Below are 72,089 nucleotides of genomic sequence, written 5' to 3'. Positions count from 1 at the left end.
GAAACAACAACTGTAAGCCCCGTTCCTCATCCCCCTGCACCGCTGGATGGGAGGAGGGAGAACATGGAAGAAAGGAGGGGTGGGCTAGGTGTTTTTGAGATTGTTTTATTTCTCACTCTTTGGCTCTTATCCTGTTAGTGATAAATTTAATTATTATACCCACTCTGAGTGTGTTTTACCCATGACAGTAATCAGTAACTGACCTCTCCCAGCTCTTATGAGAGCTGGGAACTCATGAATCCTTAGCTGTTTTTTTTTCTCTCCTCTGTCCGGTTGCAGAGGGAGAGTGAGAGAGTGGCCTTAGTGGGTACCTGTCATCCAACCAAGGTCGACCCACTACACCTGGCATAAGGTAAACAGAAAGGAGAGGAAGGCAGGGGCACAGGAAAGTGGTTAAACCACTGTAACAGCAAATTGGCCATAGCCCTGCTACCCCTCCACCTGTGCCCACCCCCACCGTGGGACGTGGTGGGGCAGGTGAAGGGATGGCTGGCTGCCAGCCAAAATGGCCCCTTCATACTTTGTGCCATGGCAGTCACAGGGCCCAGCCTTGACCAGCACAAGCATGCTACCTACTCTACTGAGTCAGCAATCACTCATGCCCTTGTCATCTGCACTTCTCCAGTCCAGAAACAAATTTTACCAGGTTATTTGTGATTTACTAACAAATGAGAGGACAGCAAGATTGCCTAATAGCACTCCACCCAAATTCATCTCCAGATATATCCCTTTACATTGAAGAAGTCCTGTGTCTTCTGGCTTGTGTGCCAAAAATGTGGCTGACCAGTTATCTCTCCAGGACAACTTTGGAATACTATCAGGAAAGGTACTGAGTCTCTTGTGATCTGACCCTGATGCCATCAGACTGAGCTGCACAATTCCCACTGGCTTTGGTCAAACCTCTATGACTCTGCTGATGTCAGAGTATCCACAGGCACACCTCTAGTGGTCCTAGGACCAGCTGTATTGTTGACTCTGGCATGTTTTTGTGTGCAAATGCATGGAAAGGCCAGAGCCACACAATATCTTGGGTACACAACTCCCCGCTCTTTGTCCCTGGAGGTCTGAGCCTAAAATTAATTTCCTCTGAACTGCACTTGACTGTCATCCATCCCCCTGGAGACCCTGAAGTCTGTGTGTACCAATATTTCCCACTGTTAAAACCACTGGACATCCAAATGCCTGCTGCTAAGGGTGGTGGGAAGTAAGAACAGTCCCTGCTCTGCTACTAGAGAGCAAATCTCTACCCATCCACAAAAGTTTTCTCACCCTTCTGTGTTTGGAGATGCAGATGTCCTCATCTAAACTGTTATAGCGGTAGAAAGCACTAATGCGACAGCCTGGCAGGCAGAGCAGGCAGTCCCCATGCCAGAAACCCACATACAGCTGCTAATTGGACTGAGCAGCTGAACCTGCAGCTCCTGGCTACTCAGCTCTCTTCACCCTGAAAAGTGAAGGGCCTTGTCAAGTGCTGCTCCAGGGAAAATGTAGTGTGCCGTATTTCAGTATTCAGATGGAGTTTTTCATTTCCCTTGGGAAATTGTTCTGTTGTGCAAAAAATTACTTAAAAGCAGCAAGAATTATTCAAAATGTGAGCAAAGGCAGCTCATGTTTTTCCTCCGTCTTTTTCTAGTACTCACAATCCTGAACTGCTTATGAGCTTGTAATCGTGTATAAACTGGCAGCAGACACCGCAGTTAGTGCTGTCAGGACAGCTGCCCCTTTGCAAACATCCCACTTTGCAGGAGTTATTAGTACAGAAACATCTCCTTGCCCCTCATTTATAGTTGTCCTGAAAGGTGAAATTGAAATAAGAAAGTAGTCCATGCCAGCAAAGGCATTCGTAAAACAAATGTCTGTCTTTGCTGTTGCAAGCTGTGCTTCCACTAAGGGTTTTATCAATGTACACATTTCCTAAAAGCTACCATACTGCAGACTGACATTCCCGCATCAGCAGAAGTCTCTACACAGTCAGTCTCAGAAGCAGCAGAAGTGGGAACTCATTTTTGCCGGCCCCTGGGGAGGGAGCACCTCCATGAATTTTGTACGTATAGAAGTTGTTGATAAGCTCTCTTGCAACATCAATGCCTTCCCCATAGGCTTTGGAGTAACCACTTCCTTTCTTCTAGTTTGCAGCTGCCTGTTTAGCTCAAGACAGAGAGCAGAGATTAAGACCAGCTTCATAGGAGAACACCTGGAGCAAAGACTGCTAGCGGCTCCTGCATCCACAGGAACAGCTCTGTGAAATGAAAAAACCGTGACTCCTGGGACAGGGAAGAGTGACATGATGCTAATTGCAATGGGGAATGGGGCAACCCTCTTGGTCTGCCCCACAGGAAGCTTGACCACTATAAATTTTTATTCTTGTGCCAATTTGTTTTCCTGTGCTTGGAAAGTTCTGCATTTGTTGACTCTGTGCCAGCTGATTGATTGGGTATTAGGGTGCTCTGGGTGAAATCCTCATGCTGACGAGCAGGAGGGGAATTACACCAATGAACAAACTCAGAGCTTATAACTGACTTTCTAAACTTTTACTTTATATGTGACAGCCACTATGACTGGATCTCAGGGTAATTCACAAAGAGGAATACACTTCCTAATTGTTCCCCCCATTTATGAATATGCTAGATACATTTCCCATATTGAAAAAAGAGGAATAACTTCCCTTGGACATGAAGATTATATGACAGTGTGCAGTGCAGTGTGGAAAAGTCCTTGGCTACCTTCTGTAGGAAGTATGTGTTATGTTATTTATTTTTCAGGGCTATGAAAATAGAGCCTAGACCAGGGACAGGCCAGGGCTGATACCTTTGTTCAAGCTTGAGTCAGATCTGGAGAGCACACTGGCGAGGACTTGCTCTGTCTAACCTCGGTAGCTAAGCTGATGCATGATATGCTTCCTTTGGCAGTGAAGCCACATTTTTACTGCTGCCTGCTATGTGCAATTGTTCATTTTTGCATCCTGTTTACCAGCCCTTACTTGAAGAAGCAAACATGTATGTGGAGACCAAGAGTGTTTTAGGTTGAAAACAAAAATTACCTTCTCCTGGAAAAGATGTGTTGGTATTTTTTTAACCTGAATTGTTATTGCTATTTTGCTTTATGACATGGCTCTCCAGGCAGCCAGGCCAGCCCCACTGCCAGGGCAACAAGTTGCAGATGGGGAGCAGAAGAGAACAACCAGGAGCTGCCTTTGTTGCCTCTTTCTGCCAGAGAAAAAGTATCCTGGACTGCCTGCAGACAGGGAAACACCTCGTCACTACCTGCTGCAGAGCAGGGACTGGTGACAAGAAGCTGCACATAGCAAAGGCAGAGATGATGTGGGGTAAAACATCTCCAGCATTTCTGAGCATGGATAATACAGAGTGAGCCTTGACACTTCCTACTGAAGAACCAGCTTTTCACACACACACTTCTCTGCTAGGAATCAATGTTGGTATGGGGAAATACAGTATTTCTAGTTTGTTATTCCTATGTACAACACGCAGCAGGCATCAGGTAAACATGTGCACAAGGGAAGATGAGGCATGGGCTCACAGAAAGCAGTCAAATGGAAATCAAAAGGACTTTCAGAGTTTCAGCTGTCCTCAAACATCACAGCCTGGATTGGAAAAAATTAAAGGCGTGATGGGTACAACCCCACACATCACACCTCATGAGCAGAGACACCAAGCTGCTGGCAACCCTGGTCATACTCAGTGTCTGGCCACCTTGCCCATGGCATGTGAGGAGAGACCCAGCCCTTCCCCTCCTTGTAACATGTCCTTGGGCAGCAGAGACAACCACCATGTGGAGAACACAGAATGTTGTGAAGGAGAGGGGCAGCCAGCTGGCATCCGGGGTCTCACAGGAGCAGCCTGGGCAGTGCAGAAAGCCCTGGAGCACCAGCCAGTGCTTCAGTGACAAGTTCCTGCTTCAGTCTTACAAGATGGTGGCAATATTGACCAACTACAGTGCTGAATGTCACCTGCTCCAAACCCACAAAAAACAAAGGAGTATTCTATATTCCTATACCTCCCATATTGTCACCCAGGGCAGAGTGCTTTATCATGGCAACACTTGGAAAAGTGTTTTCACCTTTTTGCCTTTTGGGTGGCCCTTGCTGCACTCAGGGCAAGATCATTGCCAATGATCACCAGTGATGCTCAGCAGTGGTGCTTGCACTGCACACCCAGAGCTGGTGGGGAAGAGGGGGCCTGGATCTGCCCCTCATACAGAATAAGCACAGTGGGGCAACTCTATCTCTTCCCTGAAGTCCACACTGGCTTGCTGTTGCTATTAGGCAGAATCCAAGGTGCTGGATGTGATAATTAAATCCGGAATGTTTTTAGGGCTAACTATCTCTTCCAACTAGATGTGAGTTCTTAGGATTTTTCATAGTGATTACAGCACTAGCAGAGAATTTAGTAGAAAGTGAGAGAGCATTTTATTGCAAACGATTGAATTTCTTTTCAACAAGTTATGCCCATTTTATTCCTAAGAGACCAGTATTGTGTAGCAGAGATGACTGAGCAGCCACTTCAAGCACTGAGAAGAGCACTGATGTTGGCCTGACAGGTTATGAATAAATAATGTCAGTATTCACAGCGAGGCTCCACTAAGGGAAACACTGGACCACGCTTGTTTTTTCAGCTTTCCTGATCAGAGCAATAAACCCACCACCTGCTAATAAGGTTGGTGGGGCTTCCTGTGAAAGCAGCACTCCCACTCGAAAAGATACAGTTCTTGATGCAGGGCGGCATGGAAGGAGTAAAAGCAGAGTCATCCAGGAGCCCTTCAGCTCTGCTCACTAAACTCCACTGATGAAAACTGAAGCATATGCCCAAAGGATAATTTAAAGAATAAGGCCCCATAATATTTGCATTTATTTCTTTAAACCAGATCTTTTATAAATCTTCATCACTCTAAAAATGACTGCTCAGCTAGGCTCCAGAAATCTACACAGTTTCTTCTAGCTGCCTTATTTCATTGCTTGTTAGAAATAATCACATCTACATTTTCAATCAATGACCTGTGATTTTATTTTGACCAGGTTTCTTCTTTCACCCAGGGGTTTCTTTTTGCTGTTGTGTTCCAAGATAGCTTCCCCCTGGAGTTGGAAATTATGGGACTGTTCTTCCAATTACTGCATGAACTTATGTTTCTAAAATTCAAAAAGTTTGTACTCAATGAGTTTGACAGGCAAGAAACCTGGGACAAAAAGAAAAAAAGGAAAATAAAAGAAAAAAGAAAAAAAAAAGTGAAAAAAACCATCAAGACAACAGTTTCATAAATGTAGAAAGACAGTTTCTTGCCAGTTTGTTTTTATTAACTGCTATATAGGAAATGAGGCTCAAAGTATTGAAAAGATGGTGGGAGAGCAGGATCAGGTAAAAGGATTGCAAAGCCACCACAGATAAGTTTAAGTTGCTCCACTGAAGAATCAGGCTTCATATGCCTGAGAACCAATAACCAAGAATCACCACCAGCTATATAAGTGCTCGCAACTAACCAGTAATAACCAGTATATGATTATTTAACTTTTTTTTAATTCCCACCATAAAACACCCAGAAAGAAACAAAGAAAAAAATACATTTGAGCTCATGCTGTCAAAGTCTGTAAGAGTTTCCACATGCCAGACCAGTGCTTTGTTGATTTTCCTGTGAAAATCATGGGCATAACCAGACGTACAGATACTCCCAGAGCAACAAGTACAGAAGATACTGAACCACTGACAACTATATAAACAATACACTTGCAAGTAAAAGAGACCTGAGGTGGTTTGGTAGGAAAAGCCATCGGTGAAGTCTGCCTTTCTGTTTGGGTTTTGTTACTATGGTTTTAGGACTAGTTATAGTAGTTGATCATCTAATATCTTCCACAGAAAGTGGTTATTTTCCAGTTAAATTTTCTCTTTGATTTCCCTGTAAACTATCTGTGGCCCTCTCTATGACACCCCGAAAACCTTGCATTATGTGAATGTTAATCCTTTTTTCCATACCTACTTCACATTTTCATTTGGAATTAGGAGTGATTATTTTGTTGCTCTGATTTGTCATTTTTCACCTGAAAAAAATTGATATGAAAGAATGAAGAAAGGATGGAGAGAAGGCAGAAAGGAAGGAAGGCAGGAAGGAAGGAAGGAAGGGAAAATTAACAATTGAGATGTGAATTAAGCTATAGTTTTCTGTTACAAAATATTCTCAGTAGAATTACATATAGGAGGGCCACGTGTTGCCTGTTTGTCCTCCAAGGTGACAAATGCTTTTGCACATCTTTCTAGTTTTCACTGGCTACTCTCGGTTGAGTGCCCACCTCAGCAGACAAATTTCAGAGGGACAGTGTTTGTAATGGGCCATCATAAGGGAAACTGGTCAAGCACTATTGGATATTTATAGCTGTTGAAAGCATGAACATGCCGTGTGATGCACACCTGGGTCTCTCACTGAAACTTCAAACATCAGGGCCCTTAGAGAAGCATCTAAACAATTCACAAGCTGCATGGGCTTTCATTTGAAAGCCCTCCTTATTTTTATAGTGGCAAAGAAGATTCACAGTTGTGTTGGGGCAGGGCTGGTTTTTAAGAGATTCACTGGAAGATTGTCAAAGAATTCTTTGAAATATAATCTGAAATGTGTTTCTGGGAACAGAACTATTGCCCTCTTAGTACTTAGCAACCTAACTTCACTTTAGGATTGCAATATAAAGACACATTCCTTTGTTTTTTGTTTGTTTGCCCAAGGAAAAAAATCATACTCTTTCAATGGCCTTCAGAAGTGACCTGGTCCTTTTTCAGGATATATTAAAGGAAATAATTAAAGTCCTGGGAAAGGTTTGTTATGGAATCACTGTTTCTCTAGAGCCAGATCAAGTAATAAAGTATTTTACTAGGATACAAAAGGCCCTGGTAATTTCAGAGAGGAGCAAATTTTTTTCCAATATAGTTTCAGATTATATCATCTCTCAGGAATCCTTTGTGACTGGTCTTCTATTTAAAGAGAAATAACCCCAAACTAATAGGATACTTGACCCTCAATTATAAATTGTTCTACTGTCATAGTCAGTACTATTTTTTATGACTGCTCATGTTTTTTTAATTTCTTTTTCAAATAAATCTAGTCTTTCCACTGTTTTCACCAAACATGGGCCAAAAGAATCAATTTTTGATTCCAAATTCCAAAAACCTGATGTCTCAGGAGCTGGTTCCACAAACTCTTTCTCTGTTTTATTTTATTCTTGGGAAAATGGATCTGTGGCAGCAGCCAAATCTTCTGTTTCCTGGAGTAAGTATCCTCCTCCAGTAGATCCCGACTCCTGCAGGAAACTTTCAGTTACTTTTCTGTGTTTATGAAAAGGATTGCCACTGATTCCTTTGCTTATTTCTAAGTGCTTTGTCAAACCTGTAAGATCCTGGCCAAGGCACAGCTCTGCCATCACATGAATACATGTATTTATTTGTCTGACATTGCTGACCATATTTATAAGAGAGGCAGAAAAAATGTCACAAGAAGTTGGTGAGAGCTTTTTGCCTGAGGCCTTCCATTCCCTGTACCTCCCTCCCATTCTCCCAGTTGCACTCAGTTTCCGTATGGCAACAGAGATCCAGGCCTTAAAACAGGTATTTGAGGGCTTGTTGCCTTAAATGTAGTGATTTTCATAGCTCACTGGATTATTTCTTGCAGCATAAACAGTTCAAATCAGCTGTTCATTAGATTTCTGAGCCACTGATGGTATGAAAGTTGCAGTTACGATTTGCACTCAAACCTAACCTAGCAGCGTGGTCTAAATGCCAGCTAGACTAGCTTCAGCTGTTAAACAGGATGAATTCAGTACAGCAGAGTATTAATATGAAAATTATTGCTTGTGACCAAGATATTATTCTATATAATTCCCTTATTCAACAGCATAATTATGTGTCCTGCATCATGGACCAACTATTCCTGTTCCTGTCTTTATTTCCTGCAATACCCATAAAACATCGAGGAATTTCCAAATGCAGAAGATAGGCAGGAACTGTTTTTCCCCAAATCTTTTATGTTATAAAATAATCATATTCACTTAATTTTTACCCATGGTTGCTTTCTTCACCAAGGAAAAGAGAGATGTGTGTTTCTGTTCTCAGGTCTAAACGAAGGGCTGAAAAAATCTCTGTCCCCAAGCAGATGGGGAAAGGCTCACATCAGGGAAAACAGACACTGGGCCTCCTCAAGAAAGATCAACGGATAAATCCTGTGTCCTGTAAATGTGTTCTGAAACTGGACATCAACAAGTAAAGTAGTTCAGTCAGAACACTTCTCAAGGGGGGAAAAAAAGATGCTCGTATTTAGCTTCCATTCTATAGACACCCAAATTTGACTGTTTTAATCCCATCTTCCCTCTTCACTCCACTTAATCCACTTTGGAGGTTGTTTTTTAAGGATTAAGTCGAGTCTCTAGTGAGTTAGCTATATTACAAAAATACAAGGTGACATCTCACAATTTGTTTTTATTGTTGCTGCTGCTGCCGCTGAATGTTATTGGACTTGCCAGAGATGTCACCTATGCAGAGGGAGAAATAGTCACTCCCTAGTTTCCTAAGGCTCTCTGTATTCCTTCACAAAGCCCCTAAAATCACGCTCCAGCCAGCTCAGCTGAAAAAGATTCACCATGGCTTGATGTAAGCAAATAATAAAAGGATAGAAAGGGAATTGACGGGCCTGTCAATTGAGGGGTATTTTTTTCTGCTTGGCTAAAAGATTCTGAACTGAGAATTGATCAGCACAGAACTATCATATACTAGGAGTCTACTATTGTATTTTTATATTGAATTGGTTTCAGTGATAGCTAAGGAGACTCACAGCTATGCAAGAATAGGTGCTAAAAGAATAGGTGCTAAATCTACTTTGTCTACAGAAATTGTATTTTGCTTTGGAAAGACCCAGTTGAATTTTGAGATAACTTTAAAAGTTCACAGGCTCCACCTGTCAGTCTAGTGTCTGCAGCCTTTTGCAAAGAAGTCTGTTTCTTGTGTTAAATCCCTCCAACTGCAATCTTGTCTACTATAGTACCACTTAAGCACTGGATATTAGCTATCACAAGCAAAGTAGTAGCTACAGCTGTACCTCATCCCCATTGTACTTTATACTGGCTCACTTTACCTAGGAGAACCCTCCAAAGCTTTCACATGAAACATTTGGGTAAACAAAAGCTTGTTTAGTCAAAAATGACCTCATGTTGTTGTGCCATGTCCAAAACTGAGAACAGCCATTAGCTGGCCTGTCAACCAGACCTTTGTTTGGCTTGTATAGTCTGGAGTGCTATTCTGGTATGCTGCACCATGTCTGTATCTTCGGTTACACCTCTGACTGTCTCGTCCACAAGGTATTCACGGGGGAGCATTCAAAACTGCAGTTAAAACCATCATATTCAAGGAGCTGTGCAGATATTAATCAAACTTATCAACATCTGTGTCAGCTGAGAAAAGATCCTAATATTATCATCAACATTTCAGAGGTGGCAGAGCCAAAATCAGAGATGCTAAGACCCGTATTTCTAACATGTCTGCCTGAAGTTGCAGAACAAGATACACAATCAGAATTTTTAACAACCTTATGTAAATGGCAAAATATTCAGATGTGTTGCCGTTCTGTACCTCCCCCAATTTCAGCAAGCAGTTGGATAGTGTTTGAGAGATGAAGGACTGTCTCCACATCTGGCATTTGCTATAAATAATAAAAATATATATGCAGGGGATTATTAGAAATGATCAAGAAATGTTCCAAACCCCTTTCTGAATAAGAAAAATAAAGTAATAGCATTAAAACTTTTTAAAGAAACACAAATGTTTCAATGAAAAAGTTGTCAAGAATACTTTTATTCATTGGGATAGAATTACTCTGTGGGAAAATCAACTTCGTAAAGCCAAGATCCCCCACCTCAACTTGGATGGGGACAAATCAGGTCAGGTTCCTCATCTGAACCATTACCCTAACCTACTAGGCTATTAAGTCATTTTTTAATCTGTCTATTGTTTTATTTTTTCCCCTCTCCCTTGAAAAAGAAAAAAAAAAAGGAAGAAAGGTCTTATATTCTTTCTACACTGGAATGAAAACAAATTTTGAAACCGCAACATTTTTCACAAAACAGAATTCTTGTTTTCTGGCCAGCCCTATTACTTATTATTATTGACCTTTCAGAGACTCCAATTTGAAATTTGTAGCTAAGTTTCAGAGGGAATCAGTGCCAGAGCTGCAATCAGTGCTTCGAAATCCCCAACTGCCCATTCTGCTAGCTCTCTCACACCAAAGATGCCTCCCCTCCCCAGAAACAGCCCAGGAAGAAAAACCACTAATGATCTTCACCCTTGCAAAGAAAACCATCTGAGTTTTGCATTTGGGCAGCAAGAACTTCTTCTGTCCTTTCCCATAATAACCTGCTCAGATATTTTTTAAACAGCTGTAACCAATGCCATCCTCAATAAAGCAAATGAAAGAGAAGAAAAGCATGTGCTGCAGCACATTTGACAGTCAGACACCTAGAAGAGAAGTGGTTCAGGCCCCAGGGGACATGGCGTCAGTGCTCCACTGCTTGAAACTCCCCACTCAGACTATGGTTGGAAAGTGTCATGTTTTTAACACCTTTGTTCCAGAAATGCTTCCCTGCAGCAGATGCTGCTGTGATTCACATTATGGAAGCTCAGGATGAGCAAGATATCATTGTGATGTCATTTCTCCCGTCCCTGGGGTACCTGGGAAGCAGAGCTTCCACATGCACTGCAGCACCCACTACCACCGTCTTAGGTGCGTTTTAAGGCAGTGAAGCTTTTAAAACCTGTCTCCTGTCTTCTCACATCTGTAAGGCTGGCGTGAGCATCCTATCCAGATTTACACTCCCCATTTTACTAGCACATTGGGCCTGGGACATACCCTCTGGCAGAGACGTATGGAATGTGACTGTGTTACTTGGCAAAAGACATTTTCTCTGAGAAGCTAAAGATCTGAGGGGTTTTACATAAAGCACTTTTTTTTTTCCCCAAAGAAAGGTCAGAATTGAAGCTTTGCAACAGTCTAACATGTTTCCCAGGCCTGTTTGACATGGAGTCCTGTTCCCATCTTGCTAACCACTAGTCCTCCTCCACCTTACCCTTTGTTGGAAGCTTAAGAATATCTTGTGTATGTATATATAGCTAGATGGATGCTGAAGTCTTCAAAACCCTTCAGGTCTGTTGATTTGGAAAGGAATAGGGCAGCCAGTGTTTTTCCCTTGGATCCTCTCTGTAATGAGCATTTCATTAAAATGTTCTTGGCGTCTCCCTTCTGTTCCACCCAGAGAGTAAAACCTCTTTGAAAATATCTAGTTCTCCTGTATCAAAACTCAGCATCTTTGAGGGAAAGCTTTGTTTACTCCACCAGAATGGGTCAGGATGATGAAGCACACTACAGATTTAGTGATCGATAAAATTAGGGTTCGCGCCCATTTCTGATGCAATGCAATTGCCTGTACCAACAGTTAGGGGCTGAATTCAACCTTTTAAAACATATAGAACTAGATCACTCTTGGGCAGGAGCCCAGAAAACTTATGCCCTGCCAAATGAAATCAAATTTGAGCATGAGCTTGTTCTTACTGCATATATTTAAGCATCCAGTGAAAAATAGTTGGGGCCCTCTTGAGCTGGCCCCAGGGAAGATAGATCATGGTGGGTTTTGCATAGCACTTTCAAGAGAAGCATTCTGTGAACAAAAAAGAAAACTAACGAGAGAACCTGTCTGCAGACACTTTCAAGGAAACTGAATCCTGGACATCCAGAACGTGTACATGACCAGAAGTCCACTGTTGTCAGTCATTTACCATGCGTCTGACTGTGGCTCTCTAGGTTTCTTGCATGTAAATATGGGGCACAAGACCTGAATTGTTTTAAGAGATTTGCCACTTTCATAAATGAGATATGGTCCAAAAGAGAGATTTCTTCTTTCTAACACAGTGGCTTTCATATCAGAGGACTACCTTTGCTGTGTCATGCTTTTTAGTCAACTCAGAGAAGACACTGCTCATCTGGCTTATATTTAGCATGTCCTCCTTGGGAAAGAAAGGCAATTCCCTATGATTCACCTTAGCTGTTTAGGAAAGACAAAACATTTTAGTGAGCAATGGTCTGTTAAAAAGACTGATTCTCTGGAGAATAGCTTTTCCATAAGGAGAAGATCGCCACTGGAGAGGAAAAGGAGGAGGAGAGGTGCTGAGCACTGTCAGATGTTGAAGCCACACGCTGGTTATAAATCATGGAGATATCCCTGGCTGCTATCAGGCTTAGACTCAGAATAATTCCCAACAAGGGGTTCTAGATGCATATTATTTCAGGATCTTATCTTGATGAATGGATGATGGCACTTCAGTGGATATTGCATTAGCCATTCTGCACTTTTACTGCTAATTGGCTGTAGGGTGAAGACAAATTGTCTCCTTTTCCCTCTGAACAGTGTCAAGATTAAACAGTGAAAGGACATGGGAAGAATAATTGCTTAAGGCTCTGGCGTGATGTTTTCTCCTGTACAAACATGCAATTAGGCTGTCTTAACCTCCCAATGTAGCAATAAACACCACTTCACAAACTAATTTACAGGGAAAGTCAGAGACGGGGCTGGAGCTGTGCTCTGCAAGGCGAGGGCCCTGTCATTCAGCCAAAAGGGCAGTTCCACTAATTTAAGCCAGCAAAAATCCTTGTATGCTTTCCTCAAACTGAAATAAGACTGAAATAAAGTCTATACATTTGAATCATTGAGCAAACCAGCTAATAAAAACTGCATTTCTGACTGGTCATAAAAAAAGAATGTAATTGGTCATACTCAAGGAACTACTCGGAACAGGGAAGCGAGGGGAGCGAGGTCTTAATAATATTGACTTTTCTAACACTTTGACATTTTTCTGCCTCAATCGCTATCTGTCAGTCAGTAACACCTATGGATGGGAACTGCCAGCGCACATTTCTTCAGCTGGACTGATGGCAGGGCCAGGTCTGCACTAGAGACACTCGGCTTTTCATGCACCACACGCTGCCCTCCTCTCACAGAGGGGTCACCTGAACCATATTCAGTGCTCTATTTGCAAACAGAGGACCACCTTTTATTTTCTAAACACAAAGAGCAGTACAAATTGTGAAATATGAACTGACAAACGTTGGTAGGGGCTCTGAGGAAAAGCTACCCTAGGTCCCCCAAACACTGGATGGAGTCTCATGTCCATCCCTGTGTCACACTGGACACCCCTTGCAGCTGTAGACGCTGCTCGGTGTGGCCACTGAGCCACATGCAACTCTGTGTGAAGGACAGATCTCTGAAGAGATCTTACAAGTTTTCTGGACCCTAAAGTTTGCTGTTCCAATTTATCTGACATAGGTGAAAACAGCCCCAAATACACAGCAACTTGAGGGAGATGCTCCAGGCTCCTGTATAAACCTGCTGTTGAGATACAGACATTGTCTAAAAGCCAAATCATGCTGTTTTCACAGTGAATTCGTATTGAAAGAGCAAACTTGGATTATCTAACCAGAGTCAGGAATGTAGTTTATTTGGCAATGCTTATCTGTGTTAGACCAAGAAAACCACAGCATAAGCTTTGAGAACTATGGTGTTGTAAACAATCTGAAGTTGTTGCCTATGACTTCTGTGGCACAGATTCTCCATGAACCCGACTGGAATCACAGTGTCACTGGTAACACTGAGAGGGATCCAGTCTATCCAGTCCTTTGGATATCTGTCTTGAGTGAGTTCTAGTTTCGGGTTTTGGTCTCTGTCCCAGGGAGCAGATGAAGCTACCTTCATCTGCCACTGCATCTCCATGCTTGGACTCTGCCAAGACCCCAGATGGAGCTGAGGCTCCTCTCCAATCACCTCTGGATCATGACAGAATTCTGGGAGGGTCTGTAGTGGCAGATGAACATCCCCTTCCCAGAACAGGTACTCCTGGCCACTAGCATTCATTGCTCCAGGATCCTTCAGACTAAACAAGGAAGAACCTAATGAATTTAGCTTCCTCTAAGGATGGCAAAGTGACTAGGCTGGACTTTTGTTAGGTCTTAGGTTCTGGAGTCTCCATTTAGGAGAAGCAAATCACTCACTATATAAAGAAGTAACACAAAAGTATTCCCTGCCTCAGGGGAAACCACTCACTGGCTTGTGCAATATGCATCATGCATTATTCACCACATTTGTTATTGTCTATTCACTCCAGCATCATATATTTTGTTTTCATATGCTTGTCATGCATTATAGGTATTTTCACATTCCGTGATAAGCCAGGACAACTGATATTTTTGCTATTTACAAAGCCATAAAGTACTGAACTTTGTCAGCTATCTTCATGTCAGCTTCACAAAAGCGTAGTAATTTTTATTTCTTTCATTTATTTCCTCTCAAAAGCTGTCAGTGTGGCCTACTGTCCATTGTCTTTTCTAATGCATCCCTTAAGGGGAAACATGGCTCCAGATGACAATAACATTTTGCTGAGGCGCCTAACTAGCCCTTACTGTAAGGCTGCGCCTGTTTTTGTCAAAAGCAGTATCACTTTCTTCAATAAAGTATTTTTGAACAGCAACAGAACCTCTGTATTTTGGAAGGTGAGCCAGCACTAGCTGTGCCACTGAGAAACTGCAGTCTTTCCATTCTTCCACAGCCTCCAACAGTATAACAAATAATAAGGTTACCAGAGGGTATGCAGCTCAGTGCATTAAAAAAACCTAATCAGATATCTTTATTTCCCATAAACACTTACAGCTGCAGCTTCTCTGCCAAAAACTAAAGAGTGGTTTTTCCAATGGGGTTGCTAAATTGAGTACCTCACTGGGAAACTTCAATGAAGGGGAAGGCAAGAGAGCATATGATCAATGAAGGCAAATCCCAGGAGAAGTGAAAGACCTGTCTCAAAGTAAAACCTACCTGTGCTGCTCTGAATTGGGGTTTTACCATGGGGCAAGCAAACACTCATCCAGAAAAAAAGATGTAGACTAAGAACAAAGATGTTTCCAAGAATTTTAAAGCTGATATAGAAGTCTTTTTCTCTGAAATGTGAGTAAAGGCTAGTGGGATACTGATGAAGACCATAGCTGATGTCAGATTATTAGATTGGGACAGACTAATTTACAAGGTAAAGTTCAAAAACTATTCTGAGGAGCTCTGTATGGGGAAACTGGACATCGGGAGAGAATGTGATTTTGGAAATATTCCCAGCTGTGACTCACCTATAGGTCTTACATGCCTAGACAGGATACTGACACCTTCCCAAACCAAGATTTTCGTAAATCTCAGGCTTTGAAATGCATTTCAAGTCAATATCTCTGAACTAAACCTGGAACATATGAGTGATAACCAGGATGGGCTTCATTTACAGGCATCATCCCTTCATCAGCAAAGGAGAGATGGAAGCACTCGAGAGTGGAGTTCACTGCAGCCTACATTAGGTGCTCAGTGTCAGGTGAGATGAATCCTCATCAGAATGTTCCCATGTCACAGTGCGGTGACAGACGGGACACCCACTGCAGCTCTGAGTGAACACGCAGAGTGAACACACCATGGGCTAATGCCCCAGCCAGGCTGGGAAAGCTTCTTGAACTGCTGGGCACAGCACCACAGTAAAGGGACCTATCCCTCCCCTGGGTCATTGTGGGCATAGGAACCATGAGACTGGTTTTCCTTTTTAAAGACAGCTCACATATTCAGTGAATTGCTATTCATCATCAGGTTCCTGGGACTGCAGAGATTTACCCAAATCATCCTTATCAGGGAGTTCGAGCTTTCATCTCTATCCATGGTAACCAGACCTGTACATTCTGTTTGTTCTAATAATAAAAGCCTCCTGATGGAGTCTGTGTGGAAGGCCACTGAGTATTTCAGCTCTGCAGGTGAGCTCTGTGAGGATGCAGGCAGCCAGAGCCATCTGAGAGCCATAAGACTTCTGGGTAGACAACCCAATCTCCCCTTTATCCTTGGTGCAGGTGCTGGACACACGATCCTTCTGATGAACAGAGCAATTTCCAAAAGGAAAACACAAAGAGTCTCAACCCCCTGGGCTGCCTCCTGCATGCATCTCACTCCACCCAAATACCAGCCGTCGGGATGAAGGCATAAGGCAGTTGCCTGTTGTATTGCCCCATTGACTTGGGGGGTCTGCAGACTCTTTGAGGTCCTGTGCTGACCTGCTGTGGGAGATCCAGTCACTTTTCTTCCTCTGTCTTCCCAGGCTTTGAATTTGGGGGAACTGTGACTTATTCTCAGAATCTGCTTTGCCCAGAAGCATGTGCCCTCAGTCTTGGCAGGGCTATCAAGCTGTTCACAACACACATTTTCAAAAGCTTGTGGGCCAAAAGTCAATGACTTTTTTCCTGAGTAATAAGACTGGGTTATCCAACATCAACAAGCAGCTATTTCTGCAAATGTGTGACAACATGCCACAAACCTACAGAGCAGTCTTCCCAAGAAGACTGCCACCAGTGAACTAGGTTGTCTGCCATGATACTCTGGGCTTATGAACAGCAGCAAGGCAGCCTGGGACTGACTCAAGAGCTGAAACAAAAGCTGGGGTTCTTCTGTGAGTGGCATTCTTTAAGTTAAAACCCTGATGTTTTATGCTATGAAAGTCAGTCTCGGAAAATGGGGGATTCGTCAAGGTAATGAACAATTTAGTAGTTTAATTAGAACCCTTTAATGTCTTTTCATAATCAGTTAATAAATACCTTAACAATAAAATTGAATTTAAGCTTTTAATAGGCTGTGTTGGATTGAACTTAAACAAAAGAATTAGCAGCTCCAGGCATTGTGCAATAACTTCTCGCTGCTTGGTGCCAGGAGAAACAAAGCATTTCAAGTACATTTTTTTGTACCTCACTATAATAAACGCTTGTAATATTCCCCAATTTCTGGAGTGTAAGATGCAGATCTTATTTATCACAGTATGTGACACATCTGGCACATGGATCAGGAAACAACTGTTTTACTTCATTTCTGTCATCACCTTCCAACAGATTTCTTTCACATTCCAATTTGGATGAGAGAACTCGGACTTTCTCTCCATAAGTTCTCCATTAACAGTTTCACAGCAACGAGCACTATTGGTTCGTTTTCCTTCCACAGCAATTAGTTACATCAAGTTGCATATTTTGACTTTTCCTACAAGCGAATATGTAAAATCACTGGTATTTACTCCTATCTGCTCCCAGTGCCTCTGAGGCAGGCAGAGCAGAGATGCTTCCTGACTGTCACTACCTCTGTTTAGGACCACTTTCAAGCGGTGTCACTGCCTGGATGCACATTGCCTGTTTCTGCCGCCTTCTGTCGCTGTTATGAACATGTGTTTTATTTATAGTAGGGCTTTTGTTATGTCACTGAGAGTGTTTCACAGCTGAAGAGAGCTCTCTGTCTTCTCCTTGAGCAGGGGCGGGCATATCGAACTCACAGAGATGGGAGCTTTGCAAGCTGCACAAATGACTGTGCACTAATAAAGCTTGAAAAGCTTGAATTACACTAGAACCCACAAAAATTTTCAAATTAAAATTCCATATTTAGAGGCCCCCTGTGGGCTGTGATTTTATTTAGTTTAATCCCCTCTTGAGGCCAATTAGGTAGACACTCCTCTGCACATGCATACACCAGCACAAAAAAAAAAATATATAAGACAATTTAAAAAGGAGAGGGTAGTATATCACTCATCCATTCAATGACTGAAATTCTTTTCCCTTCTGTTGTTCCTGAAAATAACATGGCTGTCAGAAATCAATAAAAGTTCATGCAAACAGTGCTCATTTTTTATTTCTAGGCTGTGCTTTAAATTTCCCTTGCTTCTTTCTGCAACATCTAGTAAATTTTCACTGTCGCATACTGTTTCACCAAATGCATAATAAATGCAAAACCTCCAGCGTTACTGGCAGGGAAGGGCCGGATACTTTGTTTCTTAGCCTGGGAAGTAAAGAGGTGCTGTGAAAATAAATTCCTCAGGCAACTGATTGAAATTTATCGTCTCTGCATAAAGTGCATGCAGGGGGTTGGATAAGGATGCACTCCACTTTCCCTAGCTGAATTCCATTAAGTGCAGTAAGTTTGTTGCAGCAGTGAGCCTGAAGAAACTCTGACTCTTTATGCACAGATTTAATTCACACATCTCCATAACTTTTTCTTTACTTTTTTTGTATAAACTGTCTTTGCATCAGAAGTGCAAACTTTATTCGCTTTATACCAAGTGGCAGATGCCTAAATGTCCCATATGAAAAAGAAGTTAATAAAATGCATACTGAAAACATAAAAGAAGGTCAGAGGTGATGTTTAGGTAATAAGGATTTCTGCAAGTGGGGAAAACAAAAGAACAAAGTTATTATAACTTTTACTGCTGTCTATAACAAGGGAAAATAACAATTAAATATCCCCACTACAAACTTGTGCTTTCACTGACAGAGTATGTTAAGAGTCCAAAATTATCAGCTCTTAGAACTTTGTCAGATACTTAGCAACAAAAGCACCTTTCCCGAAGGTGACGCACTTGTGTTGAAGTGCTTACAGGAGAGGGTCTCCCCTGCCTGGATAAACCAGCCACCACAGCATGCTCTCGACCGAGCAGCCTCCTGCCTGGGTAGGGCACTCAGGGCAGAAGCCTCGTGAGGGTCTGCAAAACATCTCCTGCTATACCTTGGGGGCAAACATTAACTACAGCTAGGAGCCACTGGCTGCCACCACACTACAGGGAAATCAACCCTTAGTGTGGAAAGGGAAAAGCCAGCTCGTGAAATTCAGCAGCTCAAGTGAATTTTCAGGATAAGCATCTTTCTGGTTGTCTGAGGAATTGCATGGGGTCTGTGCTCGGACACATCAACTTAAATCTTCAAGAAAAACATAATGAAAACAAGAGCTAAGGAAATATGCCTGAAATAAATGCAATTTTATGGCACTTGAAAAGACATTAGGGCAAAAAGTCTATTTTGTTTTACAGGGGCTCTTATCCTGTGCTCATTGGTACAGCATTGAGCAGCACTTCGCTGCTTCCATATGTTGTTTATTCTCTCATCTGCCACACAGGGGCAATGCATCTGCAACAACTGTCATGTTTAGGAAAGCTCCCACTTTGATTTTTTAGAGAGACTGCACAGAGGCATGGTGGGGAGCACTTCTGCCTTCATGCTTTGTTTGGAATTTGTGTTTGAGAAAGTCAGGTGCAAAAGGGAAAGCTTTTTAAAAAAAAACAAACTCTGAAGCAAATTCAACCTTTTCTTCCAGATCAAAGGTAAATCTGCTTGGGAAAATCCTTACTCAAGATAAGCTTCAAGTTAAAAAAGTCACTTAAGAAAAAGGGAATAATCTAAAAGCAATAAAGTTGTCATAAATTTGCAGGTACTTAGAAGCAGTCAATACACTTACACAGTCAAGGTATAAACCCATCTCTGGATCTGATTTAAAGTCTGGGAAAAGATGTCTCTTAGGCTCAAACTGAGATGTGGGCCAACTGAAGGAAGAAATCTTGCTGCAAAAAGAATGAGATTTGGAAACTCAGTCACTGCAATGTCCCCAGTTTTACCCTGGTCTGTCAGGAATACATCTTTGTAGGGTGCAAGAGGGAGGAAGAGAGTGTGAACCAACATGCCCCCCTGCACACACATACCTCAAACCAGAGAGAAAATCATGGACCAGATTGTCAGTCTTCTCCATGTCCCCCACAGAGCCAGCATCTGCCTCCCATTAGAAACCTTCATGTGCACAAGGTTGGGTCTGGGGCAGTCCCCAAGTTCAGTTAATGGGCTAAAGAAGGTAGATGCTGCTGTAGTGGTATGAATCAACAAATGCTACTATACCTCACCTGCATCAGACAAACAGGTTTCTTTAGACATTTAGGAGAAATTACATAACCCCTGTCTTTGCATATTTTTTATATGTGTACATAAAGCACACATAATATAGGGAGCATTAAAACCATCCCACATAATTTTATAACAACACTGCAATATTAATTTATTAAAAAACATAGCAGATCTCACACTGCCCATTAGGACTGCAAGAACACAAAGGCTGAAGTTTAGGGCCAAACACTGTGCTGGTGTGAAGGTCTGTCAAGGTGCCTGGAGTGCTGCACGGACACACAGCTCCCATCCCTCTTGTGCTAATGGCAGGACTGGAACACACAAATTATTTTCCCAATGATTTAAAAAAATGCATTTGTGAGGGGCACCAAATGATGACGGCAAAAGCAGTCTGTAGAACAACGAACTAGAGATGATGTTCCATCTGTAAATTAGGGAGGCATCTATTTATTTTTTTCCATGGAGAAAGAAAGCCCTAAGTCCTTACCCACCCCCCTCCCATGGGGAAATGAGCAGGAAACTGCACGCTGAAATTCATTGAGTTTCCTCTACCCTACATATGTTATTCCCCTGTAGGGGAGAATGGGGCCTTTTATACCTCCATAGCTCTGGGCTCTTTGAGTAATGAAGGGAACACATTTATTGGTACACGGTTTGGTGTTTATTGATGCTACCCATTTTTCACCAGGTTTAGCACTCTGTGGGGAAGGCACATGGACTTTCCAAAACACATTTTATAATCAAGCCATTTCAAGGTTTATGCAGCATAATATGTTTAACTGTTAAATTGTAAATAAAAGTCATTGCCCAATGCTAAGCCTCCTTCAAGACATTACAGTCAGCTACATCTTTAATTATCTGATTTACAAGCAACTCACCAGCACTGTTGCATGTGTTATGTGCACATGATGTTTGCCTAGCAAATATAGCATGCATAATTATCCTTCTAGAAGGAGTTGTGGGCTTAACCCACCACTACCTCGGCCTTGACTGAGTGAATAGGGGAAAAAATGCTTTTCCACTCTAAAAGCAAAACATATTCCTGCCTCATCCTCTTCTCAAGTGGGCCTTTGCTTTTTGATAACCCTACCAACGCTGATGGGTGTCCTGTAAGGGATGCCTTCAGCTGTCAGGCAGTGTGGTGTCCCTGGGCCCTCCCCAGCCGCTGCACTGCCTCTTGTGGCGGCACAGACCCCAGGAAAACCCATGGGATTTATTCCCAGAGAGTGGCTGAGAATACAACACAGCTCCAGATACACAGAGGAAAAGTGTTTCAGGAGGCAAAACTACATGCATATACACAAAAGCCTAGGCACCCCTAATCCACACCAGATATTTTCCAGACTGTATTCCTAACATAAATCAGTGGGGAATTACCTTGCTGTGTGTAAAACATTCTGTACTACAGTTTAACAGAGGAGATCCTGCTGCCCATGGCCCAGCAGTCAGACCCCCGCACACCCATCAGTGCTCCCTGCTCTCCTGGAGGCCATGCAGAAGGGTCCATCCGATAAGGCATGAGGAGCATTAACCCTTTCCAAAATCCTGCGTCCAGTATTGATTTGCCAGTCTGGCCCTGGCAAACACTGCTAGCACAAGGAAGGCTTGCAGGAGCTATTGCTCTGCCCTTGTTTGCCTTTTGCCTGCCAGTATAGCGCTGCCTTCTCAAAGACCAGTCACTACAAACACTCCAACTACTTACTTCTCAGTTTATTATTCTCCACCAAAAAGCAGACCTTCTAACAAAGGAATAAATTAAAAAAAACATACCATCTTGGGTTAAGGCTGAGAAACAGGTACCCCATAACTTTTATCTAGTAAATCAAAAATCCCCAAAGATGATGAAGTAGCTCTTTTTTTTTCTGGCAGCAGATCGAGATCAAACACTTCTCATGGCAAGACAGAAACCCACAGTAGGGAGCTCTCCTTTGCAGAGATTCATTTACTATCTGGTATTGATGTGATACTTAATTTATTGATCCACAGGGGAATAAGAATTCAAAGGCGGTACAAACTGCATTCTGCAGTGGTTCTTCTGAAGAAAAAGGTTTTCTCTCCTCTTTTTCCTTGTAAGTGTTTCTGAAAATAGGCACCCTTGTCGTGTTCTCAGTGTAATGTTATGGTATAAAAAATTCCAGCTCAGTTTGAATGTGACAGCTTGTCAAAAGGGCTGCTTAATAGGCTGTTCATCCCTGTTGCTCAGTTTGTTGGTACAAACTCTGTAGATGTCCATGTGAATAAAGAAATTAAATAACTTGCATGGAAACATGGTCTTTAATCCTTATTCTTATTTTTAAATTCAAAAAACAATCAATTTAATGGAAAGGTGTTAAGGGGACAACCCAGATAAGACACTTAGAGAATGGGTTAATATCTTCCCATTTATTTATTTTAGTGTTGTTCAGAGATTACAAACCCATGCATATGAATGTTACAGCACGGTACAAGGGAGTCTGTAAAAAAGACATACAAGGATAAAGGGTGGAGATGTCCACTGAGGCTGTGTTCTCCACAACTTTCATAGAGAGTTTAGTTTATGCTATGAAAGTCTCATGCTGCTCATTTGGGGTATTATGTTTTCCCTTACATCACCCGGACAGTATTGACATCTCTCCTTTTCTCATCTGGGAGCAAGGACGGGTGTTGCAATAAGAGCTATGCTCCTCAAGACTGATTAACCCTTCAGTAAGAAGAAAATACAAAAGTTGCACACTCTTTTCCCATTGCAAGAACCAAGTGTCAGTAAAAACAAGGGATTCATCCTTTCTCTTACCTTCTTTCACTTCTACCAGGTACAAGTGACTAGACTCCAGCTTGGCTGAAAAATTGTACAACTCGGAAGTCTGGCTATCACCAGAGCACTGGTTATCAATTTGCAAGATTGCAACAGGGAATTCCCACTCTCAGAAATTGTGTAGCTTGCAAAGACAAAGATCTCTTCAGCTATCATTTTTCCCTGTGGTCAATGACCACACACATGGTGGCCAGGTGGCCTCAAAACAATGCCACTTTAGAAAAGCAACCTCTAAACACTTTATTACATTTCTTGCAAAATATAATACAACAAACAGAAGATGCAGTTCAAAACAGAACTCTATTACTTCAGCAGCAGATGGACAACCAAGAAAATGGGTACTGCAATATAATTATCTCTATTCTTCACATCACAAAAGCATGCATTGATCTTGTTCAATTTGTGACCTTTACATGTTCAATACGTTGGCAATCTTGGTAGCCAAGAGGGCACCACTCTTGCATAGTAGTTCATGTTTGAAACCTCTGGATGGTGAGGACTGAAAGACAAGGAAATTAAGAAGAAATCTCACAATCATACAAACTAATTTGCCTCTTTGGTACCATCAGTATATTAAACCTCTGGACACAAGTAAAAGGTCTAAGAAACCATTTTTTTGTAATTGCCCATCCTTCTCTTGGTCTCCAGTGATCATTACTAATTTGAAGTCCAACATATGTTCCCATTAAAGTGTATTAGGAAATGGTGTGACCTCCAGCCATCTTCAGTGGGATTTCAGGACTATTTATTGCCCATGATAGTTATTCATTGACTTGACCAAGGACAGTGTTAGGCCTATACTGAGAGTTTTAAGGGAGAAAAAATTGTTGATTATAACTGGCTCCAGACAATAATAGTATCACTTTCTTATATTCAGAGCAGAAACAAACAACACAAAACTGATAAAAATGGGAGTTCATTCTAAGTTCAGTTCATTAAGTTACAGTTTGATACTGTTGATTTCCCATGAGTTCAATAAAGACAAACTCACAAAAACAAGAACACAACTATCCTTTCCCAAAAGACATTAATGAAGAAAGGTAAAAATGAGATCTGACTTTATCTAATCAGTAAATGGCCCCAGCAATATAACTTCATCTCCTGAAGCAATTAAGCTGCTGGGAATCATGTTACATGTAAAACCTCACAATGCTGCAGTGATAAAAACAATTTTTAAATTAATAGGTTGTCAAGAGCAGAGAATCATCCTCACACACACATTTAGCACACTGAGGAGTGGTTTCTCTCTGCGATCAAAATGCCTTCATGGAAATACCTGGAAGCAAGAAGAAGCTCTGAGTTCCCTCTGTACTCCGTGGAGACCCTGGTACCACTGGAGAAGCCTAGGCAGTGATTCATCTTATCTTTATCTGATCACTGAGAGACTAGTCTCACTGTCCAATGTAGCCATCTAGTGTCACTTGAGACACTCCATGGTATCCAAGACACCCTCACGGGGCTGGCAGAGATGACATGGGACCCTGTGGATAACTGTGTCTGTCTTAAGCAGAATCTGAAAGCTTACAGGATACCTGCAGGCAATTCAAACACCACTAGGTGCCTAAATTTAGGCAACTGACCCCCTTTACTGACCCCCATGAGGACATCTAACTGTAAATTATCAAGTTAAGGTGTCTTATTCTTGAACTCAATCCCACAAAGTCAACTGGAAATGCCAGAGGTCAAAAAGTAACTAAATAACCCTAGCAATACCCCATTTCTGAAAGCATAATAATTTAATCCTTCATCAGGCTGTAGATAAACAAGTAAAATAATCCAGATGCTGTAGTATTTGAAGTTACTTTGGTGAGCATCTCACCCCAGTCACCAAAAAAGCCTCAACAAACCCAGCTCTTCACAATCTGCACTAGATGTTTATGATTTGAGAGTAAAGCTGGAAGTGTTATTTTGTCCTTTAGAGCAATTTTTTACAGAGAAAAAAAAGTAAATTGATATAACAGAAAAAATAACTCTGGTTTCAGCAAGATCTTTGAAACTCTTCACTTCTATCAGCAATCTGAATTCACCTCACATCTCTGACCAGAAATTCTTAATACCTTTGTGAAAAGAGCAGAATGTCTCAGTTCATTTTCCAAAAGATTAATATAAACATAACCTATGGGCATTTTTGGTGGTAGATACCAAATATAATTTGGGTTTGGGAACTTACTGTTGCTTCTACCATCATGGTTTCCTTCAAGCCAAATTGATAGTAGATTGCAGAGATACTTCTGCCATTCCTGGTCCACACACACATGAAGGACTAGTACCTCTCATCATAGCATAACACTTAAGAATATCCGGGACTTAAAGACAAAATCTGTGGGTATCCACAGGGTTTGAAAGATACCATTGTAAATAGTGTTGCAAATAGTCAACAGAAGCCACCTTTGGCATATATCAGGGGGAAGGCCAACAAGGCTGACATCCTTGTGGGTGTCTGTTACAGACCGCCCAACCAGGATGATGAAGGAGATGAATTATTCTACAAGCAGCTGGCAGATGGCTCAAAATCTCCAGCCCTTGTGCTTGTGGGTGACTTTAACCTGCCGGATATCTGCTGGGAGCTTCATACTGCAGAGAAGAGGCAGTCAAGGAGGTTCCTGGAGTGTATAGAGGATAATTTCCTTCATCAACTGGTAAATGAGCCTACCAGGGGTAAGGCCCCACTAGACCTACTGTTTACAAACAGAGAGGGGCTGGTGGATGATGTAGTGGTTGGAGGCCGCCTGGGGCATAGTGACCACGAAATAATTGAATTTTCAATCCTCAGGGATGTAAGGAGAGCCATCATTAAAACCTCTACTCTGGACTTCCAGAGGGCAGATTTTGGCCTATTCAAAAAACTAATTCAAGGCATACCCTGGGAAACAACCCTTAAAGGCAAGGGGGTCCAGGAGGGATGGACATGCTTCAAGCAGGCAATTTTGAGCGCACAGGAACAGGCTATACCAGTGTGCCGAAAGGCCAGCCGGAGGGGAAGACGGCCGGCTTGGTTAAATAGGGAGGTTCTAAAAGAAATCAGGGATAAAAAGAAAGTTTACAGACTGTGGAAAAAAGGGCTGGTTACTTATGAAGAATTTACGAAGAGAGCTAGGTCATGCAGGAAAAAAATTAGGGAAAGAAAAGTGGAATTTGAAGTTAATTTGGCTAATTCAGTTAGGGATAACAAAAAGTCCTTTTATAAATACATTAATAGCAAAAGGAGAGGCAAGGAAAACCTCAGTTCTCTGTTGGACTTTGAGGGAAATATAGTTAACAAAGATGAGGAGAAGGCTGAGGTACTTAACACCTACTTTGCCTCAGTTTTTAGCAGTAAGACAGGTGGCCCTCAGGACAACTGGCCTCTAGAGCAGATAGACAGAGACAGAGACCTGAATAGCCCTCCTGTATTCCAGGAGGATGTAGTTAGCGACTTACTGAGCCAGCTGGATCCCAACAAGTCTATGGGACCAGACGGGATCCATCCCAGGGTGATGAGAGAGCTGGCAGAAGAGCTTGCCAAACCGCTCTCCATCATCTTCCAACAGTCCTGGCTCTCTGGGAAGGTCCCAAATGATTGGAGGTTGGCGAATGTCACCCCAATCCACAAAAAAGGCTGCAAGCAGGACCCTGGCAACTATAGGCCTGTCAGCCTGACCTCGGTGCCTGGCAGGGTTATGGAACAGATCATCCTGAGTGCAATCACACAGCACCTTCAGGATGGACAAGGGATTAGACCCAGCCAGCATGGGTTTAGGAGGGGCAGGTCCTGTCTGACCAACCTGATCTCTTTTTACGATCAGGTGACCCACCTGGTGGATGAGGGGAAGGCTGTGGATGTGGTCTATCTAGACTTCAGCAAGGCCTTTGACACTGTCTCCCATAATATACTCCTGGAAAAGCTGGTAGCCCATGGCTTGGACAAGTATACCCTCTCCTGGATTAGGAGCTGGCTGGAGGGTCGGGCCCAGAGAGTGCTGGTGAATGGAGCTGCATCCAGCTGGCGGCCGGTCACCAGTGGTGTTCCCCAGGGATCAGTGTTGGGCCCAGTCCTGTTTAACATCTTTATAGATGATTTAGATGAGGGGATTGAGTGTATCATCAGCAAATTTGCTGATGACACTAAATTGGGAGGGAGTGTCGACCTGCTGGAAGGCAGGAGGGCTCTGCAGAGGGATCTGGATAGACTTGAGAGATGGGCTGATTCCAATGGAATGAAGTTCAATAAAGCCAAGTGCCGGGTCCTGCACTTTGGCCACAACAACCCCCTGCAGCGCTACAGGCTGGGCACAGAGTGGCTGAAGAGCAGCCAGGCAGAAAGGGACCTGGGGGTACTAATTGACAGGAAGCTCAACATGAGCCAACAGTGTGCCCAGGTGGCCAAGAAGGCCAATGGGATCTTGTCCTGTATCAAAAATAGTGTGGCCAGCAGGAGCAGGGAAGTGATCCTTCCCCTGTACTCTGCATTGGTGAGGCCACACCTTGAGTATTGTGTTCAGCTCTGGGCCCCTCAGTTCAGAAAGGATATTGAGGTGCTGGAGCGGGTCCAGAGAAGAGCAACAAGGCTGGTGAAGGGACTGGAGCATAAGTCCTATGGGGAGAGGCTGAGGGAGCTGGGGTTGTTTAGCCTGGAGAAGAGCAGGCTCAGAGGTGACCTCATCACCCTCTATAACTACCTGAAGGGAAGTTCTAGCCAGGTGGGGGTTGGTCTCTTCTCTCAGGCACTCAGCAACAGGACAAGGGGGCACGGGCTTAAGCTGCGCCAGGGGAAATTTAAGTTGGATATCAGGAGAAAATTCTTTACAGAGAGAGTGATCAGGCATTGGAATGGGCTGCCCAGAGAGGTGGTGGATTCACCATCCCTGGAGATTTTTAAACGCAGATTGGACGTGGCACTGAGTGCCATGATCTAGTAAATGGACTGGATTTGGACCAAGGGTTGGACTCGATGATCTTGGAGGTCTTTTCCAACCCAATCGATTCTATGATTCTATGATTCTATGAAGCCCTTGAGTGGCAAGTGGTTGGTGCTGGGATGTGTTTCTGAGAGGTATCACAAAGCCTTCACCTGACATGCTTGACTCCAGGTATCTAGTTTTGGCCTTGCTTGAAGACTTAAGGATGCTTCTTCATTTTGACGTTCTTATATACATTCAAGAACCTGACACTATACTGAAACGTGAATGAAACTGTGAAGGCTATCTCAAAGAATCAAGTAAGGATTACTAGACCAAAGTTGCCAATATGTCTGAAAAACAGAGACCCTCACTTGGAGAAAATATAGGCCTGACAAAAAACCTCCATCTAAAATGTATAATGAATCACTACATATGGACAATTAAAAAAGCAATATTTTTTTCCTAGAAATGGAAAATTATATTAAAACAAATGTGAATATGCATGAGAAACTTTTTGCAAATCTAGTAAGCATATATTGCATGGCAGAGGACAAAAACTATCCAAAATAAACCCATTCATCTTTAAATTTAATAGCTAGCCTAAGGAATCAGTGTTAGAATCAGATGTAAATTTAGTGATTCTGTGAGTTAAATATGTTCACAAGTGACATCTTGGAAATAGACTTACATGAATTAAAATTTATTATATTATGGAGAATAAAGTCTTTTACCCTTTAACAACCTGATCCAAACCCTTATGAAGACAAAAGAAATATTCCCATTCACTTACATGAGTGCTGGACCAGATTGATGCAAAGAAAATAACAGCCCATATGTTTCTGATTCTACTGATCTTTTGGTGGTGAAGAACAGACACCTCTTTGACTAAGGAAATACTAGGATGCTCAAAAGAGAGCAATCCCTGATTTACTTCATTCTGGGAGGAGACTCTGAACCTGCCCTTGAGTGCATGCCTTCTTCACTCCTTAACACGTGCCAGTAAAGTAAATCTTGCAGAAAAGCTGCTGAACTTGCACATGCAGTAACTTTTAAAGTAAACTTCATGGCTGCCAAAAAGTGCATAAGAAGTCAGAAATAACTTACAATATGGCAGGTGTTACAGTGCAATAAGGGCATGTCTTACATACATTATAAAACACAGACAAAAGTGGTTCCAGGATCTGAGTGTTATTATGATACAGACTGTGAGGTTGTTATTTAGATTAAATTCCTCCTACCATGTCTTCAAACTAATTTTTTCCCCTTATTTGCTCCATCCACCACATTTAGATGCCACCATCTTGGATTTCCTTCTCTGAAAAGGAAATCCCTGCTTCTTAGCACAAAACTTGAAAAGCTTTCAGTCTTAGAAGGAGCTGCTGAGCCTACATCCTACAGCCAGGTAACCTAAGTGGTGTGGAAATATGATCTGTTCACAACTTTCAAGACCCTCACAGTGGGTCAAGCTCAGGACCTAAGCCAGCACCACTAATACCTCAAGCAGCAGACAGCAGCAGTTAGTGGGAAAGAGGTCAAGGAAGTGGGGAGCATTGCTAAAGCACCAAAGAATATGTGTCTATTAAAGCACTACTCTTGGAAAAGAGGCGTTCTCATTAGTTCTGTGCATGCCAGTACACCTCCTTCACAATGTCGATCCAGAAGGAGATGATGACTTTTGTCCTGAGAGCAGGATTCTACCTCCCAGTTAACCAGACTTGTCTCCAGCAGGATGCTGTTCCCTGACTAATAAGCCTTGTCTCCCAGCCCACTGCAGCATTGCTCCCACACAGCAACACAGACTCCACCAAGTCGGCATGTCCACGGTGCCTGTGGAAAGCACGTCTTTAGGTAGAGCATATCGTCTACTATCCCAGAAATCCAGGTTTTGGGGGAACTCTTGAGTCAAATTGGAGGGAATTCACAGCTCTAGGAGTCTGACATTTTGGCCCTTTAGAAAAATCTCACACTAGATCTTACAAAACTGGCAGTATTCACAGGAACATAAATTAGGACTTCAAAAAGAATTCCTCCAAGAAGTAAACCACAGCCTTTGATTAAACCAAGGCTTCATCCTGCAATAGCAAAAAACCAGAAACTAGGACCACATTGCCTCATCTCTAATGTAAAACAAGAAGAGATTTGGAAACAGCTACAGGCAGGATTTTGCTTCGCAGAAGGAAATCTAAGATGGTGGCTGGAAAGTGAAAGTGACAAATTCCTGCTTCTGGTGTTTTATTTCTGCTGAACCCAATGAGATTGTTTAACTAGCCCGACCTTTGCATAAAGTGAACACCTGCACCCGCACAGCCTCCTCTTTTCTGGATCAGTAACACAGATATCTTGAGAAACAGTCTTCATTTCAGTTTCCCTAGAAGGATAGTAAGAATATGGAGTGATAAAGCAAAATTTTTCTTCTTAAACATAGAAGTAGTCTCCAATTTATTCAAAATTTATTTTTTTTCACTTGCTGATAGGAAAACTGTATACCTTTTTCAGATCTGCGTGTTTGGTTGGTTGGTTCTTTTTAACTTCCCAAGGAAGCAGAACTGTCTTCCCTCCCACGTGACCCTGCAAATGAATGCAAGGTGGCCTCCACGAGGCTCGTTTGGGAAGGAGGGCTGTTTGGTTTTTAAGCCATTAAGGTGGTCATTCCTTCTATGGCGCTAACCCTTCTTCCCTTCTGAAGATTATTCCTCATTGACACCTCTCTTCTCTCAGAGATCTATTCTGTTTGGTCTCTTCTTACACTTTTTTCACTTTGCAATGCGGCACATCACATAACAGCTTAATCATAGAGCAGAGATGCTTCTAGCACCTAGTGGGCTGCTCCCTTCTCAGCCAGCATTTCAGCTTCACTTGGCTTGTGATCACTAGTCATTGACTCCATTCCACAGAGATGGACCCTCTTTTGTTCCTTCTGTCCTGCCTTCCTTTTTTTAATCCTTCTCTGTGCCAAAAAAGTTACTTTGGAAGGTATCTGGAAGCTCTGTGATTTCAACATTCTTAAAGGTGTCAGGCTAGGACTCTCCCCAAAAATAGCAATAGCTAAGTTAGCTAGCTATCATCTTTTAAATGTTTGTTATATTTTTAAGAGGTTTTTCCTTTCTTCTGAAATGTGCCAGAAACATGGTGTTTCTGTTCTATATAGTGGTTGGCCTCACTTTTATTTTCCTGTTTTTAGAGGAAAGTGGTTTAGGAAAACAGAGAAGAGGCAGAGCAAATATTAAGCACAAATCAAGGACAATTTCTTTGTTCTTCCCTCAAAAAAATGTCTCATTTGTTTCAGGCTTCATCCTAAGCTATCAAACAAATTCTGATTCCAGCTGGGCAACAGATATATCTCAAAGTGTGACAGCCTGCTCAGCTTTGTGGGACTTTATCTTTTACTTAGACACTAAGAGGCTAGTGGTTGCTCTATGCCTGCGAGCCAGCTGCATACAGATGGCAATGCACTGAATTCACCCATGAGAGTTTGAACTGCAAAGCATAATGTAAATCCATTTGGGATTTTAACCACTTTTTTTTTTTTTAATCCTTCTAATTTTCACTCATTCTGGGAAATTTTTGCCCTTCATGAGCCTCAGAAGTCAAATCAGGCAAGCAGAGTACCACTTATTTTTCAACTCCAAATGACGAAGGGTGGAGAAAGGATTTGTCATCGCACTAAGTTCTGGGAAGGGCTTTGGTCCCGAAGTTTTCACTGTAGTCAGTGGAGAGAGATGGCAACTCCCAGCTCAAATTGCAGGTATGTGAAAGCGCTCTTTGGAAAAGCTCTTTTCTCTCTCCATGACTTTGGAAAGAACCCAGGTAATGAAGACATAAAGATAGATAACAGCTGTAGAAAAGAAAAGGCCTCTTTTTTTTCAAATTTTCCTCTTTTTATCAGTCCTTGTCGTATGGAGGAAAAAGCTCACATATACGTGTGCGCACACACACACACACACACACACACACACACTCTCACTGTCCTTACTGCACAGACAACAGGAATCGTGTCCCACAAAATGCAAAAGACATCTGTAAGACCTGGAGTCAGGTCAGGACTTAAACGTGCTACAAGTGCATATATATTTTTACGTTTTACACAGCAAATAAATAAATTCTTGCACAGCATCAGGTACATACCTCAGCTTTGCATTCATGTTACCACAGTGTTCTTAGAAAAAACTTGTGTCCTTGCACACCGGCTATATGCATGCCAGGAAAACTGTGACTCAGTTTAGTTTGGTGCAACTTACAATGAACGAATCTTTTGGGAACTATTAGAGGAAGAAGAGAGGCTAATGCTGGGATTATGTGTCATCTGACTTGGCAGGTCTGGGGCATTAACTGACATCGTATATCAGGTTAGGTTAATAATCTACGACTTGGTTCTGCTTGAGCAGATCTGTGTGCCCAGACTAGAGATCAGTGACAAACCCAGAGTCTCAGGGGGAAAGGATTAGTTGCTCTGTCATCAGCAGGATGGCACAGACCTGATGCCTGGATCTGCTGTGAATCACAAGCTACATTTGGAAAGTAGCAATACAAATCTGTCTCTCCAGGGATGCCCACAGCAACAAAAGCAGGCTTGGATGACAAAATGACAGATACTGGCAATTTGGATGGGATATTACCAGAATGGGAGAAAAAGGATATAAAAATACCTGCCTGTTTTAACAAGATGCCCCAAGAGACCGGGAAGACTTTCCCTCATTCCAAACAAGTTGGGAATTACCTAGTAGGCAAAATGATCAACAAGGGTTCCTTTGCCAAGGTGATGGAGGGACTGCACATCCCCACAGGGGAGAAGGTAAGCTTATGATGAGAGTGTAACACACACTTAGGAATAGCAAGTAACCTCACACTAATTTATGGCAGAAAATTTCAGACTATTTAATCTGCAAACCACAGACTACTCAGTGAATTATCCTGTGAACCTTATCCTCATAAATTAACCACATAAGCTGGGTTTATTGCTCATGTATAATCAGTCACATGTGTGAATATGTATTGAGTGCAACTATTTTCACAATTATAAAATAGAGGCAACAAAGATACCTTCCTGCTGAAAGAGAGAAGGATGATGGCATAAAATCTCAAATCTGCTTTCCCTAATAATCCTTATTGAGTAATTAGTGTTGTGTATCTGACCTTTAAAACTATGGACAACACTTAGTGAAAAGCTAGACACTCCAATAGCAGTCATTTATATGGCAGGACACAGATAAACTCTGTTATCTCTAGCTCAGTCAGGCTGAAATAATGTACCACTAGACACAAGTGTGGAAAGGTGCGTTACTATAAAGTGACTTTTTGGATTTTGCTTTTCTTGTGGCTTCAATAGCTTCACTGTCCAACTAGCTCCCCAAACTGCAAAGAGTCTAATCCCAGCCCATAACACCCAGCATCTTGAGTGACTTTTAGATTAAATTGCAGGGGAGCATGTTAGAAAATAGATGTGCTACTTTACAGATGCAGTTGAGCATGTAGGGATCTTTTGCATTTCAGAATATTTCGTATGTGCATATTTATTAATGTAATGAGAGGTATGGTTAAGACAGAGTTCAGCCTTTCTGTTTTGGTCTTCAAGAGAAATAAAAACTGTATTCTTCCATCACTAATGTCTCCCTCTGTGATACTGATTATCAACGCTATGTTAAAAACAGCCTCTCCCATGTCAGCTTACTCCCTACCCTTTTGAAAACTAATCTTGGTTGCAAAGCTTGTTGCTAATTTGCAAATATCCTGCCGTTTAGGTAGCCATAAAAGTCATTGACAAGAGGAAAGCCAAGCAGGATTCCTATGTTTTAAAAAACATGAAGCGTGAGCCGCGGGTACACCAGATGATTAAGCACCCCAATGTTGTTCAGCTATATGAGACCTTGGAGACTGACAACTCCTATTACATGGTGATGGAACTGTGCCTTGGTGGTGACCTCCTGGACAGAATTTGTGACAAAAAGAGGTTGGTAGAATGGGAAGTAAGGAGATACATCTGGCAAATTCTATCTGCAGTAGAGCACCTGCATTGCCAGGGAATTGTTCACAGGTAAGATGTTTCTCCCCTTTCAAACAGTAAGGCAAAAAATTGTGCGAGAGCACAGGGTGCTCTTCTTCACAAGAACATTTCTTTATTTTTCCCTTATAAAAACAGGGATTGCTAAGAAGAATAGGTTCTCTCAGCTCATTTTAATAAAGCATTTTATTCTCAGTAGTGGTTATTACTGTTATAAGCTGTTATACACTCCTGGGGGAGAAAAGTAACGAAGTCCAGGGATAAGAGCTGATGAGCACAACAAATCAATACTTCGCCACAATTATCTCAGAATTAGCTGGTGACAAATGTGTATCTAATTCAAATATTTCAGTGTGGCTAAGCATATAAATATTGGTTTCCTTTGGTTAGCCACAACATGTTGAAATAACCATGCGTCACCCAAGACTGAAAATTGAGGAATCACAGCTCACTACTTGTGAAAAGGACACGTCCTGCAGGTCTGGGTCTGAGACAGGTCGCTGATCTTCCATATTGGCTTTTGCATTACAAGGACAGATCATGACTTCAACCACTGCTAGAGGAATCTCAGCAACCCTTACAAGGAGAGCTGATATTCCCCCCTCCTAGAGATCGTGGCACATATGCCAAGAGCAGTAGAATAATACTTCCATTGTTGGTGGGAGAATAGGCTAGAAGCAGTTTTCCCACCATTTTTTTGTTTTACTTAATGATTCACAGTCAATCAGATCCTTAACTTTAAATGGTGAATGGACTCACCAAGAAAGTCACCAGGACCTAACAAGTAATCCAGTTGACTGCATCATTACAGCAACCATGAAACAAATAAGCTGTGAATGTGATGGCTCAACATTGTGACTTGAAATGCTTGTAACCCAGCATTTCATTATATTGGATTTGTTAATTAATAAGGAATAGACAAGAAAGAAATTAACAGTATGGGACCTGGAGAATTTAAACAAACAAAAAAACACCCCACCAGAAAATAAACCCAAGGGGCTTCACCCCGTTAGTCCAGACTGACACTCTTGCCTTGCTGGTTGCCTGATTTATCTATTTTACAGCATTTCCTCAGTGCTCATGATCATAACATTTATGTCCTTCCTGTGACAACACTCCTCATTAATTTCTCAAGCTCTCTGCCTTTCTTTTTGTTTGGAAACAAGTCTTCACAGTGAGCTGGAGAGTAGCCTGACTTCTTGCCCTACTTTTCTTTTTTCTTGTTGGTCATGTTTTGCTGGGAAAGCTTTGCAAGAGAGAAAAATTTTGCTTTGCATCTTGAGATTAACCATGTACAAAACGGCGTGAGCTTCTCTGATGACTTGACTTACTATCAAACTGCCCTAACCAAAGGAAAATTCATCCCTGGCTCTCAAGCATTTTGTCATAGGGTTTATGGAGTTGCATGGTCTGGCAGGAGCAAAGCCACCTTGCTTGGTCGTAGGTGTAGGTTCAGTCAGCAGTACCTCAACTCATGACCTGCTGCTGGCTTTGAGATTCAGAGCTGTGGCCTTGACCTCATATGAGAAGCAGATTGGGAAAATCTGGAAGAGTTTCCCTGCTCAGCTCCAGCTGCAGAGATTTATAACAACTCTCTGCAGAGGTCAAACCAATGAGGATAATTGTGGGTGTATCCTCTTCTGAAAAAGACATCAGTGTTCCCAGAAAGATGAGTACAGAAATAGGAAAGTTACCTCACAAATTCAATCTGACTTTCTCATCTAAGCATGGAGCAAAGCTCAACTCTTTACATTCCTTTAACACAAGTAGAGGAGGGTTCCCAAGCTGTCTATTGGGAACAGCTGCTGATCCACAGGGAGCATCCTGGTAAAATCACACCAGGTGTGAGTTCATGAGATGGATAATTGTGTGATAATATTTGGGTCTATGCATGGGGGTCCCTTTATTTTACTAGAGTGGAGGTGTCTGGTCACATTCCCAAGCTCATCACTTAGGAATTTGCTTATTTAATGTACTTTTGCTCAAAAGCGTCTTATGGGAATTCCTGATTTTGAACCCTGTGGATACACTTCAGAAAAACAATATTTTCTACTGTCTTAGTAATATACTTGATGAAAAACTATCCAAATTTGTGACTATTTTTAGTCCAAATTGATATCTCTCAACATAAATTCTACACTGTATTCAGACAGCTATTTTGTTTCTTGAGATTTACTTTTCCAATTTAGCATTAAAATCAGCACTGATCCAACAAATCCTTACAGCTTAAATTAAGTTTGAGTCTACATTTCACAGAACAGATAGTAACTTTTCTTGTCCATGCAAGATCACAGTTGATTTTATGTCACAGTTGCAAAAATGGTGCAGAAGACAGAGCATTGACGTGCTTGCCAGTTGTCCCAGCACACAGCATTTTAGTGTGCCAGATATTAGAAGGCTCAGGCACTAGATCTGGTTCAACAGGTCCATAAGCTAACACTCATCAACTGAGTTCTGCTCACTATCCCTATGCCTGCTCTGGACATGGCCAAGTGGTGAGGTAATGCTTCTGAGCTTAAAAACCTCAAATAAAGATGTGTAAGCTAAATCACATTGCTTTGCAACTGGGTTGGGCTAGTGCATGCATACAGTCAGCTACCAACTCCTAAATCTGGTGCTTGCTAGGTGACATTTACTTGCTTGTATGTACAGTTCCTAATTTTTCCTGGCTCTTTTCCACTCTCCTGTATAAATATGTCATATATCCCTTTGAATCCCTATTGGACCAAAGACCAGGAGAAACATCACAAGCTGCCCTCTAGGCTCTCTCTCTGAAGTCCCCAAGGGAATGAGAAAGTGAAAAATCATGGTGTTGCTTAAATTTACAACATTTCTCGGAAAGTTTCCTTTGGAAAAAAAAAAAAGAACAAGATGTATCTTTGGTGAAAAATAACTTCTGACACTATGTAAACTTTCACAGTGGCCATTATCAGGTTTTTCAGGCAAGAAAGCACACGTTTTTATTAACTGTGTGAGCACTCAGCTCAGCCTATACCACGGCAATTGTAACAATCCAATGTAACATTATTTAATTGTAGTGTAGTAAAAGTCATCAGAGTGCACTGTGGAGTGCTAAATCTCATAGAAATGTCAGATTTGCAGTGGCCTGAAACACAGCTAGTTTTAAACTGCAGCGTGCACAGGCTTATAACACCCGTAGACTATGAACAAAGTTATCTTAAATCTACCTCCCAGCTTTTGGGTACTGGTTTATTTGCCACTCCAGTAAACATGCTATTCAAATTGAAATGTATTAAAAAGGTATCATTTAAACCATCCCCATCCCATGCTCAGCCTGGGGCAGCAGACAGTTTTGAGTGCAATGCTGTCCCATCCAGAGCCACAGAGATAAAAGGAAGCTCCCATAAAATCACCCGTCATGATCACCAGGTACACCTCCAGGTTTCATATCCTGCAGCAGTACAGTGCTGTTCATGCAGCACCAGTCCACCCAGCCCTTCCTCCTTGTTCCCATTCCGCCTTCTGGTTTGTCCTCCTGTGCTTTCTGAGGTCTTTGGTCTCACAAAAGCACTTCTCAACTTCAGAGCAGGTGTGAGGGAAATCCATGTCCCTGGAGATGCTTCTGAAATTTTTATCCCCCTAGTTCCCCTAGAAATGAAGGAAGCCTCCAGTGGCATGCGGGAGGCTTTGATGGGAGTCAGGAAAGCATTGCAGGCTCTTGCACTGGCTCCAAATTACACTGGCTGAGGATTCATCCATGATGCAAAAGATTTCAGCTGCCATTTCAGACACTCCCCAGAGTGGAGCAATATTCTGGCTTTGGGTTTTAATTTATAAATATATAAATATTCCCACAACGAGCAACTAAGTACCTGAGCCAGCTAACAGAGTTTTTCTTACATCTCTGAATTATGTCCTCCTGGGAGTGGATGGCTGATACTGGTTGACCATGTTAACATAAACATCACTGCAGAGATGTCTCCACTTTCAGGGTATCTGTCTCTGAACCAGCTTTGGTACACCTCCCCTCTTCTGCAAGAAGGCAAACCTCACTTTCCAGTTCCCTTCTCATCCCTCTTATTTCCCAGGCACAATTTACTCACAAAGAAATCAGAAATGTTCAGCATTGCTCAGTGCTTCAAACAAAGCCCAAAACCCTCCAGTCCAATAAGTGCAAATTTTTTACTCAAAAGAAGAAAAAAATGCATTTAAAAAATGTATAAATTAGCAGAACAGATAATTCCTAAAATTAGCAGTCTTTTTGTGTATACTCATAAAATATTCCCTGAAATACAGAAAGTTTCCATTTTCCCAACTGAAAACTTCAGGAAGGAATAAGGATCTTGTTACAATTGTAGGCTGAGCTGTGCAGAGCTATTGTTATTATTTTAATTAAACTTTGCTAAAAACTATCTGCAAATGGTTAGCTGGGACATCAGGCATCTTAAAGTTTGCTTTCTGTCTTCTCAGGGACCTAAAAATTGAAAATTTTCTTCTTGATGAGAACGACAACATCAAAATCATTGGTAGGTGCACACTATAAGCAAAGCTTGTATTCTGCTTTTGTGTGTGTGCATGTGTGTCTTTCAGTAACAATTTGGTTACTATTCAAACAGCATGTTTTATAAGTGAGCTTTGATTATTCAGTAAACATACTTGAGCTTCTAGAACAGATAAAAGTTATGAAGTATAGTTTAACAGCTTGTTCATCTGAGCTTTAACCAGAATATATTTTTAAGAGAACAAGGAAAACAATTTTGCCTATTATTTTCCCTTGTGTATTTCTGGACAAGCAAGAAGCAATTACAGCTTTTATGTGTAGAAAGCTGTTCCTAGCAGAAGTGATTTGTAGACAAAGAAATAAATCTTCTAGTTGAAATGCAGGTATGAACATATTAGTTTATGTTGAGTCATTATTTCAGCTAGAGACCTCATCATTTGGTATGTGTTAAAAAAAAAATACTGTTTTGGTCACCAACAGAAATCTTGCTAAGATTGTGAAGCAAACATTGATAAAAATGAGAGAATTTGCACCAAGCAGTTAACACAGTTCAGAGAAACAACTAATTCTATTCTGTGGAAACCCCACAGAAAAATCTCCACAAGGAATGCTAACACTTAGAGAAGTCACATGTTTAACCCAGTGTTTCCCAAACTTTTAAAAGCTTAGCACCTCTGAGAAAAAAGGGCACCAACTCTTCACCCCTGTTTTATAGCCAGCCAGTCCCTTACAATCACACCTTTCTCTTCCCTCCCCCTTGCACACATGCACATATACAGAGAAAAAGGCTTAAGTTAGCACATTTTATCCCACATCTACCATGAGCTAAAGCACACCCAGCTGAGCTGAATGCTGTGGCTCATTAAGCCGTGCTAATGTGACTGTGTAGCTTTGTACTAGCATGCAGTCAACAGAGGCAAACCAAAACAGTTAAACCAAAATCAACCAAACCAGATCCATGGCTGTGTAACTGCACTGTAATTCCTCTGCTAATTCACAGCACATTTATTCAAACCCAAATTGGCATCTACAGCTGAGACATCAATAGATGTTACAACTAGCTGCTGGTTTTGTCTTTCTCCTGTCTTCAGATAATTGGTAAAGTGAAAGTAATTTGAGAAGAGACTGAAACTTCTTTGCCTTTGCTTTTGTAACCGTCAGATTTTGGACTGAGCAATACTGCAAAGTTCAGTGGTCTCTCCCAGGAGCTGTTACATACCCAGTGTGGAAGCCCAGCTTATGCTGCTCCAGAGCTCCTTGCTCATAGGAAATACGGTCCAAAAGTGGATGTCTGGTCCATGTAAGTAGATCTAAAAATGTACTTATCAAAACACTCTCAGCATTGAATTGTTTAGGCAAGACTGATGTAAATGGGTTCGTGGCTCTCGGCTTTGGGGCATCAAAGGCAAAAGCAAAGATATATAAATAAACATGAGCATCTTGAAATGTACATCCATTTGCAAAACACTGGAGAAAAAAATGAAAGATCAATACGCATGTTACTGGGGAGGAATCCTGTGTCAAGCGAAGTCAGAAGAAGGTCAGATGTCTGCATATAGGAACCTGTACTGAAAAGCCAGAGAAAGAACTTGTATGTACCAACCCCTTCAGGTGAACCCTGCCACCTCCTGTCCTTCTGGCACATAGTTTCAGCTGGTAGCAGAGTAACTTCTGACAAAATCAGAAACCTTGAAAGTCCTGGGCTGACAAGTGGGCATTTTCTAAGGCATCTTTTGCCAAAAGAAGAAATCTATACAGAAAATTTGAGTTTCAGGGACACACAAACCAAGGATGTGCCTATAGCAGAGCTATGAGACCTTCATCCATATCTTAGCTAGGCCTTTTGTACCAAATTATGATAAAAAGGTAGAATTATTTCCTTCATAGGTGGCATAAACCTGAATGGAATCCATTTACTTTTTTTATTAAACCTACAGAATATGTCTCCTATAATAGGCAAGAATACAGAAGGTGCCATAAGAAGAGTAAGCTTTCACATAAATGATCTCAGACATTTCAAATGTATTTGCAGTTTGCAGTTCTAGCAGCCAAGTTATGGGGGTTTTTACATTTTTTTTCTAGGTGGAGCTGGCAAAATGATAGTATATTAAGTCGATTTTTGTATCCTTTGATCTTCACGGATCAACTCTCTGTGTCCATGTCATCATTTGTCCAAAGGCAGTTCATATTTATCTATATGTGTGTGTATATACATGTGCCAGGGTATCAACTTCAGCTGTTTTAACAGTAACTGTATGCCCAGGTCTGAGTGTTCCACCTAGGACACATTTTTAAGTCCATTTCTAGCAAGTATGATTCAGGGCATAGAAGATGAGCATGTGTAATGTAAAAACTAAACCAAATCTTTGCCTAGAGCATTAATATTAAAAAAATCAGTGGCTGATCAAATGCACCTTCATCCAGATTCCTCCCACCTATTTGCAATTATAACCATAACTCCTTGCAGTATCCTGACTAATAAGTGGTAGAGTAAAAATCCAGCCATTGAAGCTAATGGTTAAAGCCCATGGATTTCGAATAGCTCAAAAGGCTTTTAAGAGTAATATGACTTTTTGCCTTAGAAGTGCCACCTCCCATCCTACCCGAGAAAAATATTGTTTTAAAGGATCCTAATGTTCTGCTACTGGAACATTACTTCTTTAGTTGCCCAGAGAAGCTGTGGATGTCCAATCCTTGGAAGTGTTCAAGGCCAGGTTGGATGGGGCCTTGGCCAACCTGGTCTAGTGAAAGGTGACCCTGACTATGGCAGAAATGTTGGAACTCAATGATCTTTACGGTCCCTTACAACACAAACCATTCTGCGATTCTGTTCAACACACAGTGCTGCATTTGATTTAAACCACGTCATTCAGGATATGTGCCAAAAGGAAAGGAAAGCCTGGATGTACAGAGCTGCTCTGAACTGGAACGTTGCACTTGCCTGTCCAGCTGTGAGAATACAGTCTCCTTGAGGAGTTCTCAGAAGCTTTCACCAAACTGAGTGTTCACAGAGGACGAAATGTTTTAGTTTGCTCTGCAGGGCTGCTGGTACCTACATATAGGCATCTGTTTCAGGTGCCTGAAACAGAAGCTTAGTTTTCCTATATGTTCAAAAGAGAAAAAGGATTTTTATATATATAGATATATAACGTACATTATTCCTCTCAAGACCTGCTTCTGGCAGACATACTATATATTAGGGTTTTGATCTAACCATGATTCTTATACCTCAGCTTCTTCTAAATTTACTGGGTATGAATGGTACACAGAGTTAAGGATGAAGGGATACATGCTACCAAATAAATTCTGTATAATTCTGGTTTTCAAGAGTACTACTCTGAATTTATGTAGGCATAACACAGATTAATCAGGTCTAGAGGATGCCGTCAGCACTTGAATAGGATAATACTGAATTCACATTTCAGATTTCTGAGTAAGGGCAAAGCAGTAATCTTAGAACCATCTACTAAGCTCACTCTGTTAATAAACAGCATATAACAGTTTGAGGGCTTTATAAAACTTATGTATGGCCCTTGGTGTTTAACGCAGACAGATTCTGCACCTCAGGCATAAAATATATTTACCATTTAAATCAGAATTGTTCACATTATCATAGTGGGAAAGGGAATTCTGATGGACTAATATATTAATTAGAAAGATAAGTTACTTCTATTTTAACAAAATAAGTAGAGGATTACAGATTTGCTGGACTCTAGAATCAAAATAGTGCAGTACAGAAATACTGACTTTATGCAGCAGAACTGATGAGGAGTCATTAAAACAGGAACCAGAAAGCCATGGTCAGTCAAAAGCACATTCACAAAACCAAACAGATTCAACTGCAATACAGCTCAGGCTCTGGAGAGGCAACAGTAAGCAGCCTGTTTGCCTAAACAGTACCTGTTTGCCTAATCATGACATTCATGCAGAAGATATTAACGGTTCTTTGGAGAACTGGAAAGTGATTAGCTTTCATGCACCAGCTATATTGAGGAAACAGCTGTTGTATTCAAACAAATCCACATTCAGACAGCTCCATAGGACAGAGGAGAAGCAGTTTGTTTTAACTAATAAACTTTTAAGTTTAACCATCAGATTCCATCTGCAATTAAATACCAAGTGTCCTGTTACTGTTGCTGTTAACTAGCTACAATTGTGTGCAATATTTTAAAACAGATTCTAGGACAGCAGCTCCATCCATTCCCCAAATTCCCATACCTTTGAGCTTTCCCCATCCAATAGGCTAATGAAAAGAACTATTGCCATTTTAAGGCAACAGTCATGTATATAATTCGCAATTTAAAGTGCATGGTAATGTTTGTAGTGTTACAAAGAAAAACATTTTTAACTTTGTAATGACATTATACAGCCATTTGTATTGCATGGTACTCCCTCTCATCAGAGAGTATTCAGGGAGCCTTCTCTCTCTCCAACTTTAGCTATATTTAATCCGTATGCTACTATGTATTATAGAACAAAAATACTTGTTACTTCAGTCAACTCAATGTCATTTCCTTGTAGCATTGTTTATTATCTCTGGGGTTTTTTACTCTAAGGATTCATCCAAAAGTTTTAAAAAGCTTTACTTTCAAGGACTAGATTTATCAGAAGTTTTGGTAAAGTGAGAAGAGATTGATCTTCCCTAAATTTATCCATTTAAAAACTAGGCATTGGGTTATACCAGGTAGTTAGTGTTCTATTAGTCAGTGCACGGAGGCACTTAACTGTAGCCTAAAACAACTGTATAATAATGTTATGATGAATGTCTCTTGGAGAGGCCTGTCTCTTTCCACTGATAACTATTGATACCTAGGGTTTAGATGGTTAATGATAAATCCTAGTCAAGATTAATAAATAGCGTTTATCCATAGGTCAGTGGTCTAAATGTAATCCAATGTAACATTTAGAAAAAGATGACACCATCTTCTCTCATTTTTCAATGGTGCCATCATCTTATCATGGTTTTTCAACTGTTTGAAAACATTAATAGAAGATCATAGTTGAGCACACCACAGACTTGTCTTACAGATAACTTTGTTGCCATCTCCACTAATGTACCAACCAGGTCAATTAAATTAGAATTGCCTGAATTCCTAAAATGACTATCTCTGCTGAGTTGTGTAGAGAAACGGCAAAGGATGGTTGAAAGGAGCTCTGAGCAATCTGGTCTAGTGAAAGGTGTCCCTGCCCACAGCAGAGGGGTTGGAACTAGATGATCTCTAAGCTCCCTTCCAAACCAGGCCATTGTATGGTTCATTCTACGATGAAGAGCAGTGCTGTCGTGGTGGTGTGGTTCAGCTGGAGAAAGGAAATACCACAAAGAGTGTTCAAGGAAACCTCCCTCTTCACAAATTCGGGACAGCTAAGCAAGTTTTCCAAATGTTGGTACTTCCCCAAACTGAATGGCAAACCTTCACAAAGTTTGCTGATTGCTGCTAGCAGACTGTTAATCTTTCGCAAGAGTTAAAGTTTTAAGTCTTTAGCCAACAGCAAGCTGTTACCACACGAATGCCTTCTAGGCATAAGTCACACCTAATTTAGCAATCTGAGCAAAGCAAGAAGAACTGAATTACTATTTGGAACAAGATCTATTGCATTAGTCCCAGTTCTGTGTTGTCACTCAGCCTTCAAACCAAAGTGCTTTATTCTGATGGGCTGGGTACATTACACTGTCACTCCAATTAGCTTATTTTTAAAATAAACAGCAGGTTTCCACTTTCAGCACTGCAGGCTTTCCAGTCACTCACTGTACACTCTATTTCATATGCAGTTCCCACAACATTCTTTTCAAGATAAAATGGCATTTACACAAAGAAAAAAGGCGTTAGATGTATATTCAGTACAAATTACTGCTTAGAGGTAATTTGTAACCTCATTCTTGATGCTGAAGGCAGATCTCTGAAAACTGACTCATAAGTGTGTGGAATTTTTAAATAAATATTTATTAGCATTATATGGAGCTCTGATGCTTGTTTTTGTCTTTGACAGAGGCGTAAGCATGTTTGCTATGCTAACCGGCACATTACCCTTCACTGTGGAACCTTTTAATATCAAGCAACTACATCAAAAGATATTAAGTGGAGAAATCAGCCCTATTCCGTCAGATATCTCCCCTGGTAAAGTACTTCAATTTTTATAAAGAATACCAATGTAAAGATGTTCTAACCCATGCAATAAAGTGAATTTAACAATAATGCAATCTTCTGGAAAATAACAGGTACTTTTTCCAGTTGCTTTGTTTGCATTTAGAAATAACTTTTCTGAGCCTAAGGCAATATCATTTTATCTCAGGCTAGTAGGAAAATAACATTGTTGTATCTTCGAAAGACCATTATTCTTGGGTTTTATTTACACGGGGAATAAAATGTACATTGCTTTTACATAAGTGGAGCCATTGTGCAGTAAATGAGAATACTGTCATGTTTAGTTTGTCCCATGCGATGTGTCATAGTCAGGCATTCTTTCCTGTTTTTCTCAGAAATAAGTTATCAAAACCTTAAATATTTTTCTTCCTGAAGACCTTATCTTTTGGCTACTGACAGAACTCATGACATTGAGATTATTAAAGAAATGGGAGGATTATTTTTGTGAAGAGTCTGTTCATATTTTTCATGAGAAAGAACTGAAATACAACATTTTCCAATGAATTTTACTGACAATCTTTAATGAGGTACAGTCAATGGAGTCTTTTGGGACAACTGGGAAAGACAGTTCTCAAAAGTTCTAGCCTGAATTACAATCCATGGCTCTAAACCCTAGAAGTCACATTGGTGTGTATGCACTCTCGGTCAGCAATCCAAAATTTATTTCCTCAAAACTCAAAATTCTGCTGCTTTACAATGATTCCTATACATCTCTGGCTTTATTTCTTATTTTCTCTCCACCTGGAGCAGCATCTTCTCTGTCGACCATCACAAGCTTAGGCACCTTCTCACAGCTGTTATCGTACAGCTTCACTGACCAAGTCAAAAAGCAGAGCAGAACGAGCTACGTTTAGCACAGCTACCTACCAGCAAGAGTTCAGATCTCCCCATCATTTTGAACAGCATTGCTATGAAGTTAGGCAAGAATGAGCCTAGGAACCAAGATTAGCTTCAGTGGCTGCCTGCAGCCAAGCACTGGGGAGCAGCGGACAGTTCCAGACTAAGCTAGTTGGATCTAGTCTGGAGTACAATATTAAGATAATGTGATGATTCAATTTCTTTCTCTCCCCTAGTAAGTGGTATGAGGATATCTACCATAGCTGTCAAGAATGTTTGTACATTAGTCTCTCATTTTCTTTCTCTGGAGATCGGTTGCCAGATAGCAGCTTGATTCTTGTACAATCCCTCCATAGCTGCAATTATTATATTTCTAATTTTTCTTGTTTATGTTATTGTTATAGCTTCTACTAATAAATGCATTATCTCTGCTTTTCTACAAAGCCCACACAGTTGGTGGAAGATTGTGGATAACTCCATTGTTCTCTTGCCCATTGGGAATTTAGCGAGAGGGCAGTAGTGAACTAGCTTTGCCTACTTTAGATCTAAGTTCTTCCGATGGAGATTACAATTGAAAGGAGCAGTATGTTCCCAGTTTAATGCTCACTTGCCACTTTGTTCAGTTCAAAACATCCCCAAGGAATATAGAAGAATTCAGTAAAGTTTTCCCAAGAAGAAAAAAAGGAGAGGGACTTTATGCAGTGTTGGAGCTGAATGATTGACATATAGGAATGTTTGAGCTTTCTCTGTCCCAACTCCAGGAAGCCAAAGCACAACACATCAGCTGAGCGCAGGGGTCCATCTCCTTCTCTTGTTACAGAGTTTTATCAATACAGTTGGCTTCTTTGTGTGAGGAAAAGAACTCCTGGGTTAAATAACTTCAGCTAGCTCTGAAATACCCCTTCCCAAAGCCTTCATAAAATGCTGAGTGAGCACAATAGTGAGATTACTACTGATGCCATAGGCTGCATTCACTAGGGTGAATCAAGAAAATTAGGAAATGAGGTCCAGTACTGTATCTACAGCAGCATCCATAGGTCCCTAGCATGCATCCTGGCAAGGTTTGGCTCCTGCTGCCCACCCTGTTCAGGTGACCTTGAGGGGACAGAGTCACTATATGGGACCATGGCAGACTCAGAGTAAAGCCCTAGAGACTGAATTTTATCTGAAGCTCTATGATGTGGAGAAGCAGGGCAAGTGCCACGCTTCTGAAACAGAAAAAATATGGTCTGATAATCAACTATTACTAGTAAACAGACCATTGCATTGTAATATTGCACAGGAGCTGTACACTTCATGCAGTCCTTACTTGAGCCTGACCCTGCTAAGAGGCCTGAAGTCAAAGAAGCAATAAAAGACAAATGGTTGAATGAAGGTTTCACCAGGAAAATACTAAACACTGCTCCCTATGAGAACAGGTAACCATTTTGATATCTATCTTCTAGCTTGGGATTTCAGGACTGGGGATTTGGGAGGGAAGTGTGTTTAAGATTTGTTTGTTTGCTTGTTTGTTTTAGGATATTTTTGTTATCTACTATGGGCTGTTCCAAAGTGACAGAATTTTGTTTCAGAAAATGTCACATCAACTTTTCTAACCATGGATAAATTTTGTGTAAGAAGAAACATCCTTATAGAATTGCTTATATCCATTGCATCAGTAATTTTTTTTCTCAACATACCTCACAGCTGCCACTAATTTCTAGACAGTGTGCTTCAATCCTTTCCTACAAAACTAGGTCTCACATGCCCACCTGAGGGAACAACATTTTTATATTACACTGAAGTTCCTGTTATTCTAATAATTTTTATTCTCATCCATCTTTGTAACTGGCTTTAAATAGCCTCCAATTTTTCTTAGTAAGGCACTTTATGGTTTTATGGTTTTAAGATTAGGAGTCTCAGAATCCAAGACTGACATATTTCTACAGTGCCTTTACTAGACTTTCGCCTGTGAGTAAAGCAATTATCATTGTAACAAAACATGTTTTATTTCGCAATCTAATTTATATAAAAATTAAAATCCCACTGTACTTTCTTAATTCTTTTTTTGTCCTTCAAGATTTTCCTGTCTTTGGCACTCTTCCTGTCTTCTTATGTCCATGCACACACACTATGTCTCTGTTAATCCATTTCAGGCTACTGTACTGAGAACTGAAATATACACACTTGATTAAAATGAGAAAATTTTTCGGGCTTAATCATGGTGGGTGTTCTTTCAGAGTAATCAATTAAATCAACAATAGAACATTTAATGATGCAGTAACAGAGCCTCAGCCCAGAAATGAAGTTAGCATAGCCAGACAAGAGGATCATTGCACAACTGTGTGTCATAGTTTGCCTGTACAATCAACTTAGCTTACTCCAGCTACATCACAAGAAGTGTATTGTCCACTTACTGTAAATTCTGACATTGTACCTGGATGCATCATTCGTATTTAAATACTTTTTCCTAATTTTTCAGACTTTGCCCCAGTGACCTGAACTCTGTTGTTTTAAACTACATGACGGAATTTATGGAATTCAGTCCTTCAGAAGTTATCAACATTTTAATAAATAACAGACCCTCTTCTGCCATGGCTTCTTATTGCTTATTGCTGAAGAAACTGCTCAGGTACCAGAAAGACCTCAAAAATGCTCAGGTAAGATATAATGGTCATGAGAGGCATAAAGTGTTCCCTTGATTTTTATGAGGAACAATGCAGTAGCCACATAGCACATGTAAAAAAGGTACTTGTCCATGGAATGGGGGAAAAGTCATCAAAAATAGTTGTGAAATTGCAGATTTGAGTGCAGTCTCACAAAAACTACATTCTGGCATTCTCAGAACTGATTAATCTATGAGATTTTTTTTTATTACCAGAGATAAACATACACTTTTTTATGACTAATGAATTTTAAAAATGACCTGCTAGTTGTAAGGGGATTGAGAATTATTTTGCCTTACATATAAGATTACTTTTCCATTGGGAAAAGGATCATTAGCATCTTAGTGACCTCGCCATCCCTTCCCTTTCTAACTGGTCTGTGAGGACCTAATCCAAAGCCTGGGGAGTGGGAAACTGTTAAAGCTGTAAAATCTTTTCCCAGCATCTTTTTTTTTTGTATTTTTAGCACTGTATCTTATGCTCACACCCCAGCTCCCACTCACTTAGGGACACGGAGTGAGATCAGAGGTGACAAAAATTTTAAAAATAAATTCAAAAAATTATGGTAATCACTCATAAGGACACAATTAGTCAAAAAGGCTGTAAGCTTTTCTTTTACAACCATCTCCACTAAGGGGTTCACAGCCCAGCCATAAAAATTTTGCTTCAGGCAGAAACTGGGCAGACAGGAAGCCAAATTCCAGCTTCTAACACAGAAGTGCAATGGGAAAAGTTTCAGCTACAAAACAACACACATCAGCGATTAGCCTCCCATTCAAAACCTTTGCCCTGGAGAAGCTGTATTTTGAGAAGGTCCAGTTGACTCCTCTAGAAATTATTCAGATGAGCTTGAGCAGATCCAGATCTCCATCCCAGCACACAGCCCAGACGTCGCAACAGTCTGTGCAGTGTCTGCAGGCAGAACCATTACTCAAAAATATGAGTTGGGGCGTGTGTGTGTGTGTATGATCAGGGAGAGGAGGCTTTTCTTCACATACGTGAGTTTTTTCATATTACAATTTTAAGTAGGATCTGCTAAATCATAAGTGACTCAAAAAGACCCATATTGTGAAGGCTATTGACCAGCTTTCTTATACCTCTGGATATCAAGCTGATTTACAGCCAGCAGAGATCTAGCCTTCCAGGTAAGTGGTAGTGTTTCATGTCCTGTATGACCTCTTTCAGCATCCTAACCAGCTGGAAAAGGGAAGTGATCTTGCAGATAAAGTTGCAAGCTGTTTAAGAGTCTGTGTTACTTCTTGCCACTCCTGGCATCCAAAATACCCTCTTAAGGCAGAGAGTCAAGCTGAATTCAAGCACAGGCACCAAAAATAGCTCTAACTGTAAGTTATTAATACTACTGATTATTATTTTGAAGTCCTAGTAAATATACTTGCCAGGTAGGGTGCAAAAGAGGGGAAGTTTAACAAAGGAATGATGGACATTTTCTTCCTCTGTGTTGATATTTTCCAGTCAAAGTTTTAAATCCAAACCAATACTGACCCAAAATAACCTGACTAGCTCCCACCTCAAAACAGTGGTGACTTTCACAGAATCATGGGATCACAGACTGGTTGAGTTTGGCAGGGATCTCTGGAGGTCATCTGACCCAACCCTCCTGCTCAAGCAGGGCCACCTAGAGACGGTTGCCTAGGACCTTGTCCAGACAGCTTTTGTCTCCCAGGATGAACACTCCACAGCATTCCCGGGAAACCTGTGACAGTGCTTGGTCACCCTCACAGTGAAAAAGTATTTCTTGATATTCACAGGGAACCTCTTGTGTTTCAGTTTTTGCCCATTTCCTCTGGTCCTGTCACTTGCAACCACTGAAAAGAGCCTGGTTCCTTCCTCTTTGCACCCTCCCTTCAGAAATGTGTATATATTGATGAGATATCTCTGAGTCTCCAGGCTGAAGAGCTCCAGCTTTCTCAGCCTTACCTCATAGGAGAGACATTCCAGTTCCTTAATCTTTTCTGTGGCCCTTTACTGGAGTCTCTCCAATACGTCCATGTCTCTCTTGTCCTGAGGAATCCAGATCTAGGACGCAGTACTCCAAGTGTGGCCTCACCAATGCTGAGCAGAGGGGCAGCATCACTTCCCTTGACCTGCTGGCAACACTCCTGATGCAGCCCAGGGTACCACCAGCCTTCTCTGCAGCAGGGACACATTGCTGGCTCATGCTCAACTTAGTGTTCACCAGGACCTCCAAACTGATTTCCACCAAAGTGGCCCCACATATTCTGGTGCCTGGGGTTGTTCTCTTCCAGGACCAGGACTTGCAGTTCCCCTTGTTGAACTAAACCTAGCGTATGAACTGGGAGTCTGTTCAATTGTATCATATCACAATTTCCCATTTCTACAGCTTCCCTATGTCCCTTTCCGCGTAGCTCCCAGCTGTGTAGTTCTTTCTTCTGCGCCACAAAAAAATGCTGATGTACAAATCTTCACATGCTCAATGTGAGGAGTTCTTAAATTTGCAGACAGTATCCCCCTTTAATGGTTTCACGGGGAAATGACTCACTTTTATGGCGGCATCTTTGCTGAGAACTTGAAATATAGGCACAACCTAGATGCCTAAATTTGCCGGAGTGGTTTCTACCACAAGTAATACCTTCCAATATCTGTTCCTAAGACATAGGAATTAGGAAATTAGAACAGGCCAATTCATAGCATCTTTTTCCATGTCATTAAAAGTTTGTTTCCTCGTATTTGTCAGCACAAAGTTTGTAAACGCTACCTTTAAACTCATAAACACAAAGCTTGCTAGTAGTACAATTGAGATCATTCTGTTATCAAAGAGTGTTTGTAAACTCAGTTGTTGCCCCAGATAACCACTCTACATCATTTGTTTCTTATTTTTGTCTCTCTACTCCCTCTTACATTCTTCTCTGTTATGAAAATCAGTATTTCTCCCTTGCTAGTAGTTAGGCTGTGCAAATATTTGTAATTAATAAAGATCACATCTTGATCACTTCTAATTCAAGCCTTTTTCACAATTAACCTCCCCAGGAGCTCTTTTAAATCATGACTATCATTGCTACCACATTATGCCAGTTTCTCTAACATCCAATAATTTTCATATTCCCCAGCAAGGCTGGGGTTTGGGCAAAAACAGGGGAGAAAGAGAGGAAGACTCGCTAAGAAATCAAGTTGGGCATTCTTACTTAATCAATGCTCTTATTTTTCCAGTGTCCTCTGGCCTGTTCTTCAGCTAAAGCTACTTTATGCACATAGTTGCACAATGGCAAAACTTAGCCTTAAGCGTATGCAAAGTATATAGGGAAAAGAGAAGAATGCATCTCTTGGATCCCACGACAGATCCCCACACGGGTGGCATGACGTTTTTGGGCAGAGGCAGAGCCAAGAGCAGCCCCCAGCTCCCTTGGAGACTAGCCCACACTGCTCTGGCGCAGCTCTCGGAGGAGGCAACTGGCAGGGGATTATCTTGGGGGAAGGATTCTCTGCTTTGGTCTAAAAGAGGCCGAATTCAACCACCTCTTTGGCAGGCTGTAACGCACTTCCCCGACCACCCGGCCACAGAGTTGAAACTGAGGAAGAAGCATGAAGATTGTTAACTGAGTGTGAGGGGGAAATTTCCCACTTTTTATTCTTCTTATTGAGAGCCTGATGTTACTGGAGCTTAATTACAACAGCATGGGCATTTGATATTTGTATTACAAATTATGCCAAGGATATTTCAAAATGCATAGATAGATGTTCTCTCTATTCTGTATAAAGCCAACTATTTGCTATTTATTACTAGCAGTGTGTGATCCGTCTTTAAATCACATAATTTCCTTTCAGCTCTCCAGATCTTGCAAATCTATGCATCTGCTTTAACTTTAAGGATGTGGGTAGTTTCACTGAGTTCAACAAGACAATTTGTGTGTATAAAATTAAAGCACAAAAATTAGCATTTGCATCTAAATGAGTTCAAATTTAAATCTAAATTATGGAAATAGATAAGTAACAACTAACAGTCACAAGTAAAATGAAGTAACCTGAAAACAAATTGTCATTCATTTACATTATTTCTGTCTAGGACCACAAAGACTATTGTATATTCCTGTCTGTGTATGAAAAGATGTATTTACAGAGAGCTAATATTTATAAAGGAGCAAATTTATGGTAAAAGAATACTCCAGTATTTTTGAGCAAATTAGAAACCTCCTCTCAGTGAATTGTAGAGAAAGTTGGCATCTGGCTCTTCTGAATATTCTGTCCAAAAAGAACCAAACATATCAGATATCAACACAAATGGAAAAGTAATTGCATTCATAACAATGCTTATGAATAACAAGCAATAAAAAATTCCACCAACAAAATCAGCCCAAAACATTGTTTGGAATTCAAATGCATTTTCACAAACCACTGCATTAAACTCATTCCAGGCAGCTGAATATGCTATGATTTTTCACACAATACCAAGAAACATACAATTTCCTGGGGACAAATTTTCAGCACAACTTCCAATCTACAACTGAAAGTACAAAATCCCTGTGCTTGATAAACCGGTGTGAGTCACTGTATTTGCAACATCTCCTTGTATACTTAATATTTGTACATTCAAATAATAGTTTTAGTGGATGCAAACAGATGTGTCTCATTTTTTTGTGTGGAATTAGAGAAGTCTGCTGAAAGCTTCACTCTGAAAAAAGCATAAGATCCTTTCCATGTTCAAATTTGAGCCATAAGTCACTGGATAAACTTAAAACACAGCCCGTCCTTTTATGCATCGTAATTTCTCCAAGCAATGTATTTACATTTTATGTGTTCTGTTGTAGAAGAGGGAGCCTTAATGATCACAATTTGCCATCCAGAACTTTATAGCTAGTCCTTGCAGAAAATAGCATTTCTGCCAAAAACTTCCTGCCCAGGTGCTTAACCAATTAGCTCTTAAGAGGTCTGGCAGTAAAACCAGTCATGGCAAGTTTTCTGATATACTGTATATAAGGTGACAGCTTGCAAAATGTAAGATGAAAATTTGGTTTCTTAACTAGCACTGTGTAAAATCCTGGGAGACTATTTGATTGCATAGCCTAAAATACTTATGACATCTCAAATTCGCAATTGATCTAGTGTGGTTTTAACAATATGTTGTCAAGTTAAACATATTGTGTTTCTTTTTATAAATACTTCTACAATGATTTCCTTAATTGTGATTGGGTGCTGCAAATATGTAGGAAGGATGGGGTGACCCCAGAAGTTTGAGGTTTGGGGCCCTCCAAATTTTTCCAAGTATTTTTGCTAACTCACAAAATACATGTAAGCTATCAAAAGTGCCTTTCTCCACAAATTACATCCACTCTTTATAACAGCATGTTAGATTAAAAACATATTTTTCACAAGGGGAGTACTTTTCAATGCAAAGAATAGAAGAAAACTATGGAAGATAAACATACTATAGTAAAACAAATTACTTCTCTAATTCTGGAAACAAAAAATTTGTATTATGGTGGTGAAAAGATTGAAATTCACTACTGATAGTTCTTGAAGTGGTAGCATAATGATAAAGTGAGTCTGTCAAAGATGATATGGAGAGCAGCATAAAAAAGCTTGATATTGAACTGGAATATCCATGTGGATAGTTGTCTTGGTTTCAGAAACTACATTAGAGCACGGTGGTAATAACAACAAGGTTGTGTGTCTGATCTCCGTAAGGGCCACTCACTTAAGCGCTGGACTTGGTTGTCCTTGTGTGTCCCTTCCAACTCAGAATATTCTGTGATTCTATATTTCAGAAATGTCATTTTCAGGAGTGCCAGGCCTGAGAGAATATGGTCTATGACAGAAGCAGTGCACGGCACAATCATCACAGAAATTAGTTCTGTAGGAAGGGATTTATTTCATTATGCAGCCCTTGCATTTTCACAAGATTTTGGTACCTGAAACTTGGTTTATATGAGGCTGCCACAGTGAGGACTCTGAAAACTTGGATCATGGGACAGGCAAGTGACTTACATATGAGAACATATCCCCATGTGCATAGATGTTGCTTGTAGGAGTGAGGATAACACCACTGCAGCAAGGAGTGGGTCCTGGAGCCCATTTTCTTGCTGGGATGAACAGTCCTGTTACCACAGCTCCATGGAGGTGTTCCTGCTGCCATTCCACTGCAAAACCTTCCCAGATCTGGTCTACTCTTGCACTGACTACTTGCCCTCACAGCAAACATCAAGAGTCCCACGACAATCTTCCTCCTGGATCGGGAGTGGCTCACAGCATCCTGTAATGTTTTTGTTTTGCAGCACGAGCTCTGTGGTACCTTGGTCTCCTTTACACATCTGTTAGCAGACTCTGTGAGCCATAAGCCATAACCCATAAGGAAGTGCTATGGGCTCTCCAAAGATAGCATTCTGGTTTCCAGTGGATTTTCAGGAAAACTTTCTCCCTGTGGTCTGTGTGGTAAAAGGAAGGGTCTAACAGCCTATGTACAACTGAGTTTCAGAAAGAACCTCTGGCATGAGGTCTGCTCAGATGAAATGTCAATGTGTGTAACTAAGGCTTGTGTAAAAACAGGATTTCCCATTGTACATATTATACTGTGGGGTTTTTTAAAGTTTAAGGAGCTTTTTTGTCCCTTACTAATCAAACGGCATCTGATCATTTTACAGAGGGAAAATGAAATAGAAAAACACAGTATTAATCTTGATAAACAGTTGAATAAGAAGTCAGAAATTAAGATTTTCCAGAAGGCTGAAATGGACTCTCTGGAAAACCTCAGGAATTACGGCAATAAGGCATTTCCTTCTTTACTAACCCTGGCAATGCCAGATGTTATTCAAGAAGATGAGATTACAATTACATTGGAAAACCAAGAAAATTTGTCAAAAGGTATGTTCTGAAATAAGTCTCGCCCTCTTAGTCCGAAATAGTAAAAGGGTGTTTGTCTAAGGAAAAAAAGGGAACACAATTCCTGAAAATGCTAGAAATATCTTTGCATTTTGTTTTGAAATTACAAGTATTTTGAGCAATTGTTGCCCAGGTTTAAGTCTGGTGATAGATATAATTTTGACCAGGTGAAAAAATTAACAGGTGACACCTAATCCCATGCATACTCAGCAATTACTAATTACAAATAATTGACAATGTTCCATGTCATTGTGTAGGTTATTCTCTCTATGGGTCACCCATAAGGACTGCTAAGGTACTTCTAAGAATGGGTATTTATGAGGAAAAAAAGGCATTTATTTACATTACCAGAATGAACTTGAGCATCATGCAAGTGTCACAATTTCACTATATTCAATAATGGGTTAGTATCATTTTCCATAGTCTCAAAAATACAGAAGATGCAGAGTACTGAATAATTAAACTCCAGACCTGAATTATTTCTGCTCCAGTTATTGCACCCCCACGGTTTAACTATTCACATGGTTAAACTAATGTGATAAATATCCCCACAAGCCTAAATGGATAGATTGCCCAGAAAAGTTGTGGATGCCCCATCCCTGGAAGTATTCAAGGCCAGGCTGGATGGGGCTCTGAGCAGTCTGGTCAAGAGAAAGGTATCCCTTCAGGGGGGTTGGAATGAGATGATCTGTAAGGTCTCTTCCAACTCGAATTTTATATGATTCTTTGATTCTATAGTAGTCACTAAAATTAAGCCAGACAAATTTATGCTAATCTAAAAGTGACAATTGACTACCTGCAGATCACCATTTGCTTTAAATCATTGGTGCAAAATTTCATTCTGTGTCAAGATCCATTTTTATTTAAGCCTTTACAAATACTGACTTTATTATAGGATGATACTGATTTAATATTATGTTATTTTCTTGAAAATATCATTCCAGCAGAAGCTGATCTGATTTGTCCTCTATTCTACTCAGTTTCCAAGTTTGCAGGCAAAGTGTTGGTCCGTCTTGGGTCTCCTAAGTCATCAAGCAAAAGTATGCCATGTGAGCCCATTTATAAGCCACTTTTGGACTCTCAGAAGAATCAGAATAATTTTGAAGACTTGACAGAGGCTGAAATAGGATGTCTTCATGAGAAATCGCCATCTACACCAACAAATAAGCAATCTTCCTTTTCAAACGTCCAAGCAATGACAAGTACAAGCAAAATGCCTCCACGGTCCCTGATGGAAAACAGAATTATTACCAGAAGACCTTTACCTTGTCAGGACATGAGGTTTAAAGACCTTCTAAAGGCGGTAGATGAAAATAGTTACATCCCAACACAGAGGCAACTTAATAAAGATGTCACTGACTTCATGATTGACTCTCTGCCGTTGCCACCTTTCCCCAGGCTGCGACAAGCTGCCCTGAGAGAAACCCTGCCTAGAAAGATTTCCTTGCTGGGGTCATCACAGGAACATACAAACATCTGCCCTCTGGTTGTAGTCAATGGTTCAAAACCATCAGCCTTCCCTATGTCCCAGCAGCAAATGTTTACTATAAGAAGTATGAGGCAGCTTAAAGACAACCCAACTCATTTTTTCAACAAGAAAACTAAGAAAAACTTTATTCAGCTCAGACACACACCTACAACTACAGATCTAAATCTTCCAGTTTTATGTCCACCATACCAAACCAGGCTGGGGAAGAAAGCTGAGATTCTAAGATTAAATTTTGCATAAATAAAGCACCCACAGAGCATCAGAAGAAAATAGGGTGAGGTGGCCAGTAAGAAACAAAGATGCACAAAAACAGAGAGTAAGAAAAGGAAGGCAGAAGAGATTAATCCAATCTTAAAATGAGACTCCTTAAAACACAAAAGGATGACATAATTAAAGCTGTATATCTCTGATATTGACCAAAAACTGGGCTACAAATTTTATGGACCACACTGAAGATACAGAAAGACAGATGCTACTGTAATAGAACAACATGACGTATATTTAGGCACAAAAGTGGACACTGAGGGCAGAAGATTAAATATTTGGTATCAACACATATATTGTCCCAAACTTGTGTCACTTGTACTTATCCATTCCATTAGCAAAATAAAACTGGGTAAGCAATTTTCATTAAGCTATGAACATAATGCAGAAGGTAAACAAGCAGCAACAATGATGGAATAAACAATTTTGGGCAAATTGCCGTGGTATACAAAACAGTCATGGCACTGATTATTCATTTGTTTCTTTACTTGCTTATTAGTTTTAGCTGTGTGTATTCCAGTTAATGGAGACCATACAACCTAACTTCCCTGAAAGGAACAAATCAATACATTTTCTTTGCAAATTTAACAACTTAATTAGTATTGCCTATTTGTAACTCTCTACTTTTGCAACGTTTGTCCCTGACTATTGAAAGTATGCATTTGCTTTCAGTTTCAATGTATTATACTCCTCAGTTAGATTTTAGTTGTTCTAAGCTTTGAGCCTATTTCTATCCTCAAACAAGTTTTATATCAGTTTAAATCCCTTAAATTCGAAAGCTTTGAACTTGATTGACACCAACGGAGATGAGAATACAATGGGAATCTTCATATTTGCTGTTCCATAAGCTCCCCGTAAAAGTAAAAGATGCACAAAGGATTTCTAAGTAATACAAGATAAATATACAAAGAACAGCAACAATAAAGACTTGCAGCAGAAGGCATAATCATATGAGGTAAACTCAAGGCTTTTATCTGACAAGCTCCATGGTAAGCATTTGGTCACACTGAGCAGGACCAAACCTGTTGTCCTGTTTTACTCTGTCTCACCTTCCCCTACTGGGCTGGGACCACATCCATGGGAGCTCTTCACAGTCCACACAATCCTGCAAAAAGTGCTGTGCACCTCAGTGAGGGCAGTGTACACCAATCCAGACATGACACTGTCTCCCAGCTGGACTGAAACAGTTATTATGGAGCCCTGGTCTCAGCCAGACCTGAAACAACCTTTGAATAACAGAGCTGTTTTTAACTCAGTACATCTTTGCTGAGCAGGCTTACAGGGCAAGTCTGCAGCTGCAGATGAAGAGCTGGAGAGGAAGGATGGGATGTGTAGGCAGGAATTTATTATAACAGCTTCACCACTGAAAAAAAATCCTGTATAACTTTGTCCTGTGAGCGTGTGACTGCAAATTGGATGTGCCACCTGGGATTTCACCTGAGCTAGGTGCCTCTTCCCCTGCTTTTCTCCAAAGCTTAAGGTCAGAGCCATAACAGTGCAAGTAGTCACTCCAAAATCTTTATAATCAGAATGATCCAGATTGGAAAGAAACCTACTGCTAAAAATGCTTGGTGATCCCAGAACAATTCAGCAGCATGTGGCTGAGAGGTAGATACAAGTGTGGCATCTGTACCCCTCTACTCAGAAGGGAAAGGAGGACCACTGGTCTCTGGACAGTGGCAGGTGGCAAGGAAGCTCAAACTCAGCAGTATCCCTTATGCACACCCGAGCTAGTGAGCAGCCCAGGGGCTGTTTTCTGTACTTATAATGCTGGCATCATGCAATTCAGAATGTGCAGGTAGTTGAGTGATTTTCAGATAATGTTTTTCTCAGAAAATCTGATTTCCTTAGAATTTAGGACATTTTTATGTCTTTAAAATATTTAAATCTTTGAATTGCCCTTAAAAAACATTTCTTGGCACATGCCGTTTGAAACTGTTTGAAACAAATGGTTTCAGACCATTCAGTAAGTTGACACTTCAATTCACTGTTTCCTTTCACAATACTGGAATGCTTCATTCTGAACATATATCATAGAATCATAAAATGATAGAATCATTCAGGTTGGAAAAGACCTTTGTGCTTATCAAGTCCAACTGCTAACTTAGCAGTGTCCAGTCCACCACCAAACCATGTCCCAAAGTGCCACATCTACACACCTTTTAAATACTTCTGGGGATAGCAACACCACCACTTCCCTGGTCAGCCTGTTCCAGCGTTTGACAACCCTTTCAGTGAAGAAATTTTTCATAATATCCATCCTAAAACCCTTGTCCAAATCATTGATAAAGATACTAAACAAGTCTGGCCCTGATGATAAGTCCTGGGAAACACCACTTGTGGCCAGCTGCCAGATGGTTTTTCATCCACATCATTTATTTTCTGAGAAAAAAGTCTTTCCTTGACACTTTTTAATATTTCATTTATACTCTAATTCCAAATGACAGTAACATCAAAATGGTCTCACTTTTTCACTATGTTGAAACTCCACTTTCCAAAGAGCTCTGCCACTATCTTCCAGTTCCTCCACAAGCCCTCAGAGAGAAGAACAAGAGGAGCTTATGCTTCTCCTTCAGCTTCTTCTGGACCAGCCTTGTCCAGGCATGCCTGTGGGTTCCAAGCAGATGATAGATGCAGGAGAATAGCCATATCCCTCTAAAACAAAACCCAGAGAGATTAGTGTTAAGTGGCAGTGCACCATGACCCAAGTGCAGAAGAGGCAGCTTTTGCTGGAGGAGCTCTGTATTGTCATGCCTTCATTCTCCCATGGCCTCAGCTATCTCCAGCCCAATTTCTTCTCTGGCTGTGGCAGAGAGAACTGTGGTTTCCAAGGGTTTAGATACTTACCAGTGGTCACAGAAAACATCAGGCTTTGGCAGGGTCCCTGACACCTGCCTTTTCTTTCCATCTTCAAGGTAATATAGTTTTGTGGTGGGGCAACCCTGGCTGAATGGTAGGTGCCACCAAAGCCACCCTACCACTCCCCCTCCTCAACTGGACAGGGTAGAGAAAACACAGTGAAAGGCTTGTGGGTTGAGATAAGGGCAAGGAGAGATCACTCACCAGTTACCATCATGGGCAAAACAGACTCATCTTAGGGAACTTAGTTTAATTTATTCCTAATCAAATTAGAGTAGCGTGATGAGAAATAAAACTACATCTTAAAACACCTTCTTGCCACTACTCCCTTCTTCCTGGGCTCATTTTTACTCCTGACTTTTTCTACCTCCTACCCCACAGTGGTGCAGGAGGACAGGTTGTGGTCAGTTCACCACATGCTCTCTCTGCTGTTCTTTCCTCCACAGAGGGGTGATTGCTCATGATCTTTCACTGCACCAGTGTGGGGTTCTTCCCACAGGAGACAGTCCTCCACAATTTTCTCCAACATAAGTCCTTCCAATGAGCTACAGTTCTTCATGAACTGTTCCAGCATGGGTTCCTTCCGTGGGGTGCAGTCCTTCAGGAACAGGCTTTTCCAGTGTGGGTCCCCCATGGGGTCACAAATCCTACTGGCAAACTTGCTCCTTCATGGGCTTCTGTCTCCATGGGTCCACAGATCCTGCCAGGAACCTGCTCCAGTGTGGACTTCACATGGGGTCACAGCCTCCTTCAGGTATCCACCTGATGTGGTGTGGGGTCCTCCACAGGCTGCAGGTGGATCTCTGCTCCACTGTGGACCATCTTGGGCTTCAGGGTCACAGCTGCCTCACCATGGTCTGCACCAGGGGCTGCAGGGGAATCTCTGCTCCCGCACCTGGAGAATGACCTCCCCTTCTTCTTCACTGACCTGGGTGTCTACAGAGCTGTTTCTCTCACATACTCTCTCCTCTCTCCCAGATGCAGATTGTAGAACAGGATTTTTTTTCTCCTTCTTAAATCTGTTATCCTGAAGGCACTACCACCACTGCTGATGGGCTTGACCTTGACCAGCAGCAGGTCTCTTGTAGCCAGCTGGCATTGGCTCTATCAGACATAGGGGAAAGTTTCTGGCAACTTCTCACAGAAGCTACCACGCAAACTCAATGCAGGTTTCTTATTTCTAGGAGTGGTTTACTAAAAAAGCAAGGGAATATACCTTTTTCTGCCCTGCCTGGCCCTTTCAAGATAACAATAGGTTCCCAAAGACACAGTTTCCGAAGGAGCATTTAGCTATTTTGTTACATATACAGCAGTTCCTTGCACAAAATAACTTCGTATAGAGGGTCTGCTGGGACTGATACTGGATCTTTACGTCCTTCAAGTCAGTCTACAAGTAGATCCTGCTATTTTCATGGTCTGTCAATGCAATCACAAGAGATTTCCAGCCCCTGATTTCATAAATTTTCCATTTACACATAGGAAATGGCACCTTTTATTTCTATCCTGTTTCTGAGTCATATTAATAAGTTCAAATGCTTTATGTATTACCAGTTTCAACGTTGTTCTGTTTTTCAAATCACAACTGTTTTCGTGACAGCAAAAGAATTTCAAACTACAGGAAATTCTGAGGATGAAGAATTAATATACACTTAAAAAGAGCTATCAGGAAGCAGAATCAAACCTACAGTTGGAAAAAATATGAAAAAAGTCACTCCTTTTCTACTCCACTTTTAATTTCATCATTCTTTAAAGACATAAATGAACAAGATTAATAATTCAGTCGGTAAAGGAATATCCACTTTGCCTTTGAAAATCCCTGAATAATTCAGAGGTTCTGGCATTAGATAGCCTTTGTCGTACAGATCCATTCACCCTAGATAAAACACTGAAGAGAGAATGAAGTGACTGACCCATTCTCTCACAGCCCTCTCATATTACAGTTTATGAACAGCAAAACTCCACAAATCAGAAGGTCACAAAAAGAGAAAAAGCATCTCATGTTCACCAGTTGTCTGTGCCAGCAAGATGATCAGAAAGGCCAAACAGGAGCATTTTGCTCATTCCAGCTAAACGCGGTGTTAAAGCTACAACACCCTATCTGCAGCCCAAGAAAATCCACTCCTTTGACTTCCCTGTGCTCTAATCACAGGGTATGTGAAAGGTTTAAGAAAGTCAGAAGATATTCATCATGTAAAACCCATTTTAAAAGAAATCAAGATTTACCAAACTGACAATGAGTCTGAGAAATATATAAAACATATATTTCTTTCTATAAAGCAGTACTTAAAATTTTTATGCTTCCTATATGTAACATGCATTTGCCTTACCCATCTAACTGAAATTAAAATCTTTCACTATCATGATGTCTCAGTTTAAAGAGACTGGAATGTTTGCTAAAGAGGATGAGTCGTGAGACAAACCAAACTCCTCTCTCTCAGCAATTGTAAATTCAAAATTAAGGGGGCTTTAATCGAGGAAGTGTGGAAAAAACCAGAAGAAATAACAACCCTTTATTAAAAGATATATATACGTTGGCAAGAACAGTAACAGAACACACACAAAAAAATAAAAACTAGACAACAGTCCTGTACCCAAAAGTCCCCTTTAAACAAAAGAAAAAAAAGGTCTGAATACTTCTCTGTCTTCAGCGCGGTTCTAATCACGGTCGGCAGGAGGCGCTGTTGGATCGCTGGAGGTGCAGAGCCTGCAGTTCTCTGTGTTGGCCTGCAGGGGGCGCTGTCGGGCTCTGGCGGGAAGGAGCTCTGGGGTGTCTCGGATCGCGGGAGAAGCCGAAAAAAAATGGAGACCCTTCCCCCAATGGAAGAAGGGCAGAAGGGAAGGCGGTCCACCCCCACGGGACTCACTGTTGTTCTCAGATGACGGCGTTTCAAGGCTCCTCCCTTCTCTCCCAGCGAGCACACAACTCTCCGATGAAAAAACCCAGTAGGTCCCGGCTGGAGTCACGAGGCAGCATGTGAGCTGATTGAAGCTGGTGGTCAGGATGAAAAGCCAGAAAGACCTGCTTCCAAGCCTTTTCTCCAAAAATGCCCGGACACAGACCGTGTCTCCGTCCCAGAGAGAGAACTCCACAGTCTGAACTCTCCCCTCTGAGAGGAGCCAGTCCCCCCCTCCCAAAACTCCTCTCCTCTCCCCCCAGCCTCTGATGGGCCATCTGTTAGGAATGCGGTCTGGCCAGCTAGATTCTTTTGTAAGGCTAATTGACCCCCTTCCCTCCACTCACTCCCGTTTTCTTACAGTAGAGCAGGGGAAGAAAAATTCCCCTATTGGATTTATAACCTACAACACATGATGATAATGAACTATATATACCTTCCTCTCTTTCACCGCTTTTAGTTCTGGTCATTATTTTGGGTTACAGATTATATAGATAGATACTACAAAAAATGTAAGGTAGTGAACTTAAGTAACACTGTCTTCTTAAGAATAAATATTTGAGATTTCTGCTAGGACTTCTGGCATAAAACATTCTGGAATGAGAATCATGCACCATTCCCTTGATTGTAGTATTTGGGCTCCAGTCTGTTATGCATGTATAACAGACTGGAGCTCTCTTGGAATTTAACATGTCTACCACTACGCAGGAGAGTGGGTAGAGGGGCAAAGGGAACAAATAGAACTAAACACTATGAAGCATACTCAGGTTGAGATTTTGAGAAGCAAGAGGGTCCTGCAGCTGGATTGCTTACCCAATGTTAAACAAAGGAGACATCTCTGTCTAAGCTGGTTGGCCTGACTCTTTTGTAGTCACTGGAGATTATGAATGTCTGAAAAAGAGGGAAAGCAAATTCAATTTGGAGGTCCTCGAACAGACTCTTCAAAGGTTGCCCAACTGCACTGATATAAGGATAACTTGATTCAATGTTTTGGGCTATGATTTTCCTCTCAAAGACTGAGGAATAAGAACCGAACATTCATCTCATCTCATGAATGTTACAGATGGCAGGACTCTTTCTTGACCTCTACAGGAGCAAAATAGTAGTTTTAAGTCTTTATCTGGAGCATATATCAAAGGCCCAGAAAGGCAGAAGAGAGGATCCTTAAACGTAATAAGCTCCTGCTAAGCAGGCAGATATTTTACTTGGGACATCTGTATTTAGTAACTGTAACAGCCTTCTGAGGCCAGAAAGAAGACTGAAAGGCACTTTTTTAAAATCCTTTCATAGAAAGTAAGTCCTCTGTAAAGCAGAAAGTGTTCCTCTATTTAGACAAAAGAAGGATTTAAGTATCAATCCCATCTGCTGTAACAGCTCAAGCAGGCAATGAAAAGCATGAGGGACTATGTTACACAAGTCTTTTCTATGCTAATAAATACTTAACTCACATCAGCAGTTTCTACAGTACACTTCAATGGGACCAGAATGAAAAGCAAGTGCTCCCTAGCAAAGAAGGAGCCCCTTGATTCAGACCTTCGGAGTGTCTTTCCAGTGAAGTTCTGTGTACAAACCCCTGTGGGTATGGCAGTATTTCAAACTACAGAGAGGTCTCTTTCACAGAACACAGCCAGTACATCTGCCAGACATCCACTCTTGGCCAGCCTACACCCTTTCGTTGCAAGACCACTAATTCCCACATCAGGGAGACTCTCCTCTTTCTAGGCATTTCTACTTGCTACTTTCCATATGCTTTAATAGCTGAGGATTTCTTTTGCAACTAAACCAAAAAACAACTCCCCATGATGATTGACATATCAGCCACATACATTTACAGGCCTTCACACTTAGGGTAATGTAGAGAGCTGCAGAGGATATGCTGTTACATGATGGATATGAAAGATCAAATGACACACTGTGTTTGTCCATAATGCCTGCTTTTTATTACTGCAAGACCACCCTTTTCCTCAGACATCCAGTGAGACAGACAAGTCACAGAGCTGATGATACGGTCTTGTTATTACAAACCTTCTAGAGAAAGAAAACCATGTTCCAGTCCCTTCACTATTTTCATCAGGAGTGAATGACCCAATCCTGCTGCTGAGATGATAATTTATGTTTCAGAAAAACCACCCCAAACTGTTGGAAACACTCTAAGGATACCCTGCTCCAATGTGCCTGGTTTTCTTCCAACAAGTTAATTATCTTTCTTCCACAAAAAAAAAGCGAGCAAGCATCCCTTGAGTTCCCAAAGGCAATCCTTTGAGAACAATGGACATTTGATAGACTTCTGTGCTCATTAAATACATAGTAAAGATGGTAAAACTTCCCAGAAAGCCTGAAATATACTTAGCAGTGACTGAAAGTCAGTAAAATCATGGTTGTCATATGACTATTATGTTATCCTGATAGATACCAGTATGTGAAACTATCAATTATTGAACATCTGAGCTCAAAAGGCACAGCCTGCAATTACAGATCATGTATTACACATCCCTATGCAATAGCAGAAAGAATTCATACTCTACCCTTTCTTGCTGCTTTCTCTGTAGGAGTCTCTCTGCTTCTATGTCTAAATCTGCTTTTGTCCTGTGGATACAATACAAGAAATGCCAAGCACAAATTTCAATGTATAAGCATATTATGCGGTATGGTAAGAGAAGAATCTCATAATAGCCCAGTTGGGAAGTACTGAGCAAAAATTTGCTTACTAATAACTGAGAGCTGGGATTTTTACCCTTCTACAAAACCAACGAGAGCAAACCATGGCTTTAGGCTTAACCAACTGCATTGAGCTCAATGTCACTCCCATAACTGAGCACACTTCACTATACTTTGTTGCCCTTGTTCCATATGATCTCTACAGATTTTTTCTCTTTAATTCATCTTGTGAAAAAGAATGCCTGCCCACCATATCCTTGCTTTTGCTTCCCTGTGCCTATTGTGGACTCAGAATTTACATGTTGGAAAAAGCAAGTTCAGTTCAGTATCTGAAATAAAAATGAAATCTCTTTTCAAATGGCACAAAGTTTCTTTAAAATGTTAATCTCCTTATTTTTATGATGTGTTTAAAATTAAATGTTCCCATATGAGTACAACACGGCAAACCATGCCCTTCCATTTAAATAGCCTGTTTACTTTAAAATCTGAAACTAGCTACAAATTTAAACCCTTTTTGTTTTTGTCCACCTGGAAAAAATTATTAAATTCTTAAGTCTGCATTGTTATAGGAGCAAACACCGAAGAGTGTGAATTCTTAGGTTTCAATATCTATTTTTAAATTGGTTTTCATATAAGCTTTCAATTTAGACTTAATAAGATTCTAATTGCATTTTTAAAAAAATACTAGTTGATTATTGAAGACATATTTCTGTAGGATTAACTTTCACAGCTTAGACTTTTAAAATATTGTTTTAAATAGCAATTTGGTATTTTATGATTTATGCTACCAAATCTAAATATAGTTAGTTTTAAATAATTACAGAATGATTGTTAAAAATTAGCTCATTGAAGATTAACCATTTTACGAAAGATTCACATCTATGTAATGATTCAACGTCGATAAGTGTCTTCTGAAAGCTGTGGGTAATTAATATATTGATGAATGCTTAGTTATGATTTAACATATTGTGCAATTAAAGCCAATCAAAAGTTTTGCCAATTGCCATAGAGCTCAGAAAAGGGAAGAAAATATATTAGAATGTTAAATTAAATGAGGTGTGCAGCTTAATTCTCAGGTTTACCTCAGCTGCTTTTTGCCACTTCAGCGGTGCAAAAGAGCCAGAGACCCGGCAGTCTTGCTCTCCCGATGATTCTCCGTCAGGGGAAATACAGGGTAATTCAAAGCAGAAATAGTGGCTGCATGCCACCTTCCCTTCTTCAGCTGGAGGGTGTAGTATTGATACCATGTTCCTCCTGCTGCCAAATGTACTCTTCAGGCTCACAAGTAGCCAAGATTAATTTATAATAGTTTTACAGCAGCCTAATATCTATAAAATAATTTTTGCCTTGGTAGTCTGGCACTGCCTGCTATAGAGAATCAGGGCCTTTAAGCACAGGAAGGTCTTAATTAACTGTTGTCTAGGGCTAACTGTAGGCTTTAGACTTGGATTGAAAAGGCATTAAAGCCACCTGGAATCTGTTCCTCACCCTTGCTGGAAGCCGTGCAGACCCTCAGCGTGTTGCGTACTCCATGGAAACACCGTTCTTTTGGCAGACAAGCAGCTCCTGGGACAGTTATTACAACGGATATTATAGGAAGGACTGCACTGGCAGAGAGGCCAATGAGATAAACTATTTCTTCTTTTTCACCAATTTATTTTTACATTCTTATAAATACTACTTCTCATTTCACTCACTAATATCATGACACCCCCCCTCTGCACCCCTCAAACGTTATTTAGGGCATTCTCTTTAGGAGTTTGAAGGTTGAAACTGCCTTGTTTGCTCTTCTCAGGTTAATTCACGTGTTTTGAATTTTACCATAACCTTGATGTCTAAAACATGAGCTAAATCAGGCATCCAAAAGCACAGCCCAACATTCAAGAGGCATTGAGTATTGGAGGAACCAATAAAGATAACATCTGTCTTTACTCCTCTGAATAAAACTGCCCCCAAAAGAAAATCATTGCCAAACAACAGCAGAGAATGACTTCTCTTACCTCAAGTACTTCTGAATACTTTGCAGGCATCTTCTGTACTACCTTTTTTTAGTGCTAGTTCAGAAGAGAAGTGCAATCTTTGACATTTTTATTTGACTTAATACCATTTCATGTCAGAAGCCCAACCATACAAAACTGCTGTATGTGACAAGTAAGACAAGCACATTGTCCTTTGCACACCAGCAGGAACCTCCAAAGAGCTGGAAGACTTCTGGTGATCCACATCATCACAAGCTCAGTAACTGCTTGAGACCGCATTGATGATGGAGCTGTATTCCTCTGCCATGAATCACTCTTCAAGTAATTAAAACCATTATACAAGTCAGAACACAACAAAGAAACCCTGGAAACCCTGATTTTGATGTTGATCAAAGCCCTTGCTTCTTGGGCAATGTGGTGGCCCTAGCCTGCCAGGCTGCTGAAGACAGCTAGCAACCACTGCAAACATGCAACCAGCCCAGTGCAGGTTGGTAATGGCAACAGTCAATCACAAAACAAAGGTTTATTTGGAGCTGAAATGTGATTGAAGTCATTGTTTTCTAGACTTCTGAAAATTAATGAAGACTAAGTTAATCAGCCTTCTCTGTCTTTATATTTACTGAAGAGAAATATGTCCAGTGGGCAGAAGATTAATGTGCCTGAATGACAATAGGCATGGAAAAGGCAGAGGTACTCCATCTCTTTTTTTTCCTCTCAGTTTTCACTAGGCAGCTGTGTCCTCGGGTATTGCAGCCCCTGAAGGCAGAGCCTATGGAATGACATGGTATCTGCAGGACAGGAAGGCAGTGTCAGGGACAACAAAAGCAAACTGAGCACATGCAACCCATGGGAACAGATCAGCTACATCTGAGTGTGCTGAGGGAGCTGGTTGACATCACTGCTAGAAGAGCCATCATCTTAGAAAGGTCACTGCAGTCAGGGGATGTTCCTGATGACTGAGAAAACGTCAGCATCACACCCATCTTCAGAAAGGGCAGGCAGGATGACTCAGGTCAGTTGGCCTCACCTCAGCCCCTGTGCAGATTATGGAGCAAATCCCCTGGGAAGCCACTGCTGATCACATGAAAGGCAAGAAGGTGACGGGGTTCTAGAAAGAGCAAATCAATCCTGACCAATCCCACTGATCTCTGTGATGAACTGACCAGCTCCATGGACACTAGAAGAACAAAAGTTGTACATCTTGACCTCAGCAAGGCTGATACTGTTCAATATTACTAGTCCCTGGAGACACTCAGCCTCTTCTTGGGTGATACCAGACTTGGGGGGAGCAGCCAATATGCAGGAGCACAAGCTGCTCTTCAGAGGGACCTGGACAAGCTGAAGAAATGGTCTGATGGGAAACTTACAAGTGCTAAGGCAAATACAAAATCCTGGATCTGTGAGGGAATATCTCCATGCAGCAATGAAGGCTGGGGCTCAAGCATCTGGAAAACAGCTTAGGAGAAAGGGACCAGGGCATCCTGATGGACTACACGCTGAAGGTAAGTCAGTAGTGTGCCCTTGTAACAAAGAGGGCCAACTGAACTGTGTTAATACTGTTTCTGCAGGTCGAGCAAAGTGTTTCTTTGCCTCTATTTAGCCCTTGTGAGGCTGCATCTGGAGTAGTGCACCTAGTTTTAGGCCATTCAGTATGACAAAGACATGGACGTGCTGAAGTAAGCCCACTGGAAGGCCACCAGAATGGGCAGGAGGCCAACTCACAGGATGCACAAGAAGAGTCTGCATGAACTGGGTTTGTTCAGTCTTTGGAACAGAAGCCTCGGGGGGACCTTACTGTTGCCTATAATTACCTCATGAAAGGGAATATGAAAGACAGAGGGAGCCTCTTCTCAGAGGTGCACGGGCATAAAATAAAATGCAAGAGATGCCATTTGGAGCTCAGATTTAACAGAAATTGTGATTGCATAAAATGAGAAAACTTTTTACCACTAGGCTGATCTAACACTGGAAAAAGTTTCCGAGGATATTTTCAAAAACTAGATTGGACAAGCCATGAGCAACTGGTCTGTCTTTGAGCCAGAAACTGAACTAGATAAGCTCCAGAGTTTGCTTCTAAACTGCATGATTCTGTGGTTCTGTTTTAGGAAAAGACAGGCACAGGTGCAATTTCTCCCTGGGGATGCCCATTTCTTTCCATTGCATATAAACGGAGATGAAGCTGACTAGCATAGACATAGACTACCCACATTTAGATGGGGTCAATCACAAAGAAAAATATCACTTTTAGAATTGAAAACTTCAGTAAAATAGAGATACTGTAGCACATTAAATGCTAGTAGAGCATTAGTCTTTAGTAAGGTAGATACAGCTAGATACAGTTATCCTTGAAACGTTACAGTTATCCTTTATTGGAAGGAGATGCTTTAACTCTTGGTTTCTTTCCTATCTCCTGTATTTCACTAGAGAGCATAATTCAGTGGTGGCATGGGCTTACCAAAAGCAGAAATATATTTGAAAAATAGCATAGATAATTATGTACTTAATACGTACATATACGATCCACAATATACAATTTGTGTAGTATAAAATAATCTTCTATACAGTTTCAAGCATCATCTTTAAAAACCAGGAATTCCATCACTAACATGACTGGATCCCAATTTAAGTAAGAAAGGATTATATTAGATACAGGACATTTTAAGTAAGATAATCTTGATTCTGAAGTCTTCTTTCCTCACTTTGTTCCCCAGAGTCTAACTTTACTGCTTTTTAGGTCTGTTATACATCAGTATCCTTTTCCCCCAAAAATCCTGCAGTGAGGCTGACTAGGAGAGAGCTGTGGGAGAGATTCGGTCTGTGTGATTGAAGTAGACTATTAAGGTGTGTATTTTAATTACAAGGCTATGTGGCAGTGTATTGTGATGGTGTGGTATGGACTTGTGGGATGGTGCCATTTTATTGGATTTCCTTTGTTGTTATTTTTAAGAGGGACATCAGGGAGGATGTTGGCTCACACTCTTGATGTATTTGATGGCCCTATTCGCACTTGATAGGGGCAAATTCCAGAGAACTTCTTTTACCTATTGCATCCTTCTCTGAGGCATGAAGCATTTCTTACATGTTTTCTGGGTACATAATCTGGGGAAAAAAAATTTCCAGGCTCATCCACACAGAGGATATTATGATTAGTTCATTTATTAGCAGCAAAGGGCTGAAGGTATGTCATGTCTGAACATCTGATTTCTACAGTAAGCACGCCTCAAAATTGAGAAATTGAGTACCTACTTTTAAAACTGTCTACTTATTCATTGAATGAGTCAGATTTTGGATAAGAAATGTGTAGATAAGAAAAGTGTATGTCTGTACTGCGTTTTCAGTAAATGCTAATACTTACATGGGAACTGGAATACTTTTGAGACTTTTAAAAGATGTGCTATATTTTGCTTTGAATATCTTATATGGCTCATTTCCCAGACCACTAAACACTTTCTGGACTTGGGTAGCATTTTCTCCTTGATGTCTCCCTGCATTTCCTGACAATAGCTAGAATGTTGGACTGAAGTATCAATAAATCCACAAATCGCTTGCAATGTACTTGCACCACAGACCCCCAAATAATTAAGTGTTCTAAACATAACTTAAAAATAAATAACTTCTTACAGTATTTCAGGGCAGTTTTGCAGGCTTTGCATCTTGCCCTGATACTTTTATCTGTTAGGAGAGTTTTTAATTGATAGTATTTTACAAGTGAAATTTGGTTAGTTCAGAGGTACACGTGCAAGGACTCGGGGTGAAAATTGTACCACAGTTCTGTGTCTTTCAAACAAACTCAGTCTACACAGATCACAGACCTTCAGCTGCTACAAATCAGCACAACACTACTGCAATCAGCTTTACCAGCAGCTGGATCTCTGGCATGGAAAAAGCCTTTCTTGTTGAATTAATAGTACTTCTTCTTGTCAACATCTCCCTCCCAGACAGTCATTCTCAAGAGCACTGATTATGGCTACTCAAATAGTTTGTGACTAGAGAGCTAGATTAATAATGACAGTCAACACAGTAATGATATTTCTTTCATAATTTTTTGTTGTTGTTGCAAGGAACAGGTGGACCCAGGTCCCAGCCCCCTATTTCATCAATTTTGTTGTTTCAAGTAGCAAAAAGGCAACTTTTAATCAAATATCAAAATTATGAAGGTTGAAAAATAGAAAGAACCTTCTAGTGGGATTGCTTTGTAAGTACTGGAATAGATTTTCTGTAGCAATTACAGCCTTTTTGGTGGACATACATAATAACAGGAAAGATAAACTCATCAGGAGCAAGAATTATACTGCATCCTGCCTCTAAGCAGGATAACGGACTGGGTAATGTGTTATATCCTTCCTAACTTATTTTTCTGATTCAATAATACTACTGATTATCCTTTAGTGCATGTGAATACTACAACTCCTTCCTATATGCCGTGTCAAAACATTTGTTCCATGTACATCTCCTTCCCTGACATCACAGTATCACATTTAGTCCTTGTTTGCTGTTGGTCGTTATGCAAATCTGTGATCATTAATTTACAGCATCTCTTCTAGAATTTCTAAATATTATAAATTTATTAATTCAAGCTTTAAAACAGTCCAAAATGTTGATCTTATTTAACCATAATTAAAGACATTCTACAAAGCACCAAATTATCAGAAGTGAGAAAGCAACCCAAATTGGAATTCAGGGCTAGGTGTGTATGTGGTCACAGATACTGTATCAGTGACTGAATAGTAAATGACTCAGCTCCCCTCCAGGGGGATGGATTATAGGCAGGAATTTCTGCACAGTTCTGAGTACTTTAATACCAGAAAAAGACAACAGAATGATGGGTATGTGGAAAAAATACATAAAAAAACCTGAACAGCTGGAAGGTTTGATTTATGAGGAGACATTAAAGGAATGATGTTTGATTGTCTGCACAATGTCCAAAACCCATATGTTATACACTTCAAGTATCTGTGGAGTGTAAACACCAAGGAAGGGAATAAATAACCAGGCTGGAAAAAGAAGGTGTAACTAAAAATACAGAAAAAAATATACTACGGTAGATTATTTACAATGAGCTTTATTAACCACATATAATTATCAGAAGAAAAGCAGAAGGAATCTTATTGTTCCTAGTAACTTCAAGACTAAACTGGATGAATCATTGAAAAAAAAAAAATTATATATCTCTCTGCGGCTGCCTGACAAGAGAGCTTAACAGCTATTATTGGTTGATAATTTCTTCCTTTATGATCTTTATAAATCAAAATGCGAAAGACAAGTGGTCACTCATGCAATTGAAATAGCCATTTACCTCAATTAACCTTACTTGTCTAAAATGTTAGAGCAAACACAATACTACCCTCACATAAACTTTACTCATAAACACTTCCTGAATGTATTTTCTGTCAGACATTTTTCAAAACAATAAAACCCATAACACTGTACATTTAAAAGAAACAAACAAACAAACAAAATTGCTCCTAAACAATTGTTTAGGAAGCCAAGTTGGAATTGCTAACAGAAAACCACTATCTTCTGCATTTGTAATCCAGAATCCAAGGA

The 72,089-nt window shown here is 40.9% G+C and overlaps 1 protein-coding gene across 1 annotated transcript; it reads left to right on the top strand.

Moving 5' to 3' along the window:
* The first annotated feature begins 32,008 nt into the window (after positions 1 to 32,008).
* Positions 32,009 to 56,999, top strand: LOC135410688 (hormonally up-regulated neu tumor-associated kinase homolog A-like). The gene is given in 11 exon segments (XM_064647396.1): positions 32,009 to 32,254; positions 33,201 to 33,493; positions 37,892 to 37,947; positions 39,084 to 39,222; positions 43,911 to 44,038; positions 46,185 to 46,320; positions 47,364 to 47,576; positions 47,578 to 47,629; positions 54,162 to 54,381; positions 55,380 to 55,952; positions 56,932 to 56,999. Coding segments are annotated over 11 exon segments (2,124 nt in total).
* Positions 57,000 to 72,089: the final 15,090 nt, after the last annotated feature.

The sequence above is a fragment of the Pseudopipra pipra genome, chromosome 3, assembly GCF_036250125.1.
Source record: "Pseudopipra pipra isolate bDixPip1 chromosome 3, bDixPip1.hap1, whole genome shotgun sequence".
Lineage (NCBI taxonomy): Eukaryota > Metazoa > Chordata > Aves > Passeriformes > Pipridae > Pseudopipra > Pseudopipra pipra.
Note: the sequence above shows the minus strand (reverse complement) of the source record. Positions and strands in the feature narration are given on the sequence as shown.